This window comes from Prionailurus bengalensis, chromosome E2 (assembly GCF_016509475.1).
Source record: "Prionailurus bengalensis isolate Pbe53 chromosome E2, Fcat_Pben_1.1_paternal_pri, whole genome shotgun sequence".
NCBI classification, from domain to species: Eukaryota; Metazoa; Chordata; class Mammalia; order Carnivora; family Felidae; genus Prionailurus; species Prionailurus bengalensis.
In genome coordinates, this window is record NC_057352.1 from 1,790,652 (window position 1) to 1,862,170 (window position 71,519).

Genomic DNA, 71,519 nt, shown 5'->3' on the forward strand with positions numbered 1-71,519 from the left:
TTAAGGAGCTGAATAAACTGGAATTAAAATTAGCTGCGGTGGGGGATGCCTGGGCAGCTCAGTCAGTTAAGCATCCAACTCTTGATTTCAGCTCAGGTCATAATCTCATGGTTGGTGAGTTCAAGCCCCACATTGGGCTCTGCACTGACAGCAGAATTGGAATGCTCTCTCTCTCCCTCTCTCTCTGACCCTCTCCTGGGCACACATATGCGCGTTCTCTCTCCCTCACACAAAATAAATAAATAAACTAAAAAATAAACTAAAAAAAAAACATTTGTGGGATGAAGCTGTCACAATGCTATAAGGGAACTTTATAGTACTAAGTGCTTAAATCAGAAAAGAAATGAGCAAAAGACAACCAAAGCAAGTAGAAGAAAGGATATAATAAAGATCAGATGTTAGTGAAATTATATAAACAATAGAAACAAATGAAATTAAGTGATGGTTCTTCAAAATGATCAATACCTAAGATGGACAAAGATAGAGAGAGAATGGACCTATTTCCAAAATCAGGTATCAAATGGGACAGAAATATAGATCTTGCTGCCATTAAAATGGTAATAAGGAAATACTACAAGTCTACAAGTTAGAAAATTTAACGTTTATTTATTTTTGGGACAGAGAGAGACAGAGCATGAACGGGGGAGGGGCAGAGAGAGAGGGAGACACAGAATCGGAAACAGGCTCCAGGCTCCGAGCCATCAGCCCAGAGCCTGACGCGGGGCTCGAACTCCCGGACCGCGAGATCGTGACCTGGCTGAAGTCGGACGCTTAACCGACTGCGCCACCCAGGCGCCCCTACAAGTTAGAAAATTTAGATAAAACGGAATAATTCCTTGAAAATGCCAATCTTAAAACTATCCAATGTATCCAATATAAAAATTATTCTGAATTCAAGAAATTAGAGGAAAATTTCCTCAACAAAATAATCAGATAATCACATCAACTGATGGAGGCAAAGCATTTGGCAAAATCCAATGCTTATTCATAATTAAAAAAAAAAAAAAACTCAGTAAATTAGGAATAGATGGAAATTTTCTAAACTTGATAAGAAAACTCCAAAAAGAACTTTTAACATCGTATTTGATGAAAAACTGAAAGTTTCCCGCCTCATTTGAGGAATCAGTCAAGGGCATCCTTTCTTACTACTCCTATCTGATATCACATTGGAAGTACACCTAGAGCAGTAAGAAAATAAAGTCATAGATGAACAGATGGGAAGGAAGAAATAAAACTCTATCTGCAGCTGATGTACCTTTGCAGAAAATCCTAAGGATTCTACCCAGAGAAATGGCTAGAAATAATGTGAGTTCACCAAGGGTGCAGGTTACCAAAATATCATCCCCCAAACCAATGATCATTCTGCATACTACTGAAGATCATATGGAAAATCAAAGTGTAAAAATCAACACCATTTACACTCAAAAAACAAAACACCTAGTTACAAATCTTAACAAAAATATACAGAGCCTGTATTGAAAATTATAAAACGGTAATGAAATACCAAGAATTAAACAAATGAAGTATCATAGGATGTAACGATGTTCATGATGCTGCTTTTCAACAAACAGATCTACAAACCAATTCCTATAAAATGCAAACACGATTTTCTGCACCCTAAGATTTATATGAAAAGTCAAAGGAACTAGGAAAACTAAATCAATTTAAGTAATAGACAGAAATCACTTTTACCTAATTTTGAGGTTTACCGTATAGCTACAGAAACTAAGTAAATAGATGGGATCAAGAAAAAGTCTGGGTGTTTGGGGTTTAAAACCAAATAAAAAAGTTTGTTTTCTAAAACTGTTAAGTCTTAACGTCTTAACTGGTGCAAGACAATGTGCCCATTCTTATGTGTGTATTTACCGCTTTGAATACCTGCCCTCTCATCTGTCTAACTCTCCTGCCACTGAACAGTAATGAATGTATATACAAGACACATAAAGGGTCAAGGCCCGTGGCCTCTGAAACACCCCCCCTGCCCCAAGTAAACAAAGGAATCCATGACAAAGTGCTTGACAAAGCTTGACAGAGAAGTCTCACAAACTTTTCATTTCATTTGCCCTTCTAATCTCCACCTTCTTTTTATAAAAATTCCTGAGATAACGCTGCAGTGTAAACTAAGAAAAAAGTAGCTGAACATTTTACTTCCTGCATAATCAACACCGGTCTCTCCCGGATGAACTCTCAGATGCACAGTAAGGCTCTGGGCCGGGTCAATCTCTAACTGCATCTCTACACGACTCCTGACGGCCTGGGACGGATGATTTTCTCACAGCGAAGATACCTGGGGGGTCTCTCTTTGGTATGTTCGATCAGATGCCATGGTAGATGTTTTCCCTGGCAAAAGGTTTTCCTCGGTGGTTACATTCAAGAAGTCTTTCCCCAGAAGGAGTTCTCGCAGGGTGACCGAGGACTGCCCGCTCGTGAAGGGTCTCCCCACTTCTGCTGCGCTGCCCCTGACGGGGTGTCTCCCAGTATGAATCCTCTGATGCTGAGTGAGGGAGGAGCTACGACTGAAGGCCTTTCCACACTCGCTGCACTTATAGGGCTTCTCCCCGGTGTGGATGATGGCGTGCCTGATGAGGTTTGTGCTCCAGCAGAAGGATTTCCCACACTCCATGCACTCATAGGGCTTCTCTCCACTGTGAATCCGCTGGTGCCTCGTGAGCCCCGAGCGGCGGTTGAAGGCCTTCCCACACTCAGAGCACTCGAAGGGCTTCTCCCCGGTGTGGATGCTGAAGTGTCGGATGAGGTCCTTCCTAGTGCTAAAGGCTTTCCCACATTCTTTGCACTCAAAAGGTTTTTCTCCGGTGTGGGCCCTTTTGTGCAAGATGAAAGTGGAGCAGTGGGTGAAGGCCCTTCCACACTCGGTGCACACGAAAGGCTTCTCCCCGGTGTGGATCCTCTGGTGCCTCTTGAGGTAGGACCTGTGGTTGAAGGCCTTCCCGCACTCCAGGCACTCGAAGGGCTTCTCCCCCGTGTGGATGACGTAGTGGTGAATGAGGGCCGCGCTCTCACAGAAGGCCTTCCCGCACTCGCTGCACTCGTAGGGCTTCTCCCCAGTGTGAGTCTGCTGGTGCCACATGAGGTAGGACCTGTGTTTGAAGACCTTGCCACACTCGAAGCATTCGTAGGGATTCTCGCCAGTGTGGATGATGTGATGTCGAAGGAAACCCGGCCTGTGTCGAAAGACCTGCCCACACTCTTTGCACACAAAGGATTTCTCACCAGTGTGTCTCCTCTTATGCAGGACAAAATTGGAGCGGTGGGTGAAGGCCTTTCCACACTCGTTGCACTTATAAGGCTTCTCCCCGCTGTGAATCCGCTGGTGCTGTGTAAGGTAGGACTTGCGGTTGAAGGCCTTCCCGCACTCCATGCACTCGTAGGGCCTCTCCCCCGTGTGGATCATGTGGTGCTGGAGGAGGTGTGTGCTCTTAATGAAGGTTTTCCCGCACTCAGTGCATTCATAGGGCTTCACTCCAGAGTGAATCTTTTCATGTCCAGCAAGAAGGTGCTTCTTATTAAAAGTTTTCCCGCATTCATTGCACTTAAAGGCATTTTCCTCTTCTTGAATCATGGGATCTTTACCCGATCCACATGAGTCACGGTCACGGATGGCACCACCTAGGGGGGCCAGGTCCTGTGCAATCCGCGAACACACTCCATCAGCTGTCCCTAAACCACCATGTTCAGGGGTCATTTTCTCAGGGAGCTTCTCCCTCTGGGCTTCGAACCCTGGTCTCGAGTGTCCTTCCTGCATTTCTGACGGTCCACGCTGATCCTTGGTTTGGCCCAGCTGACAGTTCCCTGGGTCACCACATCTTAGTTCCTGGAACGAGGCCCCCTTAGGCAGGGCTGGATCACAAGTGGTGGGTTCCATGGTCTTGGGTTTGTCCTTGTCACCTGAAAGAAACCCAATACACAAAAAGCCCTGTGAATAATGACGACATGGGAAAAATAAAACTAGCGTTTCAGCGAAAGAAATGAAGATGAAAACAGGGCCCATCTCTGTTATGTTTTACTACCTCTGAATCTCAGGATTTTTACCCCTGGATCTTGGACTGTTGACTTCTTGAAAGGGAGACCCAGGAGAAGCCAGGCAAGGGGACAGGAGGTCTGAGGGGAAATACTACCACAATCCCATTGTGCATGCGTCTGCAGTCTAATTATGGTGCTGTGTGCTTCAAGATACCTCTATGCGTGGACATCCCGCATGGGCACCTAGGAATGTATCCCTTAGTTTGGGACGGCAGGTAACTCATTACAGGCCTCCAGTTTGTACTAAAGAGATAACTCGAGGCAAGGTCCAGCCACATAAGAAAAACCTACCATGAAATTAGAAAGTTGGGACTTTGAGCCACAAGATACCAGCTGGACCTCTGGAAAAGGAAAAAAGAGCTAGAGACTGAGTCCCACGGAGAGTAACTCAATTGCACGTATGTAATGAAGGCTCAATAAAAATAGAAATAGTGACGCTCTGGCCAATCTCCCAAGTTGGCCATATCTGTGCACGTTATTGTCATACACGGATGCCAGGAGGGAACAAGTCACTGAAGACATGGAAGTTTTGTGTCTGAACACCTCTGGCCCTGCTTGTAAGCTGTATCCTTAATCTGTAACAAACACTGAAGGCAGGGGCGCCTGGGTGGCTCAGGTCATGATCTTGAGGTTTGTGAGTTCAAGCCCCGCGTAGGGCTCTGTGCTGACAGCTCAGAGCCAGGAGCCTGCTTTGGATTCTGTCCCCCTCCCTCTCTGCCCCTCCCCTGCTCAAACTCTCTCTCTCTCTCTCTCTCCCCATCTCTCTCAAAAATAAACTTTAAAAAAAATTAAAAAAAAAAAAAACAGGCAACAACAGATATTGGCGAGGATGCAGAGAGAGAGGATCTCTTTTGCACTGCTGGTGGCAATGCAAACTGGTGCAGCCACTCTGAAAAACAGTATGGTGGTTCCTCAAAAAACTAAAAATAGAACTATCCTATGACCCAGCAATTGCATTACTAGGCATTTATCCACAGGATACAGGTGTGCTGTTTCAAAGGGACACATGTAATCCCATGTTTGTAGCAGCACTATCAACAATAGCCAAAGTATGGAAAGAGCCCAAATGTCCATCGATGGATGAATGGATAAAGATGTGGTGTATGTATATGTAATGTGTGTATGTATATATGTACGTGTGTGTATATATATATATATATATATATGTATATACATGTGTGTATATGTACACACACACACATATCTATAACGGAGTATTACATGGCAATCAAAAAGAATGAAATCTTTTTTTTATTAAAAAAAATTTTTTTTTTCAACGTTTATTTATTTTTGGGACAGAGAGAGACAGAGCATGAACGGGGGAGGGGCAGAGAGAGAGGGAGACACAGAATCGGAAACAGGCTCCAGGCTCTGAGCCATCAGCCCAGAGCCCGACGCGGGGCTCGAACTCACGGACCGCAAGATCGTGACCTGGCTGAAGTCGGACGCTTAACCGACTGCGCCACCCAGGCGCCCCTCAAAAAGAATGAAATCTTGCCATGTGCAACTACGTGGATGGAACTCGAGGGTATTATGCTAAGCAAAATTAGTCAGAGAAAGACAAATATCATATGACTTCACTCATATGAGGACTTTAAGAGACAAAACAGATGAACAAAAGGGAAGGGAAACAAAAATAATATAAAAACAGGGAGGGGGACAAAACAAAGGAGACTCTTAAATGTGGAGTATAAACAGAGGGTTGCTGGAGAGGTTGTGGGAGGGGGGAAGGGCTAAATGGGTAAGACGCATTAAGGAATCTACTCCTGAAATCATTGTTGCACTATATGCTAGCTTAGATGTAAATTAAAACAACAAAAACCTAAACAAACAAAAAAACACTGAGGGCAGAGTAAGAACAGATTTTAGGAAGTTTTTCTAGTTTTTCTAACAATGTGTCAAATCTAAGGATAGTTGTGGGAAATCTCTGAACTCCCACTGGTTTCGGATGACCTGGGAAGACTTGGCATTCTCGGGAGTTCTGTGTTCTTAGCCTTGAGCTTGGCTGTGTTCAGAAAGACATCAAGAGAGTTTTCCAGTAGGAGGTGCCCACGATGGGGGTCCCACTGGCAGCACAGGAGTCGCCCCAGAGAGGAAGTACCGAGGGTACAGTAACCTCAGGGGACAGAATGTACAGGGGACCAAGAGTTTGAGGATGGTGTTGATGAGAACGCAGGGACAGAAAGGAGACAAGGGAACAGGATTCCCAAGGTTCTTGGGGGGGTGGGGAGCGGGCGGGAAGGGGACAGTGAAGACTCCCAGGACACGGCAGGAGGGAAGCAGGACTGGGCTGCACGTACTGAGTCTGGGGAGGAGACCAGCAAAATACACATGGATCTAGAGGAGAAAATGATAATACTTTACTTGAAGACATGAAGGAAGAGCTGGGTCAATGAAGAGTATGATGTGGGGGTCAGAAGAGTCAGAGGAAGGTGTGTTGAAAGGGACAAACTTCCAGTTCCAAGGTTAAGGGCTAGGAACGGGACGTACCACACGAGGGCCCTAGCTACTCCTGCCTGCCGTGACACAGAGCAGAGATGAGAGAGTAAATTGCAACAGTTCTCACCACAAGAAGAAACCTTTTTTCCTTTTTAATTTTCCTCCTTCCTTTACTTACACTGACATCAGGACCTGTTTCCACTAACTGAAAGAAATTCAAAGATTTTCACTCGTACGAAAACCACAAAAAGCAAAAATGGTGTTCAGCGTCTGTCGCATCTAGCCGTCACAGAGGCAGTGGGCCCCCTGGGTGGCAGAGGTGGCCCACCGAGCTCCTTCACCAGAACAGTCCCTGACATTGAGCCACCACAGCTCTGAACTGTGTCTGCGAGCACCTGTGCTTTCTCTCTACTTATTTTGGGCATCTGTCAGCAAGATGCGTCCTAGGGCATCAGAAAACCCTGAGAGAGGGGCGCCTGGGTGGCGCAGTCGGTTAAGCGTCCGACTTCAGCCAGGTCACGATCTCGCGGTCCATGAGTTCGAGCCCGGCGTCGGGCTCTGGGCTGATGGCTTGGAGCCTGGAGCCTGTTTCCAATTCTGTGTCTCCCTCTCTCTCTGCCCCTCTCCCGTTCATGCTCTGTCTCTGTCCCAAAAATAAATAAACGTTGAAAAAAAAAATTAAAAAAAAAATTAAAAAAAAGAAAACCTTGAGAGAGATGATTTTTAAGTATAGAAATAGTAAAAAAAAGAAAAAAAAATTTCCATATAAATAAATGCCGTTTTGGCTAATGAAAAGTTTCACAGGAACACTCTACTTTCACATGGTGGGGAAACCCGTACGGTGATGTGGGTCCATTTACTTGACAAAACCAGGGGAATAAAACTTAATCACATAAAACTGACAATTCTACCCAAATGAGTAAAAAAAAATTTCAATACAATTCCCTATAAAATCCCAACTGGGCCATCAAGGAACTTCACAGTCTGATGGTAGGACTTGTATGAAGGGTCAAACAGGCAACAATAAAGAGAAGGACACCTACCATCTCAGATGACAGTACTGCCACGGAATCACAGACTCACACACTGTGGTACCGGCACACAGAGAAGACAAACGAGCAATGGAAAAAGAAGAGACTTTGGGAAACACACGCAGCGAGCTTTCGTGGACGGCAGAGACAGCAGAGAAGCTGGGGCGTTGAAGAAGGGGAAACACAGTAAATGGAGCCAGAAAGACAGGTGTCGCACTGGAAATGCAAAACTGTACTCGTATCTCACAACAGACTCCAGTTCCACCTTGGATCGAAAGGTTAAATGTCAAATGTCTCTCTCTCAAAATAAGCAACAAACATTAAAAACATTTTTTCAGGGGCGCCTGGGTGGCTCAGTCGGTTAAGCGTCCGACTTCGGCTCAGGTCATGATCTCGTGGTCCGTGAGTTCAAGCCCCGCATCTGGCTCTGTGCTGACTGCTCAGAGCCTGGAGCCTGTTTCCGATTCTGTGTCTCCCTCTCTCTCTGACCCTCCCCCGTTCATGCTCTGTCTCTCTCTGTCTCAAAAATAAATAAACGTTAAAAAAACAAATTTTTTTTTTATAAAAACAAAAAAATATTTTTAAATAAAAAAAAAACACAGTGGCAACTATCCAGTAAAAAACTTTAAAGTTTGCATAGCCTGGAATCCATCTACCTCACTCCAAGAAACATCAAAGACGCTGTAACCACATGCAGGATGACCTTCGGGGCGGCTCCGGGCAGCGCCTGCCTGAGCAGTGAGTACATGAGTGCACGGGGAGCGGATGGGGGCCACGTGAGCCGTGAACTTACTGACCTTCTTTAACCATAAGGAGCTTGATATATATATTTTTTATGTTTATTTATTTTTGAGAAAGAGACAGAATATGAGCGTGAGCAGGGGAGGGGCAGAGAGAGAGAGAGGGAGACACAGAATCTGAAACAGGCTCCAGGCTCTGAGCGGTCAGCACAGAGCCTGATGCGGGGCTTGAGATCATGACCTGTGAGATCATGACCTGAACTGAAGTTGGATACTCAACTGACTGAGCCACCCAGGCGTATTGAGCATATTTTTATGTTGAGTACAAAAAGGATGAAGTTACGCTACACAACAAACAAAACGAAGGAGGAAATAATTTCCCTGAAAAGGTGCTCTGGACTCCGGTTCAGGAAGCGGCCCCAGGGCCAGAGGCAAGACCCCCTCCTCTGGACGGAAGGCGCAGCTGCAGACTCGAGAGCCCGAGTGGGTGTGGAAGGGTCGAGGCTCAAGCGGGGGAGGAGGTGCAATGCACTGTCAATGCCGCGGTCGCAAGGGGACACGTCCGTGGCTGGGGAAGTGCTAGCCGTCTGGAACAGAGTCTGAGCACCTGGGGAAGCGCAGGCAGGACCTGGAGCTGAGCCGACCAGAGGCACCACGCAGACGTGGAGAGCGGTGGGGAGGCCAGCAGCCCCCGCAGGGAAGATGATGGGAGTGAGCAGGGAGCGTGGGGGCGGGGCTGATGGAGGCGGTGGCATAAGGAACCGAGTCGGGAGATGCACCGGGCGGGACACGGCTGCACAGGACCTGGGGACCAGGACCTGGGGACGCCGGCCAGAGAGAGGCACTGAGGGCGGGGGGAGGCTTGAGCGGCTCTCTGAGGCCGTGTCCGGTCCCCAACCTGCCACCGAAACTTGGCAGGTGGACGGAGGGAGAGACATTACGGGTCCCTGGCCGGGCACGCGGACTCTGGGTCAAAGGGTTCCCCGGCTTCCGAACCACCAGAGAGGCCAGAACGAGAAGCTTCCCGGGGAACCAGGGCCCGCGGTGCCCTCCTGGTCTCCAGCCTGCAGGGTCTCCCGCGCGCCCGCATCCTGGCTCCTACCTGGATAGGTGTTCTGGGAGAGGCCTCTCTTCGCTGTCCACGGCTCCTGCCCGCGCTCCAGCTGGCAGATGAGCTCCGGTCTGGGGACGGGACACCCTAGTCACGTAGAAAGAAAGAAGACACTGGGATTTTTGGGAAAACAAATTAAACCTCTCAATCTAGTGTGGGACTTCCGGATGTGGATATGACTTCAGAACGAAGCTGCTCCCATCCACACGAACACTGACTTGTCACCTGGAAACTGGCACAAACACCACTGCTGGGATCCAAAGACTTGAGACAGTAGTGCTGGCTATGTAGACAGCACCTGTTTCCTTTGACTTCCAGCTCACAGAATCCCAGGGAAGAGGATCCCCTCCTTCCAGAGAGTGTTTTCTCGTTATTCCGAGCAAGTGAGTCTCACCCATGTGTGCATCCACACCTCCCGGCACGTCCGCCTCACATCCAACGAACGCAAACTTCTGTAGGCGAGGCCTGGGTATCGGGAGATTTAAAAACCTTCCCAGCGGATTCTGGCATCAAAGGAAGGTCGAAAAACCACTCTCTGCCAACCTGCAAGTGGCTATGCCCCATCACCAATTGTTAGAGGTACATAAGTACACAACCTGGTAGAAGCCAGGACGGCTGAGTGGGTGGCATCCTGGGACTTTTATGAGGGAACCTGCCTCAAAGCCCTAGACCAGAGAGGGGGTAAAGAAACACACAGCTGGGCTGTCACTCGCCAAGCGGGAGCTGGGATCACCTCTGAACTTATGAGACGAGAGAATGAACGTCCCTCAGGGTGAAGACCGAGCTGCTCACAGACGCAGGGAAAAGACACAGGACTGCAGAGAAGTCAATGGCAGAGGCACCAGGACCCACGGAAGGCTGTGCTGACAGATACAGAGCCACAGCCGGAGAGTATCAGTTGTCACTACGCAAACCTCACTTGCATCTGCTGCAGGCTCAGCTCGGGTGTCAAAACGGAAGTAAGACTTCCCTTCAGCTCTCAGGAGCCATGCCTCCTGTGACCCCAGGGCCTTTGCATGTGTTGGCCCTACTACCAGCAGGCTGTTCTCTTCCCACCTTGTGCCTCTAGAGAACTCTAACTCTTCCGGTCTCAGCTCCCATGTTATTTCCCGACAGGACTTCGCTGAAGCATGGCTTCATTAATCTGCCATGTTGTTGTGGAGTTTCTCATCCTAACAATAAACGAAAAACTAGCATTTATAGGGTATAACCATATCCCAGGGACTGCGGGAAGCAATTCAAATATGTTATGGTTTGTTTTTTTTTTAATTTTTTTAAATGTTTATTTATTTTTGAGACAGAGAGAGACAGAGCATGAGCAGGGAAGGGGCAGAGAGAGAGAGGGAGACTCAGAATCTGAAGAAGGCTCCAGGCTCTGAGCTGTCAGCACAGAGCCCAACACGGGGCTGGAACTCATCAACCGCGAGATCATGACCTGAGCCTAAGTCAGACTCTCAACAGACTGAGCCACCCAGGCGCCCCTCAAATACGTTATGTTTAAAGTGGAAATAAATTTATGGGATAATTTAAAGAACTGACATATTTAAAACACTGACTCTCTCCATTCAAAACAAAGTTTGCATCTTTACTGACCTGAGTCTTTTTTTAGATCCTAAGCAAAATCCTTCTGTAGTTTACAGGTGTGATAACCTAGGTCTGCAAGGGCTAATTACCTAGTTGCCCCTGTATCGGCAAAAACCCATCTCATCCATCTGTTTTTCCATGGTCAAGTCTCTGGGTGGGTGCCCCAGGGACAACTAGGGTAAGTGGCTGTCGTGCAAGGCCAAGGTCCCCCCAGACTACCGCACTGGGGTGCAGGTATGCCCAGTGAGCCAGCAACACTCAGTGCTGGGCTGCTCAGCTAGGTTCCCCGAGGGACTGATCGCACAACTCGCCCTTTTCAAGGCGCATCTGGTGGAGTCCCAGCACTGGTCCCCTGTGTGATATGAGGGATCTACTGGCCACGCGGCGTGGGGCGCCCTCCTCAGATGATGTGGCACAAGAGGCTTCAACTGCTTCGAGGGCAAATCCTGCCATTGTTGCCGGCCTTACTGTTGTAGTCCGTCCCCCAACCCAGCAGGGATGGGACACCCCATTCTTGGAGACCCATGGTTCAATGTATAAGGAAGAAAAAAAAGCGTATGGGGTATCTTGTTCCTGCGAGGACACCTCAGGACGTATCTCCCCTTACGCCAGATTGCACAACCAATGTCAGGGCACCGGCCAGTGCATCCGGGCTCCCCCGACCGCAGCTGCCCAGCAGCATGCCAGAGTCTCCTCGTTAAAATCACACTGACCCAATCAGAATGCCGATGCCGCCACCATGCTGCCCTAGACGTAAGCCCCGGCCCTCTACGGCTGTCAGGGCACCCTACAGATGGGACTGCCACTCCACAGGGGCCACCTGGGACTGCCGGGAGCTCATCAGGTAAGTACCCAAAGAAAAGGAAAATGACCAGGGACAGAGAGGTGACAACAATTATGCTGGGGACCAGGGCCATCCCAGGGAGGCTGCTGCCCAGAGACCCCATGCCCTCCCCACCCCTCTCACCAGCAGGAGACAAATTCAATATGGGGCTGCAGGCAGCTAAAAGCCCAAGAAAATGAAGCAGGAGTAGGAAGGGTGCTTTAAAACTTATGTACCAAGCGAATACCAGGTTTAGAAAACAACACTCATCCTAAACTACTGACTGATTTAAAACCAGTAACAAAAAGAAACCCCTAGATACACAGGAAGAAAATAAAAAATAACTAAATGCACAGTATACAACTAAAACACTGCCTACAGTTTGGTGCGATTAGAAATGCAAAATTTATATGCTAAAAGTTAAGATAACAAATTATAATAATAATGTATAGCATAATTATTCTTATAATAATTCTGTATAGCATAACAAAATTTATATTCCAAAAAAATTATATTACCAAAACAAAACCGGGCACTGATTGGTTTTTCTGACTCTACAATATAGGTTCTGAATTAACTTCAGGATTTGCTAAAACGCACCACTGACAAAACTTCTTAAGTTTAACCAATACTGGGGCTCAAATCCTAGTTATACCTGGAGATTCTTCTAAATTTAAACACAGCGCTGCCCAAACTTCAGTAGCTAATACAGGGGAAGAACAGGTATGTCTCACTTTAACTGTAGATTTGCCTACAACTCCCTGCGTCCCAGTGCCCACTGTCCTCAATTATGCCCTATGGGCACGGGTGCCCTGACACATCACAGAATTAAAATACATTTTTGGCGCTCACAAACTGGCTTGGTAAAATGGGGCCCGCAGACCCCCATTAAAATAGTTAATACAGCCCAGTGGAAGCTGAGAAGGAGCCTTTCATCACATAAAAGCTGATCAATAGAGGAATGACCGTCCCACTGCTGCTCCACCTGACAGCCCAGTTGTGTCTGTGCTTGAACCCGGGACAAAGGAAGGGCACCTCATGGGGGTGACTACAATCTTAATACTCTGGTCCACCACTGAGGGTCCCTGCTAGGAATGAGCGTGTCCTCCCCTCAGTGTCATTATGCCCAAATTCCCAATGTGATCGTATCTGGAAGATAGGATCTTTAAGGAGGGAATTAAGGTTAAATGAGGTCAGGGGATGGGCCCCAATCTGGTAGGACTGGTGTCCTTTAAAATTTTTTTTTTTCAACGTTTATTTATTTTGGGGACAGAGAGAGACAGAGCATGAACGGGGGAGGGGCAGAGAGAGAGAGGGAGACACAGAATCGGAAACAGGCTCCAGGCTCTGAGCCATCAGCCCAGAGCCCGACGCGGGGCTCGAACTCACGGACCGCAAGATCGTGACCTGGCTGAAGTCGGACGCTTAACCGACTGCGCCACCCAGGCGCCCCTGGACTGGTGTCCTTTAAAAAAGAGGAAGAGACAGCCTTTCTGAGCCCGAGGAAAGGACACATGTGGACACAGCATGAAGTGGCAGCTGGGAAGAGATTGCCATCAGACACCTCTCTGCCGGCACCTCGGGTCTGGAACGTCCAGCCTCCAGAATGATGTGGAAATAGAGCTGTTGTTTCAGCCACACAGTGTGGCAGCCAGAGCGGACTCACACGATCCACACACCCAACATCCAACAGAAATAAAGGACATCATTCAATCCACACCCCACTGATTCTGGGCTGAGAGCTCTGGCTAACCGTGCTGCCCAGTGCCTGCTCCACCCCTTCTCTGCCAGCCTGCCTTTCCCCTGCAGGGAAACCCTTCTTCTCTCCTGGGCTGCCGGGGAGGGTGGCTCAACAACTCTGACCCGCACCCATCTCTGCAGACGAGATTTTAAGTGCCCCCACTTTCTCCAGGAGCACACATGTGACGGTACATCGAGGACGACCTTGACCACGGAAGGTCATCTGACACACTCGGTTATGGATACATAAACACAACCCAACATCTTTTAGTCCCTTTGTGGGATTAGTTATCTTATATTATAGTTTATTTATGTAACTATAAAGAGAGAGAGCACACACACATGTGCACGCAAGCACAGGTAAGTGGGAGAGGGGTAGAGAGAAAATCCCAAGCAGGTTCTGAGCTGTCAGCTCGAAGCCCAATGTGGTGCTCAAACCCACACAAACTGTGAGATCATGACCTGAGATGAAATCAAGAGTCTGACACTCAAACGACTGAGCCACCCAGGCGCCCCTGGGGGATTAGTTTTAGATAATAACACTACTTAGCATTATCTGGGGTCTGGTTACTACATTCTTCATTTACACATTTTATTTAACCTCACCGGTGTTGACAGTTACAGGTCAGCCCACCTTAAATGAATGAGGCTTCCTCCAACCAAGACTCCAAGATCTGTTCACAATACTGTTAACAGACGCTCTGGTAGGTGCCCTCAGAGACCCCTTCACTACAGAGGCTTTGGACAACCTCTTTCTCCTCAAGCCTCCTGGAGTCTCTGAATGACCAACGATGGCCACAAGGGCTTCTGATGGGACAAACCGTCCCCAGTTCCAGCCTTGAGCAATACACTGTTAAAACCACAGTGACTGACCACACACTAGGCCCTCCTGAAAACAGCCGCTCTCACAGACAGGAGCCTGCAATCTCCACGCCCAGCTGCCCACCGTGCCCTGGGTCACAGAAACAGCATGGCACAAGCTTGGCACCGCCACCGACGACTCCCTGAGACAGGCTGGAGCCCAGCCCGGGCCCCGTGGCATCCTCCCGTTGTGGGGCGGCTTCTCCTGTCTGCAGTTCCCAGCCACATGCTCTGCTGCTGGAGGAGGTCACCTGTCCCCAGCCCCCAGAAAACCCCTGGGAGTAACAGAGGGAATAGTTAGGGGAGTTTGGGGATTGTAAAAGAGAGACTGCTTTCCATCACACCCGAGGGGGCTCAGTGGAGTGTTGCTGCTTTCTAGCCCTTAGCCAGAACGTTCTAAATAAAAACAGGACCTAAGAAACATCGCTTGGCCAAACTTCAGGGGGTCATTTTCACACCAGATGCCCTGATCAACAAACGGTCCCATCTCCACATTCATTATAAACTGCTGGGCCACTGCCCAAAAATGGACTCCTTCAGGGGAAAGAACTTCAAGACCCTCCCATCTCACAGACACCCCCAAAATAAGTCAAAACCACGCATCTCTACACATACAAGGGCCACGATACAAGGCATGGCCAGGCATTCCTCGTTCCCTTCAGAGCTGCAGGTGACTAGTAATGGACACACACCTCACTTCTCCAATTACACAATGCTGGGCTCTGGGAAGAGAGAGACATTCAAGAGCTTTCGCAGCCCAAACATGCCCAAAATTGCTGGCTTAAGCAGAAGACATAACTATCACTTTGAATAACTCCTTTTCAAATCCCAGTGTGACAAATAAACCCGAGTGGGTCTCTAGCTTGCCTTACAAAAGGCCTCTTGGCCTAACACCCCACACTAACACCACTGTTTCAACCAAACACAGCAAACACGGAGGCGCCCATCAACTTGAGCGGGCATTCACTCGCAAAGGATACCCCAGTCCCACACGTGGACAACACCGACCCAGACCAACACTCCAACGATGACAACTCCACGCCAACACTAAAACCTTCACCCCAGCATGCGTCCAGACTGCCTTTCCTAAGACCGAAATTAGATACAGAACCTTTTTGCTTTCTTCTATTAGGAATTCTATTATGTTCTTGAGGTGACTTTTTGGAACACTCCTAAGGAGGGGCCAGGGGAACCAAACACATGCTTATAGCACTGGAATGTTCAGTTCCATCCCCCAACCTCTGGGCAGGCAACAGGGGCTGGAGATGGAGTTCAAACACCAATGGCCAGTGATTTCCTCCATGATGCCGATGTCATGAAGCTTTCATCAGCAGCCCTAACTAGCGTGGTTCAGTGAGTTTCCAGGCTGGTGAACACATCGAGGTGCAGGAAGGGTGGCAAGCCTAGACAGGGGGCATGGGAGCTCAGTGGCCTGTCCTACACACCTCGTCCTCTGCGTCTCTTCCATTTGGCTGTTCCTGAATTTGATCCTTTACAATAACTGGGTAATATTAAGTAAGGTGCTTTCCTAAGTTCTGTGAGCCACCCTAGCAAATTATCAAACCTGAGGAGGGGGTCATACCTGATTTATAGCCAGGTGATCCAGACAGGTGACCACCTGGACTTGTGACTGGCATCTGAAGTGGATGTGGGGGAGGGGGAGGGGCTGTCCTAAGAGACTGAGCCCGTTTTAACCTGCGGGATCTGTGCGAACTCCAGTTAGTGTGTGGCAGAATTGCGTGGGGTCGAAAACAAGATTTTCATGTCAGAAGTGTTACTGAGTAGAGGAAAAAGAGATTCTTTTCGTTGACACACAACTAGCACACACATGGGCGAGTATGTACAGACGTGCACAGGTGTGTACATATGTATGTAAATGCACACATAGAAATATGTGAAATACATGACAGCATTAAGCCCTCTACATCGTCTGTCACTAAGTCACCTCTACGAATGCAAATCTTGCAGGTGCAAATTCATACGGGGTGGGGGGGGGGGGGGAATGCTGTGACAATTTACATGAGTGGAGCATGAATAAGCCTGAACAGTCCCGCACAGTCAGTGCTCAGGGAATCTGTGATTGTTAACTGCTTTTGAACTTTTGAACATGACCCATTTTTAAAAAAATTTTTTTTTAATGTTTTATTTATTTTTGAGACAGAGAGAGACAGAGCATGACCAGGGGAGGGGCAGAGAGAGAGGGAGACACAGAATCCAAAGCAGGCTCTGGGCTCTGAGATATCAGCACAGAGCCCAACGCGGGACTCGAACTCACGGACCGTGAGATCATGACCTGGGCCGAAGTCAGACGCTCAACCGACTGAGCCACCCAGGCGCCCCAAACATGACCCATTTTGAATTTTTCTTATTTTCTTCAAAGAAAGAATCCTGCATCATTCTGGTAAATGAGAAACCTAGAGTCTACCCTTAGTGGAAGATCACCACAAAAACTCAGCAATGCCATCAAAATGCTGTTAAGTCCCAGTAAGCTCATGCTGCCTATTCATGGCTGTGGGCTCAAGGCTCCTTCTGTTTTAAAGGGAAAAGTGCCAACAACTGGAGGGTGGGGGTAGTAAAGAAGATGTATTAAGGTTCAGCACTAGGGGCACCTGGGTGGCTCAGTGGGTCAAGCATCCGACTCTTGGTTTCAGCTCAAGCCATCATCCTGGGGTTCGTGGGGTTGAGCCCAGGATGGGCTCTGTGCTGACAGTGGGAAGCCTGCTTGGGATTCTCTCTCCCTCTTTCTTTGCCCCTCCCCTGCTTGTATTCTTTCTCTCTCCTCCTCTATTTCTACCCCCCTCTCTCAAGATAAATGAGTAAACACTTGAGAAGGAAAAAAAAAAAAGATTCAGCACTAAATCCAGATTTGCCATCAAAAGCAATCAGAGGCAGGAAAAGAGAAGAAATAACGCAATCATCATATCAGGGTGTCTCTCAATGCCAGTTCATGTTCCTGCACTCTCTGAAATAAGGTTTCTCAACCTGACATAATTATGTGGGTTACGGGCATGATTATTTAGGTCAAGACACTTCTTTGCAGGGAAGACAGGCGTTACAAGAATGTTTGGCAGCACTCCAGGTCTCCACCCACCAGGTGCCTGTCTCAGCCCCATCCCAGGGCGACAACCAAAATGTCTACAAACACTGCCCAGTGTCCCTCGCGGACGACATCGTCCCTGCTTGAGACCGCTAACCTAGAAGGCCATAACCGGGACGATGAGAGAAAGCGACAGGGATGGGGGAGGGCCCTGCATAAGATCTGGTGATCAGGACACTGCTGGCGAGGAGGCGGGGACCGCGCACAGAAGGGTCACCGTCTGAGAGGCTGAAATGTCCACGAACACTCACCAGGCAGACACAACAGCAAGTTGAGGCCCGAGCCAGGTGTGTGCGCAGGAAACCACCAGACGCCCCGCACAGCCAGAGCAGGGGGAGCTCAGGGAGAGCACGGAAGGGGAGAGAAGAGCTCAGCAGGGCCAAAATGCACTTTCTATTTGTAAATGTTTTGTTACAAAATATTTAATCTATCAAACTTCTCTAATTTTGTTTTTGCCTCTTCTCACTGAGACCTAACTCCAGTTCTCCAAAAATCGGCACGTCTTCCCCTAAGCTCTGGGGTCTCAGATCGAATGGCCTCGTGGTGACTAACCTCAAGCAGAGAAACATCTAAGCTGGCGTTTCTCAACTGGGCACCCTGGATTCTGCAGGCGGGATAATTCTTGTCGAGGGGCCCGTCGTGTCCATCGAAGGAGGTCTCCAGCATCTCCGGACTCTAACCACCAGATGCCAGTTCCACCCACACCCAAGGCGCGACAACCCAGAGTGCCCGCAGACGTTGCCAAATGGCTCCTGGGGGCAAAACTGCGACCCGCCGAGAAGCACTACTCTAACCGCCTCTCTCGTCCCGGCAGACGATCCCGGCCCTGGAAACAAGTGACAACCACGAGGGCACGTGAGCACAGAGAAGCCCCGTCACTGGGATCACCTCGTTTACAACAATACCTGTTGGTGCTGAAGGCAAAGGCCTCCGGGGGACCCGACTCCCTTCCTTCCCGGAGAACTTCCCATCACTCCCTGCCCTGCTGGCCCTGCTGAGGACACTTGAGCCAACCAGGCTCAGCCCCTCAGCTCCCCCTCTGGAATGCGAAATGAGGACCTCAGATGGAGACCAGTCTGTCCCGGGCACTGGGGCGAGAGGTCCAGAGGAGCTCGGGCTCAGGTGGCCATTTCTGCCTCAAGGACACCCCACACAGCCCCGCAGCAGAGTAAGGAAGAGAAACAACAGAAACAGGCAAAGACGCAGAGGTGCGGAATCTGGGGGCCACGCCTGGAGACAGAAAGTCCTCTGACAACAAGGTGGCAGGTCCCCCCCTAGGGTGGAGTGGGGAGCACTTACCCAGAGACACCAGAAGTCCACAGTTTTCCAGCATCACCTCCTGGTACAGGGTCTTCTGGGCCGGGTCCAGCTGCCCCCACTCCTCCTGGGTAAAAGTCACGGCCACATCGTCGAAGGTCACAGACACCTGGATGTCAAACAGAGGTAGCAGTGTGTTGGTGTCGGGGCGTTGGATGGGATCGGGCCTCATCCCTACATCCCTGATAAAGGTACAGACTGATCAAGGCTCGAATCGCCAAGAACCTCGTGAGCGCCAAGCTCCGTGCCGGGCTCAAGGTGGGGGTGGACACAGCAGTGTAAGGGAGAAGCCTCCTCCACGGGAGCCACCGGAAGGTCACACAAGACAATGGAAGTGACGGGTGGACTGGGAGATGCAGACACCATGGGCCCCAGGACGTCAGAGGAATGAGTGAATAATGACAATAACAGCATTGGTGACAACGGCAGTACCTGAGCCTCACTGGTCCTGCTCGCTGCCTGCCCCATGCTGAGGGGCACATCCTGGTTAAAGCGACTACAAGTCCCCAGTCCGTAAGTCAGTCTCCTGTGGCTGGAATCCAAACTCTTGAAAGCCGACACTTGCCAGCTGTGTTAACCTTGAAGACATCACTTCATTTCTCTGAGCGTCTGTTTCTGGATCAATACAATAATAGTTCCCGCTTCACTGGTCACAGCCGTGAGATTTACATGGAAATGACTCAGCTCAGCTTCTTTGGGTTCTCGTTTCTCCCACAGCCCCCCCCTTCCCGGGCGGGGGCGGGGGAACATCTCATCACCTCCAACCAGTCCCCGAAAGGCTAAGGGAGTTCCCCAAATTCACCCGAAGCCTTGCCTCTCACAAACCAGAGGCAACATGTTAACCGCTGCTTACTCTTGTACAGGGAGGAAGACAGGGCATCGGGAATTCCTCCGTAATCACAGTGATTACAATGTACTGACATTGGGAAGCATGTGCCCCAACTTTTGTCGTTAAATACATTTCCATCAACCCTGAAACTATTTTCGTGAACGTGGGCAGAGGAGCAGAGCCCTCAGCACTGACCTCACAAGAACGGCACCTGGAGGGTTGGCGCCTCCCTGGGGGTAACCGGCAGGGACCGGACCTGCGCCGCCCGCTCCCCACCTCACTCCCGGGGAGAGTCCACCAGGAACCATGAGCCTCCTTCTCCCTGAGCTCTGACAGCACTTGCCCCGAGGCCAGGACACTTCGGGACCAGGGAGCACAAATGGCTACGGAGAACACAGGCTTTGGCCACGGGAAGAAGAGCCTCTGACTGGCCGCCAAGCCGGTGCCGGCGGAGGAGGGGTGGAGCATCCCGCCCCCCGCCCCAGCAGCTGGGACCACCGCAACCTCACTGCCGCTCCCGGGCCCCCTGAACTTGTCTCTGCCCGGAAAGCGGGCCCCCTCCGCCCGACGCCCAAGGTCACCTGTTAGAAGAGGGCAGGTGGGGCAGCGTGGGTCCTCCCAGGTCCCGTTGGGGGCGGGATCTACCCTAAGACTGACGGGAGTCCCAGGCGGAAGCATCATTCGTTCTTTCCACAACTTACTGACTCCACGGAACCGGGGGTCAGTTAAGCCGCAAGCCAGCCCCACCCTCCACACCCCGCGAGTGCGGAGATCGGTCCAGCGGACGTCGGGGCTCCCGGCCCACTGGGGGCCCGTCTCCGCCCTCGCACAGACGCAGCAACTCCGACGCCGACGTCCACTGACCTGGGTCGGGCCGGTCGGCGGCGCCGCCATCGTGGGCCCCGCGGGTCGAGCAAGGCGAAAAGAGGCGAGCGCCCGGGCGGCCTCGGCGTAAAAGACACCACGACTCGGGGCGCCGCCCTCGGCGGCCGAGGGGATGAGGGCGGCCGAGAGGCCGCGCGGCCCGGCGAGCGGCCAGGGGGCACACCCGCTGCAGGGAGTCGCGGCCCCTGCGAAGCGCGAAGGTGAAGCCTGGCCTCCTTCCCTGTTTGGTCCCCACGGAAGGCCTAAGGAGCGGCGCTGGCACAGCCCGCGGCGGGTCAAGGCCGTCCCAGGGCAAACGGCTGAGGCAAATGGCGGCGGCAGTGAAAACCCCGGAAGCCCCGCCCACGTACGTGAGCCGCCGGAAGCGCCCCTGTTCTTGGCAGGCATTGGCCTCAGATGCCTGCTGGGTAATGTGGCTTCCCTCCTCTGAATCCGACCGGGCAGGATGGACTTAACCAGGCGTCTTCCTCCGAGGGGAAGGAGCACAAGCAAGCGAGCAACCGATCTGCCTTTTTTTTTTTTTTTTCAACGTTTGTTTATTTTTGGGACAGAGAGAGACAGAGGATGAACGGGGGAGGGGCAGAGAGAGGGAGACACAGAATCGGAAACAGGCTCCAGGCTCTGAGCCATCAGCCCAGAGCCTGACGCGGGGCTCGAACTCCCGGACCGCGAGATCGTGACCTGGCTGAAGTCGGACGCTTAACCGACTGCGCCACCCAGGCGCCCCCCGATCTGCCTTTTTAAGTGGCCACAACTCGGAGGCCCAAGGGGCAGGGGTGAAGCCTCCATTCTGTGCCTGGGAAGTTGAGGCTCCGGAGATGGACATTTGTCAGGGTGGAGGCATATGAAAAGGCGAAGAACTGGCCTTCTGCCCCAGCTGGCCTGGTGACTTCCTTTTTTCGGTACCACCTTCCTCCATCCTCTTCTAGGGGAAAAGACCAAAAAGTAGCTTAAAAATGCTCCCAAGGAGGGGGCGCCTGATCAGCTCAGTTGGTTAACCATCTGACTCTTGATGTAGGCTCAGGTGATGATTTCACACTCTGCCGACAGTGTAGAGCCTGCTTAGGATTTTCCCTTGCTCTTTGCCCAGTCCCCACTCGTGCTGTCTCAAAAAAAGAAAAAACCACCACCACAAAACCTCCCAAGGAGGACACTGAAAGTCCCCTTTCACAAGTTGCACACTCTCCAGGGACTTATTTAGCCTAGGGCCTTTTTCATAAGATGAATGAACTTCTGAGTCGTGTAGTTGGCCCAGATTACGGAAGAATGGATTTGGCATCCTGTGAGGTGGGGAGGAGCAGACACAGGAGGCTTAGAGGGAAACTTAGGACTCCAGTTTCCAGCATGGTCAATTTGAAATGTCCATGAGACCACGAGGCATGTGTTACATAGGCAGTTCAATGACAACATTGGAAAAGAGTTCAGCTTTGATAAAATAAAGGAAATTTTCAGCTTTTCACGTTTGTGGGCTTTGCTCTTGGGCTTCTGGGGAAATTATACTTTAACATTTACCAAGGTCAAAATGGCTTGGCATGGGCTCTGTTTCTGCCCCAAGCACATGTTGTACATCTGCTTCACTGAAAATAAAAATAACAGGGGCACCTGGGTGGCTCAATTGGTTAAGCACCTGACTCTTGATTTCAGCTCAGGTCAAGATCTCATGGTTCGTGGGTTTGAGTCCCACATCCAGCTCTGCACTAACAGTGCAGAGCCTGTTTGGGAATTCTCTCTCCCTCCCTCTCTCTCTCTGCCTCTTGCCCACTCGTGTTCTCTCTCTCTCTTTCTCTCAAGATAAATAAATAAACTTAGAAAAGAAAAAGAACGAGAATGTAGCATTCCAAACATAAATATAAGAAAAAGAAAAAAACCTCCCTGGTTCCCCTAAGATTAGTCATATGTATTTGCACATACTAAAAACGTAAGACAAAGTCTGAATTTTTGGAATGTCCTGGGTCATAATGTTAATTAATAAAGAGTTACAATTCAGTGTGTGTGTGTGTGTGTGTGTGTGTGTGTGTGTGTGTAGCAGTGTACCAACCGTTCCTTCCCCAGAGCACCCTCTTCTTTGCTTTGTGAAGACTGTGTATCCTAGGTAGCTGTCTTAACATGAGCTCAAATAAAACCCTCTTCCTTTCTCTTTAAAATTTTAAAAAAGGTTTGTTCATTTTTGTGGACACTCCCATGTATTTGAGAGTTGTTAGCTTACACTGCTATTCCAAGTCATGACACTAGGTAAGACCAACAGAGGAATGAGTGTAGATTGAAGAAGAGAATGGACAGAGCATGAACCCTGGGCCAACCTGACTTTGTTAAGTTGTTGATGTCAAGAAACCAACAAACTCACATTAGAGGTTCTAATGTCCACCTAGAGGTACATTAAGCAATCTAAGAAGTCACCATTGGTGACTTTTTTTTTCATAACTGTGGAGCTGAGAGAATCAAATGCATCTTTGATGATTTGAGGATGGGTACAGATTCAGAACTGGAATCAGAGAGTATAGAAATGCCCTTCAGATTTAATATTTCTAAGATGAGACAAAACCATAGCAATAAGCTAATTAGGTCAAGGAATGAAGAACATATGAAGAGTTCTATGGAGAACTAGTAAGATATGTTTTATAAATATTGACATGTATGCATCTTTTATAACTATGTGTGTGGTGTATATGTGTGTATTGCATATACATATGTAGTTGTAATATGTATATATGAGATTTGTTTCAAGAAATTTGCTTATGTGATTGTGGGGCATAGCAAGTTTCAAATCCAGAGGGCAGAGGGTAGGCTAGTGAGTGGCCTGGAAACTCTCCAGCCAGAGCTAATGCTGCAGTCTTGAGGCTAATTTCTTTCCTTTAAAAAATTTTTCATATTTATTTATTTATTTTGAGAGAGAACGAGAGAGCACTTATGCACACACGAGAGCAGGGTAGGGGCCCAGTGAGGGAGAGAGAGAATCTCAAGCAGGCTCCACACCCAGTGCAGAGCCAGCAGCAGGGCTCCATCCCATGACCCTCGGACCACAACCTGAGCTGAAATCAAGAGTTGGATGCTCAACCCACTGAGCCACCTAGGCTCCCGAAGGCTGAACTTCTTCCTCAGGGAACTCTTACTTAAATCCTTAAGGCCTTTTCACTGATTGGGTAAGACCCACCCACATTATGAAAATAAAATCCTTTTCTTAAATAAGCCAATTGGTTGTAGATGTTAAGCACATCTATAAAATACCTTTACAGCAACACCAAATTAGTGTTTGATCCAATAATGACTGGCTAGTATAGCCTAGCTAAGTTTACACATAAAACTAGCCATCACATTCTACTTCTTGTCAACTTGGCACCCAGATGCATCTCCTTAAACCATACATAATTTCCAAATAAAAATGGTGAAAAAAAAAAGATATACTTCTGTCTAACTAGATCAAATGTGGTATTGGTCCATTGGATTTTATATGATGAATGCAATATGATCTAAATTAATCTATTGATCTAATTTGTGTGTTTGTGTATATGAGACGTAGGGGGGAGAGAAAGCATGAGCAGGGGACAGAGGGAGAGAGGTGGTTGTGGGGGAGAGAGGTAGAATCTTAAGCAGGCTCCACACTGAGTGTGGAGCCCAATATGGGGCTCGAACCCACAACCCTGGGACAATGACCTGAATCAAAATCAAAAAGTCAGACGCTCAACCAACTGAGCCACCCAGGTACCCCTGTATTGATCTAATGTTAACTTCTCTGACATTAGAAATTGTCTTCTGATTGTGTAAGATAATATCTTTGTTCTCAGAAAATACAAATATGAGACATGAAGTTCTCAAATGGTTCAGAAAAGTATAAATTGATGGATAGCGGGCAGGGAAAAGGATGAAGGATAAACCAAATGTGACAAAAATGGGAATTGGTAATTTCTGTGTGAAGAGTATACAGAGTTTCTTCATGCTACTCTTGCAACTTTTCTGTAATTTTGAAATTATTTACAAATAAAAGTATATATGTTTCTGTGTGTGTCACTGATTAACTTCTGATACTTTGTTTAACTATTGTTTATTTCCTATTTTTCCGTCTAGCTGTTGCTCCATGAGTGCAAAGGTCTTCGTTTTCTTCACTGCTCACTGCTGTATCCCCTCCCCCAACTTCTAAAAATGTCTAGCACAAAGCAGACACATCATAGACATTTCGGTAAGATATAATGGAACATTGAATCATAATCTTGAAAAGTTATGTTTTTTAAAGCAATGCAGTTGATTTTTTAAACTACAATTTGTTTTTGAATAGGAAATGGATGCATATGGCACAAAACCAAAATGATAGGACAAGATTAGCAGTGAGAAGCTTTATTCCTACCTATTCCTTGATTCACAAGTAAGCAATTGAATGGCTTTGCTTTAAACAAAGACAAATGTACATCAGAGTTTTCCCCATTTATTAGCCAAAGGGTAGCATGACATATTCAGTCTTGGGCTTTATGTATTTTTGCCTAACACTATATCCCAGAGATAGTTCCATACCAGTATATGAAGGGTGTCTACATTGTTCTTAAAAGCTATAAGCCCTTTAAACTTCTGCAGAAGGAGTCTGCAAGATAAGAAGCAGACAATATTCTCTGGTTTCCCGCAGCTGCAAGGGAAGCAGATGTAGTCATAGCTAACTTTGTAGAAGCAAATGTTTAGAAAAGAGTTACATATGAACTGGAAAAATAATGCCTGACCTCTGAAAAGTCTGTTGTTCTGATTGATTTCTCTATTTAATATGCATGGCTATGGTAACAGTATTTAATTGTTTTTCTTTTCTTATAGGTATAAAGCCCTAATACATTGGGGTGCCTGGATGGCTCAGTCGGTTAAGAGACTGGCTTTGGCTCAGGTCACAATCTCACGTTTGTGGGTTTGAGCCCCACATCAGGCTCTGAGCTGAACGCTTGCTCAGAGCCTGGGGCCTGCTTCAGATTCTGTGTCTCCTCTCTCTGCCCCTCCCCCACTGGTGCTCTGTCTCACTCTGTCTCTCAAAAATAAATAAATGTAAAAAAACTTATATAGGGGCGCCTGGGTGGCACAGTCGGTTAAGCGTCCGACTTCAGCCAGGTCACGATCTCGCGGTCCGTGAGTTCAAGCCCCGCATCGGGCTCTGGGCTGATGGCTCAGAGCCTGGAGCCTGTTTCCGATTCTGTGTCTCCCTCTCTCTCTGCCCCTCCCCCGCTCATGCTCTGTCTCTCTCTGTCTCAAAAATAAATAAACATTAAAAAAAATTTAAAAAAAAACTTATATAAAAAACCCAAAGCCTTAATAAATCTGTTAGCCAGAGTGCATCCAGGGAGTTCTACGTGTACACAGCCACTATGAAAAAGGACTCTAAAGACTGCTCAGGTAAACAAAGACCATGACCATTATTGTTCATTTAAGTGAACAGCAAATATCTTTTGGGTTTTACAATTTGCCATGATCTTTCTTTTTGCTAGACCTTCAATTCCTTTTTTAAAACTCCTTGCATCTTCTTCTCCATTTTCAAAAATTATACTTCTTCCTTGTCATTAACCAGCATCAATACCTTGACCATGACCAGTACCTTGACCAGTTAGAAAATTAAATTGGAAAAAGAACCAATTGAGAACAGTATATAGATATAAAACAAAAGGATTAGTTTAAAGTAATGAATTCAGAAAATGTACTTGCAAGACATAGGACAAATGTAGCTTAATGTACAAGTTATTAAGAAAAAATGTTGTACCTAAGATGCAAAGGAGCTCAGAACAGGCCCCTCCGCCCTCCCCCCCCCATATGCCACTTTGGCATAAGGATTGTTTTGAGATAAGGGACAAGAAAGGCCCACTGACATCCCCTTTTACTCCTGGAAAATAGAAGATAAAACTCCCATATGAAAAGGGCACCTGGGGGGCTCAGTCAGTTAACCAACCAACTTCAGCTCAGGTCATGATCTCACAGTTCGTGGGTTCGAGCCCCATGTGGGGCTCTGTGCTGACAGCTCAGAGCCTGGAGCCTGCTTTGGAACCTGTGTCTCCCTCTCTCTCTCTCTCTCTGCCCCTCCCCCACTCACACTCTCTCTCTGAAAATAATAAACTTAAAAAAAAAAAAACAACTCCCATATCAAAGATGCCCTTTCTACACTAGGAGGAAAGAAACATTCTTATCACCAGAGATGAGGAGCCAAAACTAAGAAAAAATTCTGTGCAAGCAAACCTTTTAAAGCAAACTTTTATCTTCCTTTAGTTTCCACATGTATTTTAGTTACTTTTCTAAAATCACCTCTCTTCGTTCAATCTAACATATAAGCACTTAGGTTTTGCTACTTTTTTGGGTCTTCATTTCCTTATGAAGCTTCGTGTATCAGGTAAAACTTACATTAAATAAATTTGTAAACTTCTATCCTGGTAATCTGTTTTATACCAATTTAATTCTCAAGCCCAGCCAGAGCTCCTAAGAGGGTAAAGGTAAAATTTTGCCTCTTCTGCATAAACCAAGAATCTGAAAAGATCATCAAGGAAAAAAAAAGAAAAATATGGCCAATTTATAAAAAATTATTAAAAATAGAGCCAAAACATTTAGTTAAAAGTGTTCAAACACACTAGTTCTCAAACAAGTTACAAATAAAGCAACGAGATACTATTGTTTCCAACTCTAAGATTTACAGTGATTGAAAGACTGATAATGTAGTGTGTGAGCAGGTTTGAGAAACAGAGAGAAAATACGAACAAAATGGAAGTTGCATATTACATTTTTCCTGAAATTAAATGGGAAAAATTTAAATTAAAATCTAAAAACAATGAATATGACAATTTGTTGAAAGAAGAATATACTGATCTGGGGCCAGGTGATAGGGTGGTTCAGTTTGTAAAAATTTATCAAGCTTTATACTCACACTATGTGTACTTTTCAACACTTACATTATACTTCAATAAAAAGTTAAAATACTGGCAAAGAGGCATTCTATGAGAATGCAAGAAAGAAATCCTTCTTATAAGCGGTAATAATATTATGCTTTTAATATAGCCACAGGGACATAGAATTTGATTAATCATAATCATTGATTATGTATCTGATTGATACATGATACACTGAGTACAGAGCCTGCCTGGGATTCTCTCTCTCTGACCCTTGCCTGCTCTCTCTCTCTCTCTCTCAAAATAAATAAACATGTTTTTAAAATAAAAAAATAAAATAAGTGTTTTTAAAAAATATACTGAGCACCTGGGTGGCTCAGTGTGTTAAGCATCCGACTTCGGCTCAGTCATGATCTCAAGGTTTGTGAGTTCGAGCCCCGCTTCGGGCTCTGTGCTGACGGCTCAGGGCCTGGAGCCTGTTTCGGATTCTGTGTGTCCCTCTCTCTGCCTCTCTCTCTCCCTCTCAAAATAATAAATAAACATTAAAAAAAATTTTTTTTTTTTTAAAATTTTTTTTTTAACATTTATTTATTTTTGAGACAGAGAGAGACAGAGTATGAACGGGGGAGGGGCAGAGAGAGAGGGAGACACAGAATCGGAAGCAGGCTCCAGGCTCTGAGCCATCAGCCCAGAGCCTGACGCGGGGCTCGAACTCACAGACCGCGAGATCGTGACCTGGCTGAAGTCGGACACTCAACCGACTGAGCCACCCAGGTGCCCCAAACATTAAAAAAATTTAAATGCATTCAAATTGACCATTTAATCAGTGATGCTTTTCAGAAGGCTATCAAAAGTTCAGTAATTTTTCCAAAGTCATACAGAACTTAAGTAGTAAAGCTAATATTCAGAACCTTGTGTCTGGCTCCAGGATCTATATTCATAACCACTTTACTATATTGTCTCCCTAGCGTTACAAATATTTTCCCATAATTATAAAATATTTTATTTGTATCTTTAAATTCCAAGGATTTAAAAAACTTTATTACTGATATGGATGGGATCTGTTTTTATGTGATATATTGTGAGCTAGTTTTATGAGGAAGCTATTAATATTATAGAAATACATATATATTATTGTAAGAAAGCTATTAATATTGTACATATATTTATTGATAATAAGAGTGTTCAATATATTGATATATGAAAAATAGCTTAGCAAACTATATACCTATCTAGTGAGAACTACAGAACTCCCAGCAAACAAACCCCTGCACCAAGAGACTTGACCAAACTCTTAGCATAGCTTCTGGTAGATAAGACCTGTGTCCTCAGCATGATCTCAGTTCCCCCCTTAAAATGCCTGCCTGGCAAAGGTCAACACTCCTAGGAGAACTTACTAGCCAATACCTGAGACAGGTCCCTAACCTCCCTTTCTTTGAGTATTTACTAAAAAGGGCTTATAATTTTGAATTCTTCCTCTGTCCCTTTGAGATGTGTATGTATCTCCTACAATTCTGGGGTGTCTTTCTTTTTTTTTTTAAATTTTTTAACATTTATTTATTTTTTGAGAGACAGAGAGAGACAGAGCACAAGTGGGGGAGGGGCAGAGAGAGAAGGAGACACAGAATCTGAAGCAGCTCCAGGCTCCAAGCTGGTCAGCACAGAGCCTGATGTGGGGCTCGAACCCACGAACCGTGAGATCATGACCTGAACTGAGGTCGGCTGCTTAACCGACTGAGCCACCCAGGCGCCCCTGGGGTGTCTTTCTTAAGGATCTAAAAGCCATTTCTTGGGGCACCTGGGTGGCTCAGTTGGTTAATTGTCTGACTTCAGCTCAGGTCATGATCTCACAGTTTGTGGGTTCGAGCCCCTCTTTGGACCCTGTGCTGACAGCTCAGAGCCTGGAGTCTGCTTTGGATTCTGTGTCTCCCTCTTTCTCTGCCCCTCCCCTGCTTGTGCTCGCTCTCTCTATCAAAAATAAATTACTAAACATTAAAAAAAAAAAGAAAAAAGTAATGATATTGACATACTAAAACAAATCAAATAAAAGCCATTTCTTTGAAATGTCATCTTCAGGAAGCTAGGGCCTCTGTCTTCCAGTCTCTGTGGAAGGACAGAATTCTAACTTTGATAACTGCCAGCTATCAGACACAGCTGACCTGACAAATTGTTGTGATTTTTCACTTCCTTGCTCTACCTGAGCCCTTCCTGCTCCTCCCGGCTCAGCTTGGCCCCTGCCACCCCAAGATCCAATTACTCTCCTTGCATTTAAGTTTTCCAATTGAGTGGCTACAGTTCCCCCTGTAAGGTGTGGCCGACAGAGAAGAACGATCATGGAGCCCTTCAAGGATACTGGGGCCTCTCTTACAACTGTATTTCCCAAAGTATTGGTGAAAGGTTATCTTACGGCCCCTCTGCCTAGTGTGGGTAAATAGATCTTAAATGAAAAACACTCTCTAACATCCAAATCTCCCTAAGCTTTTGAATCCCTTGCTCTACAGTAAACCATGTGAAGTTGGGCTTTCCCAGTTCTTTCCCGGTAGGCCACCTTTTGGTCCATGGTTCAGCCACCAACCAACCAACCAACCAACCAACCAACCAAATTGTTAGAGGGCTAACTCCTTGAGTTACAGATGCAACTCAGAAGCAATTAGATGTAGAATCTCTGGGCCCATATCTAAAAATTCTACCTGACACAAATTTATGATCCCTCCACCGTTATTCCACACCCTTAGTTTTCATTCCCACACACGTTCCCTTGATTTCCACTTGTGTAATTTAGAAAACTCAAGCAGTTCTCTTGGAATGTAATACACCTCCTCTTGGGTGACATTTTGTCATCTTACCTTTAGGAGCCTGCTGACATTTAAGTCTAATTATGAGTCTAAAAGCAGAGAGGTGGGCCCTGAGGAGAGTCAGCGTTGTCTTGCATGGCAACGGCCTCAGGGAAGGCCATCACAATTTCCTTAGGCAACGCTGTTAATTCCCTCAGAGGTGGATACCACTGGGGGTGGGGATGCCACTGCCCCTGCCACTTCCTCTAGAGGAGAAAAGACCTCTACCACTGGCAAAGACTCATCCGAATTTAGGATCTCAGTGATAGCATTTTCATCAAGGTCTTCCCACACATCCCATCCCAACTTACAGGATCCCATTCTTTCCCTCTCAGTGCCCTCAGTTTGACAGGAGACGCCCTGTGAGGCTGGGAGCTCAATTTGTGTTGTAACTCAGCCAATCACAGGATGAGGTTTTGTATTTGATTTTTTGGCAATTTTAGCCCTGTATCTACAGGAGATAAGGGTCTCCCACAGGGCACACATGGAAGGTCTCGGGTCATTTATGTGATGTGTGAGCTGGGAAATCAAATTCCTGAGCTCCCCCCTTTCTCCCACCACTTTGTCAAGCAACATTAGGAACACCCAACCAACATCACCATGGTCCTTAATTTTCCAAAAATGTTTGGAAGTATCATATGCAGGATCACTTATCTCCTTGCTTCCTCTAGGTGATTGAGTACCAGCAACCAATGTTTTGCATATCTACTAAACACTTCACCCCATAGACTATCTGCTTCCTTTACTACTGGAAATATAGTCCTTAGTGAATTTAAATCTAATCATACCCAGGTACCCCCCCTCCTTAAAAATCTTTTAAGATCACACAAACATATATGGGTAACAAAACAAAACTTTCCTAGGGGCGCCTGAGTGGCTCAGTTGGTTAAGTGTCCGACTTCGGCTCAGGTCATGATCTCACGGTTCGTAGGTTTGAGCCCCACGTAGGCCTCTGTGCTGATAGCTCAGAGTGTGGAGCCTGCTTCGGATTCTGTGTCTCCCTCTCTCTGTTCCTCCCCCGCTTCCTCTCTCTCTTTCTCTCTCTGTCAAAAATAAAGATTAAAAAAAAAACTTAAAAAAAGCAGCAAAACTTTCACTTTTATCCTGTACTACTGTGGATTACAGCTGTGAACAATTAAAAGAATCTGTCGACTTCCATCAAGGCTGATTAATGACCCGGAGAGGAAATTGCCAGGGAGAGACCCCGAGAGTCACTGCACGTGAAACGTCACCTGAAACTGCTCCTGCCAGTGTGGGGGCAGGATCTTGTTTTTAGTTACATTTTTGTATCTTATAAATGTGGACTTTTTGCAGTTAATTTTTATTTGTTTAAACATTGCATTCAAATATTATTTATTTTGATCACAGCAGTTTTTGCACCCCCTTAAATAGCTCCCGTGGTGAGAGCTACATCTTCCTCACCCTAATCCTGGAACTAATTAAAAAGAACTCTTGATTTTTGTTTGTTTTTGTTTGTTTGTTGTTTAAAGTAAGCTCTACGCCCAACGTGGGGCTTGAACTCACAACACCGAAGAGTCGCATGCTCTACCGACTGAGCCAGCCAGGTGCTTCCCAAGAACCCTTTTAGTATAAGTAAAGGTCACCACTTCAAAAGATAAGTGTAGAGCATTAAAAAAAAAAGCAGTTAAAAAAATACATAGGTATAGAATAATCACTGAAAACAAGAAGATGTGTGAATACAGTAGCACTCAGAAGTGCTCTTGTGATGGTTTTGCGGTAGAGATTAGTAGAAATTATTAAATCTATCAATGGAAGAATGGGCGGCTTATCTAGCCCTTCCTAGATTAGGAGGGTCTGTTTGTAAGAAGTGATGCAATTGGTAAAGATAAAATTTCAGAAGCACGAAAGATTAAACAAACAGGTGGGGCCATCCAGGCTGATGATATAAAACCATCCTTCAGGCGGACTGTTTCCCCGATCTAACCCTAAGACCTCAGGACTCCACCAACATGGCTCAAGATAATTCTCCAAACAGTAAGTTCCCCGCACACCTGACTGAGGTTTCTGTTTCGTTGGTTTGGGAGGAAATTGACTACAAACTCATGGGCTTGCCACAACTTGTGGGAGTTCCATTTTTAACCTTTTTTTTTTAACGTTTATTTATTTTTTATAAATTTTTTTTCAACGTTTTTTATTTATTTTTGGGACAGAGAGAGACAGAGCATGAACGGGGGAGGGGCAGAGAGAGAGGGAGACACAGAATCGGAAACAGGCTCCAGGCTCTGAGCCATCAGCCCAGAGCCTGACGCGGGGCTCGAACTCACGGACCGCGAGATCGTGACCTGGCTGAAGTCGGACGCTTAACCGACTGCACCACCCAGGCGCCCCTAACGTTTATTTATTTTGAAGAGGGGGGTGGAGGAGAGAGAATCGCAAGCAGGCTTCAGGCTGCCAGCACAGAACCCAACTTGGGGTTCAATCTTACTAATTGTGAGATCATGACCTGAGCCGAAATCAGGAGTCAGATGCTTAACTGACTGAGCCCCATTTTTAAATTTTAAAATAACTGTATTAGGATTGGGAAAAATTTTCTCTCATATGATATGAAAATATGCTGTTTTCTGTGTATTGTGCATTGGGAATTTCAGAAAGATACAGGCAATCATGAATTAAACAAAATAGAAGATTTTTGCTTTAGGAAGGAGAGGGAGAGAGATACATTTAAAGAAACTGTGGTAAAAAAAAAAAAAGGGGGGCACCTGAGTGGTTCAGTTGGTTAAGCATCCGATTCTCGATTTCAGCTCAGGTCATGATCTCACAGTAAGTGAATTTGAGCCCCACATCGAGCTCCAAGCTGCTGGTACAGAGCCTGCTTGGGATTCACTCTCCTTCTCTGCCCTTCCTCTGCGTGCTTTCTCTCTCTTGTTTTTTTTTTTTTAATTTTTTTTAACGTTTATTTATTTTTGAGACAGAGAGAGACAGAGCATGGTTGGGGGAGGGTCAGAGAGAGGGAGACACAGAATCTGAAACAGGCTCCGGGCTCTGAGCCGTCAGCACGGATCCCGACGCGAGGCTTGAACTCACGGACCACGAGATCATGACCTGAGCTGAAGTCGGCCGCTTAACCGACTGAGCCACCCAGGCGCCCCGCTTTCTCTCTCAAAATAAATAAATAAACTTAAAACAACAACAACAACAACAACAAATTGGGGCACCTGGGCGGTTTAGTCGGTTAAGTGTCTGACTTCGGCTCAGGTCATGATCTCATGGTTCGTGGGTTCGAGCTCCATGTCGGGCTCTGTGCTGACGGCTCAGAGCCTGGAGCCTGCTTCTGATTCTGTGTCTCCCTCTTTCTCTGCCTCTCCCCTGCTCAAAAATGAATAAACATTTAAAAAAATTGTTTAAAAAAAAAAAACAATGGGAGGCATGAGAAATTTCATAGACCAGAATATCTTTGGAATCAAAGAAGCTTCCAGACTTCTTTCTCAAGACTGAACTTTACTCTTGAACTTTGGATTCATCGGTCTCACTTGCTTGTCTAACAAGTGTCCCAAACTCAGCGTGTCCCAAACTGGACTCCATGTTTACACCCAAACTCTCCCCCACAGAGTTTATCCTCACTGAGGACATGTCAGCTGTTCATGCTAAAAACTCTAGGGAACATCCTTGACCTACTTTTCTCTCATGACCTATATCTAATCAGCCTGGCAGTTCTGTTGATTTTAACTTTAAAATATTTTAGGAATCTGACCATTTCTTGGTCCATCCCCACACGGCCCTGCAAGGCCCTATACAATCTGTCTTCTACCCCCGCCACCAAGGTCTAGGACCTCACCTGTTTCTGCTTTGTTCCAGACTGTGTAGCCCTCTGCTCTCTCTTAAAGAGGCCAGGCAGGCTCCTACTGCCATCCCCAGTCCCTGCAAGGTGGTTCTCCACATGTCAGCATGGGTCCCTCTCTCATTTGCTTCAAGTCTTTGCTTAAGTCATTTGTTTTCTTCCTTTCAACATTTTCAATGTTTTGTTTATTTTTGAGACCGTGCAAGTGGGGGTCGGTGGGTCAGAGACAGGGGGACAGTGGATCCAAAGCCGGCTCTGTGCTGACAGGCTGACAGAGAGAGCCCAATGCAGGGCTGGAACTCACGAACTGCGAGAACATGACCTGAACCGAAAACCAAGAGTCAGGAGCGCCACCGACTGAGCCACCCAGGAGCCCCGAATCAAATCATTTTCTAAGTGAGGTCTTCCCTAATTACTTCGCTTAAAATTGTGACTTCATCCCATGCATTCTTTCTTTTCCCTCCTCCTTTATTTAAAAAAAAAAAATTTATGTTTAGGGGCGCCTAGGTGGCTCAGTCGGTTAAGCATCGACTTCGGCTCAGGTCATGATCTCAGTTCATGAGTTCGAGCCCCGCGTCGGGCTCTGTGCTGTCAGCTCGGAGCCTGGAGCCTGCTTCGGATTCTGTGTCTCCCTCTCTCTCTGCCTTTCCCTCCCTCACACTCTGTCTCTCTCTGTCTCAAATATAAATAAAAAACATTAATTAAAAAAATTTAAAAGAAATTTGTATGTTTATTTTTGAGAGAGAGAGCCCACGCACACGTAAGTGGGGGAGGGGCAGAGAGGGAGGCAGACACAGAATCCGAAGCAGGCTCCAGGCTCTGAGCTGAGCTGTTAGCACAGAGCCCCTTCGGATTCTCTGTCTCCCTCTCTTCTCTGCCTCTCCCCCACTGCTGCCCTCTCTCTCAAAAAGAAATGAACATTTTTTAAAAAGTTTAAAAAATCCAATTGACACGTGTATCTTAGTATAATACAGCATACAACACAGTTCACTGAAATGGTTTCAGACTCCTCGTGGCAGCTAATATCTAAGAAAGTTTATGCCACTTGTTATAGCGGGTTTTTAATTTGGTGGAGTTTTAATTATCTGAAGGGCTATTAAAGTACAACTCTGTGCCCAACTATATACACCTGTCTGAGGCTGTATATGTCATGATTGAGCTAAAAAGAACATATCACAAGAGATCAGATGCAGATATAAGAATCTAGCTCTCTTCTATATGGCTAAGTATAGACATCAAAGTAATTTCCATAAATGTAAAGCAATGCCACTTACCTCAGTGATCATTTTTATTCCAAGGTGATAATTTTTTAATAAAAATGTTATTTTTGTTAAAATGTAATGGGTTTGTTGACATTTGAAAATGGATTAATCTGGGGCGCCTGGGTGGCTCAGTCGGTTAAGCGTCCAACTTCGGCTCAGGTCATGATCTCACGGTCTGTGAGTTCAAGCCCCGCGTTGGGCTCTGTGCTGACAACTCAGAGCCTGGAGCCCATTTCAGATTCTGTGTCTCCCTCTCTCTCTGCCCCTCCCCTGTTCATGCTCTGTCTCAAAAATAAATAAACATTTAAAAAAATTAAAAAAAAAAGAAAATGGATTAATCAAGGGGTGCCTGGGTGGCTCAGTCGGTTAAGCATCTGACTTCAGCTCAGGTCATGATCTTGGGGTTTGTGGGTTTGAGCCCCATGTCAGGCTCTGTGCTGACAGCTCAGCTCAGAGCCTGGAGCCTGCTTCAGAATCTGTGTCTCCCTCTCTCTCTGCCCCTCCCCTGCTCACACTCTATCTCTCGCTCTCAAAAATAAATAAAAAAAATTTAAATAAAATGGATTAACCAATGTTCTCACTTTTAATTTTTAAAAAAATTTTTTTAATGTTTTATTATTTATTTTTGAGACAGAGAGAGACAGAGCATGAATGGGGGAGGGGCAGAGAGAGAGGGAGACACAGAATCTGAAACGGGCTCCAGGCTCCGAGCTGTCAGCACAGAGCCCGATGTGGGGCTCGAACTCACGGACTGTGAGATCATGACCTGAGCCGAAGTCGGACGCTCAACCGACTGAGCCACCCAGGTGCCCCACACTTTTAATTTTTAATAAGGTAAAACAAACGGTCTTTGGATATTCAGTTTTAAAAGTGCAAATGGGTCCTGAAGCCGAAAACATTGGGATTTAGTGATCTAGGAATACTTTCTAGAGAAAAAAAATTGTGCAATAATTTTCAAGTTTTTTTTTTCTTTTTCTTGTCTTCTTAGTAATGCACAATTGATAGGTTACTGCTCCTCGGCAACACACACTTGCTTCCCCTCCCCGTGCACAGCCGTCCATCTGTTCCATCCAGTGCATTTCATGCCATTTAGAGATAGGTGTCTTGTGATATGTGTGTATCCTTCACAAATACACAACATTGTTTTGGTGGAATGTAACTTATTTAGATTAGTTGATCTTTCCTGGAATCACTTGTTTCTCTCCAGCTTTTTATTGAAGTACAACTGCACATGGTAAGATGCAAACCATAAGTGTACAATTTGATTTAATTTATGTGTACACCTATGTAGGTATATACATAATTGCTACACAGAAATATTATTGCTCTGTATAAACTCCATTTTGTGCCTCCCTTTCTTGACTTAATTCTGTGCCTTTGAGACCTATCGATCTTGTTTCCCTTGTCATTTTTTTTTTCTCATTATTTTGGTCTTAAGGCATAAAATTCCATCACGGGGATATTAGCACATTTTACTTACCCATTCATGTAGCCATGGGCATTTAGGTTGCTCCAACTGTTAATATGAACAGCATTCTGAAAAATATGTCATGGAGATTTGAGTGGGAAATAAATGACGGCATTACAATTACTGCACATAATTTAAACAAGCATAGCCCAATTGCCCCACCCACTATCTAGAATAAAGTACATTCCAACCAGCTCTCCAGAAGGGTTTCCATCTCCCCACCCCACCCCCATCATTGCAAGCATCTGACTTTATCTGATTTTCTAACTTTTGAACTGCGGTTTTCAGTTATGTCTTTGGTTCCAGAAATTCTTCCCATTGTGTTTTGGGAAGATTAAATAGCTTATTTAACTCTTTTCTATCTCAATGTGACACGGATTCTTTCGTACATGATTTTCCATTTACTTTTACATTTCACAGGTCTTTAATTTGGCATTTTGAAATATACTGTGTATCATGACTCAACTTCATTTTTCTTCATACAGCAAGCCATTTTCTTTACCCAACACTACCCTTTCCCACTGATTTTGGAGGCTCTGGCTGTCCCACGTTCTATATAGAACAGGCTTTCTGTTCCTCGGCTTTCTGTTGGGTTCCATTTGTCTACTGGTCTGTTTCTGCATGAGTACTGTAAGAAAAAGCTTTTACTACTCTATTTTATCTGGATAATTAAATGCATCATCTTTATCCTTTTTAAACAAAATGTATAATCTACTTTGTGGGCTTTTATTTTCCCCGTATGTTTTAGGTGGCCCTCAAAATCCTGTTTGGTCTCTTCTCAGAAAACAGCCATATTCTCATCATGAGAAAAACATCAGATAAACTCCAATGAAGTTCTACAAAACACTTGTTCAGTACTCCTTAGAACTGTCTATATCATGAAAAACTAAAGTCTAAGAAACTGTCAGGGCCAAAGGGAGCCTAAGGAAATCTGAGGACCCATTGTAATATGGTACCTTAGATAGCATCTGAGAACAGAAAAAGGATACTAGATAAAAACTTTTAGATAAAAACTTGGAAAATATGAATAAAGTATGGACTTTACTTACCAACAATGCAACAGTATCAATTCCTTCATTGTGAGAAATGTACTGTGGTAATATGTTAATAATAGGGGAGGGGTACCTAGTTGGCTCAGTTGGGAGAGCATGTGACTTTTTTTTTTTTTTCTGAGAACTGGGGAGAGGGGCTGAGGGATAGAGAGAAAGTGAGAGATTGAGCAATCTTAAGCAGGCTCTGTGCTCCATGCCCCACTTCCCCTTGGCAGGGGCATGGATCCCTCTGTAGGGCTCAATCCCATGACCCTATGATCATGACCTGAACTGAAATCAAGAGTACAACGCTCAACCAACTGAGCCACCCAGGTGCCCCTGAGTATGTGGCTCTTTTTTTTTTAAGCTTATTTATTTTGAGAGAGAGAGAGCGAGCGAGCACAAGTGGGGAGGGGCAGAGAGTGGGAAAAAGACAGAATCCTAAGCAGGCTCTACACTGTCTGTGCAGAGCCTGATGTGGGGCTCGAATTCAGCAACTGTGAGATCATGACCTGAACTGAAAGGTGGATGCTTAACTGACTGAGCCACCCAGGTGCCCCAAACATGTGATTCCTGATCTCTGGGTCATGAGCTCGAGCCCCACAATGGGTGTAGAGATTACCTAGAAAAAAGTACAATGAATAATAGGGGAAACTGGGAATGGAAGATATGGGAACTCCTCATACCAGCTTTGTAACTTCTCTGTAAATCTGAACATCCTAAAATAAGGTTTACTTCAAATATCCTGTTGGTATTTTTGTTTGGAAATGCAATTCCCTGTTAATAGAATGTTCACTACTACCAACACAATGGCAGTGAATACCCATGTGTGTTACCCAGACGTACACATGTCCGTTCCTCTAGGATAGACTCAGGAAGGGAATTACCAAGCTGTAACGGTCTGGAGCTTTGTGCCCCCCAGAGTCAGAGATGAACCATCTTGATACTGATCTCTAGGAACCGTTAGCTTATTGGGCTATAACATGCTCCTAGGTTGATAAAAGAGATCTTCCTCAGATTTTTCTCTTTGCTTTCCTCCTTTCTTATCCTTCATCTTACTTTAGCTCTTCATCTCCTGTTCCTCCCTGCCCACCCTCTACCTGTCAGTGTAGGAATTAGGCAGGAGGCCCTAATTTGCTTATCCCCACCCCCCATTCCCTAGGGAGTTGATCTGGGTTAGTTAGAAGTTCTTCTATATCTACTTCAGGGCTTAAGCTTTCCTTTGAGCTTTTTACTGTAAAGGATTTTTCCTTTTAAGAATGTATACAGTCAAGGATCTGTGCACAGAGAAGAACCTACTTGAAGGTATAAGATGGGTATGGTCCTGTGAGGGCTTTTTAACCTAAGGCCAACCTCAGAGAAGATTACTTTGCCATCAGAAAAATTCAATCATGACTATTTGGAGCACAGAGTGTGGGCCTTAGACTGGAGGGTCAGGGAAGGACTCTGAGAAGGAGGTGCTCAAGCTGGAACCTGTCATAAAGGAGCAAGCTAGTCCCTCATCACATGAAGGGCATCGCAGGAAGAGAAGAACAAGTACCAAGTTCTGGAGTAGAAGGAAGTTGGCCTGGTTGTGGGACAGAAAGTTGGTGGTAGTGGCTGGAGGGACACATTTATTCCAAGGTATAAGGCCAAGGAAGTCATTATATGTGACTAGGTCAAAAATATTGGTGAGGGCCTGATCAACATGGTAAGATTCAAGAGGACTTGAGAATGATAGTAAAGTTAACCTTCTTTCAGGGTGCCTGGCTCTCCCAGTTGGTAGATTATGTGACTCTTGACCTCAGGGTTGTAAGCTGGCCTCCAAGTTGGGTGTAGAGATTACTTAAAAAAATTTAGAACTCTAGGGATACCTGGGTGGCTCAGTCAGTCAAGCTTCTGGCTTTGGCTCAGGTCATAATCTCACAGTTCGTGAGTTTGAGCCTCGCATCGGGTTTGCTGCTGTCAGCACAGAGCCCGCTTTAGATCTTCTGTCTGTCTCTTTGTCCCTGTCCTGCTCAGGCACACGCACACACTCTCTCTTTCTCTCTCTGAAAAATAAACATTAAAAAACACAAAAATTTAGAAAATAAATAAATAAATAAATAAATAAATAAATAAATAAAATTTTAGCCTTCTTTCAATGAAGTACAACAGACCAGGAGGTAGTAGACTGGTATGCAAATGAAGATTTAAACTTGTAGGAGGGACAAACATTCAAGGATCAAAGAAAAAAAAGCATCCCTGTGGTCTGGGAATCTCAATGAATTCTTTATTTTGCCGGAGTTAAGAGTTTTGACTGGATTTTTTTTTTTTTTTTGCATAAATGTGGAGTTTGACTTTTTTGAGTCTTGTTTCCTTAGTTGTTAATTTTAGTCACTCTGACCTGTGTGAGGCGGTATCTCAATGTGGTTTTGATTTGTATTTCCCTGATGATGAGTGATGCTGAGCATCTTTTCATGTGTCTGTTGGCCATCTGGATGTCTTCTTTGGAAAAGTATCTATTCATGTCTTTTGCCCATTTCTTCACTGGATTATTTGTCTTTTGGGTATTGAGTTTGATAAGTTCTTTATATATTTTGGATACTAACCCTTTATCTGATATGTTACTTGCAAATATCTTCTCCCATTCTGTCGGTTGCCTTTAGTTTTGTTGATTGTTTCCTTCATTGTGCAGACACTTCTTTATTTTGATGAGGTCCCAATAGTTCATTCTTGCTTTTGTTTCTCTTGCCTCTGGAGACATGTCTAGTAAGAAGTTGCTGCAGCCACGGTCAAAGAGGTTATTGCCTGTTTTCTCCTCTAGGATTTTGATGGTTTCCTGTCTTATGTTTAGGTCTTTCATCCACTTTGAGTATTTTTGCGTATGGTGTAAGAAAGTGGTCCAGGTTCATTCTTCTGCATGTTGCTATAAGAACCAAATGATCCTCCCCATAGTGTTTTTAAAAACATTTTGGAAAGTGATCCTGTTTATCTGCTATTGAGGGAATGGATTTTACCCGGAAATTAAACCAGAAAAACTGAAAGGGACTTAATGGTACTTCATTTGCTCTTCATTTCTATGGTTTCGAGTATTCATGATTGTAATGACCTATTATTACATGCCTTTTCTTGACTCATTCTTCTTAATCCATATGAACAGAACACATAAATTTTTCATGGTTTTTGAAAAATAGAAGACCTTGACTCCCAGTCATGGCATTCAGATAAAATAGAGAAGTTCAAGAATCACCTTTGTGTGGGGCGCCTGGGTGGCTCAGTCGGTTAAGCGTCCAACTTCGGCTCAGGCCATGATCTCGTGGTCCATGAGTTCGAGCCCCATGTCAGGCTCTGTGCTGATAGCTCAGAACCTGGAGCCTGTTTCAGATTCTGTGTCTCCCTCTCTCTCTGACTCTCCCCCATTCATGCTCTGTCTCTCTCTGTCTCAAAAATAAATAAACGTTTAAAAAAAAAAAAGAATCACCCTTGTGTATTTAAGGGATTTATAATTGTGTCAGAGTTCTTTCCTACTGGGTTCTGGTGGATTACAAAGGAAAAGAGGAAATCAAACACTAGCTTGAGCCTGAAGTTTGAAATTTATAAGCTGGCCTATTAAATGCTTCGTCTTTCCTAATCTTTCCACAGAGACCACACCAGTGAATCACAGACGCAGCCGCACCAAATTCACACAAGATCAATTGAAAATCCTCATCAAAGCATTTGATAAAAACCCTTACCCAGGTTATGCTACCAAACAAAAACTTGCTTTAGAAGTCAATACTGAAGAGTCTAGAATCCAGGTAAGTTACAAATTCTGTATCTCCAAGACTAAAAGTAGACAAGGAGGCAAGGAAACTGTTAATCGAGCACATTATGTGCCAGTGTGCTAAGGGCTTTGCGTGAAGTAACTTGACACCCAGAATGAAGTCACAAGGATGCTGCTCTTTGTCTCACTTCACAAATGTGAGTACTGAGGGTGAAAGAGTGTCTAGGAGTGGCAACGGCATGTGCAGGTGCTTCTTCAGAGAAGAGGAAATACTTGAGCTGGTTGATAAATGCATAATAATTGCAGCATCTATTTATTAACTTAAAAAGATTACTATAGTCATGTTGGGACCAGATTGTGAAGATGCTAAATGCCAAACCTTGACCTAAGACTTAGTTGGATGTGACAGGTATCTGTAATAGTACTGAGCTTAGAGGTAAAAGAATCATACCCTTTGAAGACAGGCAGTAATAGGGTGAGATGACCTAGACATACTTAATTCTCTCATTTTCTTTTCCTCACTCAAGATTTGGTTTCAGAATCGAAGAGCTAGGCACCAGAATAAATCAGAACCCGATGAGGACTTAGAATCAAGCCAAGACCAAGATCACCTTGAAGAGGAGATTCAAAGTAAATAGTCTGTTCCAGTCCTTTCACAACAGAGCTTCTTGGGTACACAAGGTCCTCTCTACCTGGAGCTAACTACTACTCTGAGTGGGAGAGGAATGTTCTTTCTCTCAGGGCCTCCTGTTCAAGGTCTTCTGGTAGCAACGGGTCCAATATGGCCCCTGGAAATTCTTTCCTGCATGGTTCATGGACCTTTTGAGACTTTGCTCTGCTTACCTTCTTTCCACTGGAAAGAACCAGCAACCTAGCCATATACTGTGTCTCTTCTAGAACCTTCTGCCTGGAATAAGCCAGGGAAAGGCCCTCTTAAGGAGATGCAATGTATTAGATGGAGACAGTGTAGGACAGGTTTGGGTTCCTTGTTTGGGAATATGTCAACTGACCTCTGAAATGTTTCATGACCCTCAGTCTTACACCTATCCTAGGTAGAGAAGACAGACGGAGTCGTACCAACTATACGTCCTTGCAATTACATGCCCTCATTGAGGCATTTTCGAACAATCCTTATCCTGGCTTTGATTCCAGAGAGCAACTTGCTAAAGAAATTGGTGTTCCTGAGTCAAGAGTCCAAGTAAGTGATAAAGAATTTGCCCCATCTCCTAGGATGGAGATTTAGGAGATGGGGAGCCCTGTGGACGGACATGTGAGGCACATTACCACCCTAGGGCCTCTCATGAGCTATTCTCTCCATCTAGTAGGTCCTTGAGGCTTGTTTATTTAGAGAGAGAGTGAACACGAGTAGAGGAGAGGCAGAGAGAGAGGGAGAGAGAATCCCAAGCAGGCCCCCTGCAGACAGCACAGAGCCTGATGTGGGCCTTGATCCCACAAACCACGAGATCATGACCTGAGCTGAAACCGAGAGTCAGACGCGTAACCACCTGAGCCACCCAGGCGGCCCTCCATCTGGTTGCCCTAGGGCCAGCTATCTCACCCCCTTCAGTTCTTTCTTGCTGTAACCAGTGTTTTATTTTTTGTTTTCTTTCTTTATTTTCACTGCATTTATTACTAATATTAAAAATATTTTAAAAAATTCTTTCTCAGTTCTGCAATGGCCCTCTTCCCTCCTTCTTGCCCACACTCCTGATGCATTTCCTCAGGACAGGTTGAAAACCGAACCTGTCTGCTGTTATTTTCACAGAAAGCAACCAGTGCCAGGGATGTCAGGGAAGAAGGTTGGAAGAAGGCAACAGTACTGTCCAGGTTCCATCCTAAGGTTGGCTGGGTGGAGATTCACAGAATTCAGTCAAAAAGTCTGGTGGCCTTGCAGTGACTTAGTCTAAGTAAAGTGGGCTGGAGAGGAGAATAGGGTAGCCCACCAGAGGCTTTAGAGAACACCTCAAAATCTTGTGTCAAACCCAGAAGAACTGACACCAGGAGAAGAATGGGGAGGACCAGGGAGGCAGTCTTGTGGAAAGTTCTACAATTCTCCCATGTTGGGAGGTTACAGGAAGTCTAGAGGTCACCAAGAGCCTCACTCATTTTGGCAGAAAAGCTCAACTCTAGCATTAGGACATCAAAAAGAGACCAACCACATTGAAAAAGGCTACAAAGGGATGCACAGTTTCATAAGCACAGGGATCACAGACCAGAGTGGTGGGGATCATGCTGCTGACACACAGAAACTACAAAATCCAAAAGCAAGGAGAATGGCCTTTCAGGGGTAACTTCACTTATCATTCAGACTTGACCCCAGGTCACACAACCTGGTGAATTTCACAGAGCTGCTGGCAACACTAGGGGCAGAGGGTGTCACGTAAAAAGGACTTAAAACAAGCAGCTGGAAGGAGGGAATGATAGGAAACTGCTCCAGGGAATCGAGGGCAGTACTGGGGGCTGGGTGGACAGGTGCCCAAGCAACAGCACCAAAGAGGTTTCCTGTATAGCAGCCAGCTGGCACAGGGGACGAGGACCCAGGAGGCAGATGAAGGGAACAAAGATGGGGTCCTGAACATGAGTCTCTGGAGGCTGGATCAGAAGAAAGACCACATACTGGGCACCAGTGATGACACACAACTCTGGACCAAAAGGGGGGGGTGAGTGTCACTGACTGAGGGTGGTGGGTGGAACAGCTTCAAAGTAGCCATCACAGAGCCACAGGGGACTATGTGGCCTTCAGGTCACAGGAGGCTCCTCCCCGCCTGGATGGGAAGATACAGTCTCACAGGGTGGTCTGTTGATACCTGGGTGATAGAAGACACAGAGGTCCTCATATTGACACTGGCCCTTTTTGGCAAAGTGTCTGCATACAGGGCAGTTGGATTTGTCTTCCATAACCTGGAGTCCATTCTTGGGCAGGGAGGTATTCTTGATAAGAGACCAGCTTCTGAGCTTCAAGAGTTTCTCTGCTCTTTGTTAGAAGCCTCCCCTGGAGGGACTCCCATGGCCTGGTCTGGGAGAACAAGGTTCAGCATTGCCCATGCCCTCCCCCAACCAACCACAACTATTTGGGCCTCATCTGGGGCCTGGGCCTCCCCGAATTGGGCCTCTGCCCAGGGGAGGAGGTGGGACACTCATCATTGTGGAGTCATTGGTCTTCTTGATTCTGGAGGACCTCCATGAAGAGCTGATTGGGGTCATCAAGCTTTCCATTGGCCAGAAGGCCAGGTGGTCTAATGGGACTCCCATCCTTCTCATTTCTGGTCTCTTTCCTCCTGCTCTGGCAGGGGGAGCTGTTGCTTGGGATTCTGCATCTTGCGCTTTGGCATTATGGTGGCAATGGCTGCGGTGGGATTTAGAGAGCAGTGACTGAGGAAGGGATTGTTTTCTACTCTTTGTCTTCTGAATACCTCCTGACACAAGGAGTAATAATTTGTTGAATGAAGGAAGGAATGTTTCTTTACATGCAATATGAGCCAGGCATTTATTTGCCTAAAGTCTTTATATCTATCACAGTTTTCAGCCTTTCTAATTATCCCATGAGGTTGGAATTATTATGTCTAATTTAGAGATTTAACATTTAACTCAGAGAAATGTAGGGTCCAGATGGAATAGAATTCTGTCAGAGTGGTGTGCTCTGTGTGTGTATTTAGACCAGTGCTCCTTGGGTGCCTGGGTGGCTTAGTCAGTTAAGCATCTGAGTCTTGATTTTGCCTTGGGTCATGAGATCAAGCCCAGGTTGACTCTGTGCTGACAGCAAGGAACCTGCTTGGGATTCTCTCTCTCCCTCTGCCCCTCCCCCACTCATTCTCTTTCTCTCTCAAAATAAATAAATACTAAAAACAAAAAACAAAAAAAAACAGTGTTCTTTCCAGTAATCTGATAATTCCAATAGTATGATTAAATGTCACACAACTTTACCTCCTAGAAAAATAGGAGCAAACAATGTGTTTGGTGTTTGGTCAGAAACAGTTTCACAGAGGAAAACTTGATCGGGGGCTTGCAAAGCAGAGACAGATCCCATGGGGGAAGACCAGAAGAGAGGGGGTTAATAAGGGCAGCAGTTGTGGTAGACTGGATTCCTAGCAGCAGTCCTGTGGCTTCCAGAACATTGTGAATTGTCTATGGGCTGGTGAACTAGGGTGACATAAATATACTTAAGGAGGCCTCAAGTCTAGACCAATTGTGACCAGTTGATTAAGCTGTTGTGTTCAGGTTTTGTGGACACCATCTTCCATTAGCCTGTGAGCTGTGATAGGGGGCCCATCTCTGATTAACCCCTGTATGCTGAGCAGAGCTCAAAAGTCTTGAAGTGGATAAGACACTTGGAAATACTTGCTATAAGAGTTTATATTTTATCCTTTGTGTGGTAGAGACATGCTCAAAGAATTAAGACAGAGGAGAAAGCATGCTCTAGTTACAGTTTGAAATAGCTCCTCTTCCTCCAGTGAAGAATGGACTCCACTATGGAAACAGGAAGTAAGTTTGACTATCAGTGAAAAGTCAAGGATGCTGAGACGTGGAAATGAGTTCTGTGTGAGAAACAGCACGGACACAGACTGATAGCAATGCATAGATGGGGTGTGGAGGACAGGGGTGGCGTGGAGAGGGAAAGAGATGAGATCACGAGGAAGACGTGGTGGGTCTAGCTTGGATGGATGGCTAATCTTGGTGTTATCCAGCAGGAGGATTGGGTTCTAGAGGAGGATGTGCCTCGGTGAGGGTTGGGAGATTCTATGGAGAAGATGGATATAAATGGAAGACTGATTTTTTTGAGTAAATGGTTTGGTGTGATTCTGAAGGAGTGTGTGAGTTGGGAGAGAAGAAAACAGAAGCTGGTGATGAAGTACGAAGCTAATCTTGTCCTAATGTAGCCATTCCAATATTCTTTGGGCTAGTTTTCTCCTCAGAATTCAAAGCTGAATATATTTTTCCTTAAATTCAAGATATTGTGGGGCACCTGGGTGCCTCGGTCGGCTAAGTGTCCGACTCTTGATTTTGGCTCAGGTCATGATCTCGTGGTTTGTGAGATCAAGCCCCGTGTAGGGCTCTGCACTGACAGAGGGGCGCCTGCTTAGGATTTTCTCTCTCCTTCTCTTTCTGCCCCTCCCCTGCTCTCTCTCTCTCAAAATAAACATTTATAAAAAATAGATCTTGGTAGGTGCAGAAATAATGAGAAATCTCTGAATGACTTTATCAACAGGGCACTGGTTCTCATAGGTACCACAAGCAAGGCAGATGGAGAAAAGCATTTATGATTCAGGTGTAGAAACCGAATACAGGGTTGCATATGTGCAGTTCCTCCAAAACAATCATTCACCTGAAGAGTGGTCTATACCTTCAGGAAGGACATGAAAGTTTTCATGGTATTACGTGACTTTTCCAAAGACTGGTTTTTGGACTCCAGATCTGTGCCTATTCTATTTGCAACCTCTGTGAAAACCAAAAGTAGTAGTTGTGGAATGTGAGTGTGTGTGTGTGTGTGTGTGTGTGTGTGTACACGTAGTATATAAATACATATACGTTTTTCTGAAGTTATGTTATTATAAATAATATATACATATACTTGGGATATGTGTATATATAATGTGCATGTATGTGTGTAACTTATGGGCAGAGGCAAGGGGTAACAATTATGTCTTGTGGGTTGAAAAATATCTCCCTAGATGGACAATATACTATCCTGGGTCATGGAAGAAACATAAGCATTTTCAAGAAGAAGGAAAAAAAAAAGATGGGAAAAGAATTCCAGGCAGAGGGAAGAGTGTCAGTATAGGCATGGCATTTTAGGGAAAACCAGCACTGGTAATGAGGTGACCGTGGGGACTTAAGGATATGAAACCCATCATGAAGGCACTAGGTGTGAGGTTCCGAATTTTGGGCTTTATCTTCAGACTTGATAGACCGTCCTAGCTGTCATATGGAAGGCTGGTGATTTTGGAATTAGGCCTAGAACCAACCCCCTCTCTCTTCCTTTTGCCTTGTGAAAGCAATGGTGAAGCTTGCATGACATCATTGGATTGAATTAATTCTTGATGTTTTACCCACTTAGATTTGGTTTCAAAATCGGAGATCCAGATTCCATGCCCAGAGAAAAAGAGAACCTGATGATGGAGACTTAGAACAGAGACAAGACCAGGAACAGGATCTCTGAGATGAGAGAGTTCAAGGTAATCACTCTGTTGTTCTCATGTTGGCTCACAGAGCAGAGCCTACTGAGCGCCCAGTCCTTCCACATGATGGAGTCGACTCCAACCATCTCTTGGGATACCTCCTACTCAAGTGCCTTATCAGACTCCATGGAGTAAGGGGATTAGTTATAGTTCCTGAAGAGTCTTCCCAAGTCAGTGGTCCCCCAAAAGAATTCCACTGGCCACTTTCTAGCTGGAGCCCATAAACCCCATTAGAATGTGAATTTGGGGGGGTGTCTGAGTTGCTCAGTTGAGCCTCCAACTCTTGAACTCAGCTCAGGTCTTGATCTCAGGGTCATGAGTTCAAGCCCCACATTGGGTTCTGTGCTGGGCATGAAGACTACTTGAACAAAATTCACATTCTCTCTCTCTCTCTTTTTAATCGATGTCTTCCCAGTACCTGGTACATAGTAAACAATCTGTTGACTTTGTGGAAGGTATGGTTGAAACAATGGAGGAGTCAGTCCTTAGGTTTGTTCTGCCAAAGGCTGGCTAGCACATGGCTTTCCCAGGAGGTAGTAAGTTCTACACCAGACTAGAAAGGCAGGAACGAGTTTACTTCCATGTTTGAACGTACAAACTGGCTTCTTCCATTTTTCTTTCCTCCTTAGGCATAGAAGCTACACAAAATGGCCCCAGTCTTTCTATCAGCTGTATTATTTCTCCAGAGCCAGAGCAAGATAGACAGAGACATTCAGTGTATTTGATATCTTCAGCCTGGGCTCTACATTTCTCTCACTTGTCCTGGAAACATGTTTTCCTAAATATACCTTCAGCTTTTCCAGAGCTGAGCCTGCCGGAGACACTCAACAGGACTTTAGGAGGCAGAGACAGACACATGGTGCCACACCCTACCGACCGATCCTGGATCCAGAGTTCAGCGGATCTTGAGGACAACGAGAATAAACTTATTAATATCATTTTTCAAGCATCATAGTCATTGTGATTTTTAAGAAAGATTTTGTTTTTAAGTAATCTCTACACTCAACATGGGGCTTGAACTCACAACTCCGAGATCAAGAGTCGCACGCTCCACTAACGGAACCAGCTGGGTGTCCCAGTTGTGCTTTTTAATGAGAGACATTTACTTTGTCTTCATCCCCATTCCCAGCACAGAGCTTCTGAAACTTTTGGAGTTTCCTGTGATGACAGAAATTAGAGGATTGGCATTTTCAATCCTCCTGAACCTCTAAGAAGGAGAGAGGGGATGAAAGTTGAGTCAATTGCCAATGGCCAATGATTTATTTATTTTTTAATTCCATTATAGTTAACATACAGTGTTATTAGTTTCAGGGGTACAATTCAGCGATTCATCAATTCTTTACATTATTCAGTGCTCATAAGAAGTATGCTCTTAATCCCCTTCTCCTATTTCATCCCCCCGCCCCTGCTGCCTCCCCTCTGGTAATAAACAGTTTGTTCCCTATATTTAAGAGTCTGTTGTTTCTTGGCTTGCCTTTTTCCCTTTGTTCATTTGTTTTGTTTCTTAAATTCTACGTATGAGTGAAATCATGGGATTTGTCTTTCTCTGCTTTATTTTTTACTTATTTTTAATTTTTTTTATGTTTATTTTTGGGAGCAAGAGAGACACAGCAAGAGTGGGGGAGGGACAGAGAGAGAGAGGGAGACACAGAATCTGAAGCAGGCTCCAGGCTCTGAGCTGTCAGCACAGAGCCTGACATGGGGCTCGAACCCACGAACCATGAGATCATGACCTGAACTGAAGTCAGACACTCAACTGACTGAGTCACCCAACTGACTGAGTCACATTTTAACATGTGATTTTAAAAAAAATTAATGTTTATTTTTGAGAGAGAAAGAGAGAGAGAGCACAAGCAGGGGAGGGGCAGAGAGAGGGAGACACAGAATCTAAAGCAGGCTCCAGGCTCTGAACTGTCAGCACAGAGCCCCACGCGGGGCTTGAACCCAGAACTGTGAGATCATGACCTGAGCCAAAGTTGGGTGCTTAACTGACTAAGCCCCCCAGGCACCCCTGAATGTGATTTTTAAAAAATTTATTTTAGGAGTCTCTACCCCCAACATGGGTTTGGAACTCACAACCCCAAGATCAAGAGATGCACCAACATGGGGCGTCTGGGTGGTTCAGTTGTTTAAGTGGCTGCCTTCAGCTCAGGTTCGTGAGTTCAAGCCCCACGTTGGGGTCTCTGTTGTCTGCACAGAGCCTGCTTCAGATCTTCTGTCCCCATTTCTCTCTGCCCCTCTCCTGCTCTCTCATAAATGAATGAATGAATCAATAAGTAAGTAAGAGTTGCATACCCTAATGATTGAGACAGCCAGGCACCCTTTGATTTATTATACTTAGCATTATACTCTCCAGATTCATCATGTTGTTGCAAATGGTAAGATTTCATTCTTTTTTTAAATGTTTTTTAATGTTTTTATTCATTTTTGAAGGAGAGAGAGAGAGACAGACAGACAGAGCATGAGTGGGGGAGGAACAGTGAGAGAGGGAGACACAGAATTTGAAGCAGTTTCCAGGCTCTAAGCTGTCAGCACAGAGCCACATGTGAGGCTCAAACTCACAAACTGAGAGATCATGACTTGAGCCGAAGTTGGACACTTAACCAACTGAGCCAGTCAGGTGCCCCAGATTTCATTCTTTTTAATGGCTGAATAGTATTCTATTATACGTATATACTACATTTGGTTTAAACATTGATTCAAGGATAGACACTTAGGTTACTTCTATCTTTGGGCTATTGGGAACAATGATGCTATAAACATAGGTTTACAAATATCTGTTTAAATCTCCATTTTGGGGGCACCTGTGTGGCTCAGTCATTTAAGCATTGGACTTCAGCTCAGGTCATGATCTCGCAGTTTGTGGGTTCAAGCCCTGCATTGGGCTCTGTGCTGACAGCTCAGAGACTGGAGCCTGATTTGGATTCTGTGTCTCCCTCTCTCTCTGCCCCTTCCTTGCTCATGGTCTGTCCCTCTCTCTCTCAAAAATAAACAAACATTAAAAAGAATTAAAAAAAACCCTCTGTTTTCAATTCTTTGGAGGTATATATCCAGAAGTGAATTGCTGGATCAAATTTAAAGAATTTTTAAATAGATATTATGAAGCAAGTATTTTTAAAAGTAAACACTATGACCAAGTATGGATTTCTACAAGGAGTGTGGTAATTTTAAATATTCTAAAATTTCATGCCCAGTTAATAGTTGCATTCCATAAAAATTAAAAGTAAAGAACTTATATACTAGATGGAAAACCTTTAATTGATGTATACACATACACATGAAGATGTTGGCTGTACTTTTTTTTTAAATTTTTTTTAACGTTTTTATTTTATTTTTGAGACAGAGAGAGACAGAGCATGAATGGAGGAGGGACAGAGAGAGAGGGAGACACAGAATCAGAAGCAGGCTCCAGGCTCTGAGCCATCAGCCCAGAGCCCGATGTGGGGCTCGAACTCACAGACTAAGAGATCGTGACCTGAGCTGAAGTCAGACGCTTAACTGACTGAGCCACCCAGGCGCCCCTGGCTGTACTTTATTTGTAAATAAGTTCACGTTCTAGGTCAGTACAATCCAATAGAAACTTCTGCACTGATGGAAATATTCTGCATTGGCGTTGTCCAATATAACAGCCGCAGGCCACAGTTGACTGCTGAGTAGTAGAAATATGGTATGGCCAGTACGACAGAGGAACTGCATTAAAAAAATTTTTTTTAATGTTTACTTATTTTTGAGACAGAGACAGAGCACGAGTGGGGGAGGGGGAGGGAGAGACACACACACAGAATCCGAAGGAGTCTCCAGGCTCTGAGCTGTCAGCACAGAGCCTGATGTGGGGCTCGAACCCATGGACTGTGAGATCATGACCTGAGCTGAAGTCAGACGCCCAACTGACTGAGCCACCCAGGTGCCCCAGAGGAACTGCCTTTTAAATTTAATTTATTTTAATTCAAATGTATATAGTCACATGTGGCTAACAGTTACCCTATTGAATGGTGCAGATCTAGAAAGTGTTTTGTTACCTATTTCACTCAACATGATGTTGGTAGCATCTTTTCAACCTTAAAGATGTGCTCCTCCAAAAGTAGCACCTATTTATTTGACGGTATTGTAGGTTAGAAAGTATAATAATGTAAAACTGTCTTCATCACAGCAAAACTGAAACCATGCCCCATGGGTTAATGAGGCTAAAACTAGAAGAAAGTGTTAATCTTGGTTTTTAGGGAACTTCCCCCCCCCCCCCCCCGCCCCAGTCAGGTATTGAGCCTTTTCAGACCCCGCTCACAAATCACTAGTTGTTTCTACAGAAGCCTGGGCTCAGGGTCAACTGATATGGATCTAGCCTGGGAACAAGCAAGGCCCTGTGTTCCTCACTCAAGAAAATGAGCCCAAAGTCCCATCCAGTTTATGCCAGCTCCTGGAGCATGTCCACAGCTGCCTCCCCTTATCCTAAGATACACCTGACATCATGTGCTGGGTTTTGCTTCGTTCCGGTGTTAAGTCTTTACTAAGAAATGAACATGGGATGTATGTGCTGTATATGTTTGCTCGGTACACACACTCCATGTTTCCTCATGAAAAGTCATGTTTCCCCACCCTTTCCATCAATATGTATGTAACCTCACCCCGTGATTATAAAAAAACTTGTTCTCCCTTGGGGCACCTGGGTGGCTCGGTCGGTTAATCATCCGACTTCGGCTCAGGTCATGATCTCACAGTCCGTGAGTTCGAGCCCCGCATCGGGCTCTGTGCTGATGGCTCAGAGCCTGGAGCCTGTTTCCGATTCTGTGTCTCCCTCTCTCTCTGCCCCTCCCCTGTTCATGCTCTGTCTCTCTCTGTCCCAAAAAAATAAATAAACGTTGAAAAAAAATTAAAAAAAATAAATAAACGTTAAAAAATTAAAAACCAAAACCAAAACGTGTTCTCCCCCTTGTGGGAGGCGGATTTGAGGCTTGCCCTCTTGCCTCCTTGTCTCATCTCACTGTGTCTGGAATAAATCCTTTCCTTGCTGCAAGCCTGGTGTCTCAGTAACTTGCTGCACGCCAGGCAGACAGACTTGGGTTCAGTTACAGAACCCAAACTATAAGGATACATTTTAAGAAAATGTAATCTACGACCCAGCAATTGCACTACTAGGTATTTAGCCAAGGGATACAGGTATGCTGCTTTGAAGGGGCACATGCACCCCAATGTTTACAGCAGCGCTATCAACAATAGCCAAAGTATGGAAAGAGCCCAATAGTCCATCAATGGATGAATGGATAAAGAAGATGTGGTTTAGGGGTGCCTGGGTGGCTCAATCGGTTAAGTGTCCAACTTCAGCTCAGGTCATGATCTCACAGTCCGTGAGTTCGAGCCCCATGTCGGGCTCTGTGCTGACAGCTCAGAGCCTGGAGCCTGCTTCAGATTCTGTGTCTCCCTCTCTCTCTGCCCCTCCCCGGATCACACTCTGTCTCTCTCTCTCTCAAAAATAAATAAACATTAAAAAAAAAAAAGATGTGGTATATATATACAATGGAGTATTACTCAGCAATCAAAAAGAATGAAACCTTGCCATTTGCAGCTACGTGGATGGAACTAAAGGGTACTATGCTAAGTGAAATTAGTCAGTCAGAGAAAGACAAATATCATATGACTTCATTCATACGGGGACTTTAGACACAAAACAGATGAACACAAGGGAAGGGAAGCAAAAATAATATAAAAACAGGAGGGGGGCAAAAACATAAGAGACTCTTAAGTGTGGAGAACAACAGAGGGTTACTGGAGAGGTTGTGGGATGGGGGATGGGCTAAGGGGCATTATGGAATCTACTCGTGAAATCATCGTTGCACTATATGCCAACTAACTTGGATGTAAATTAAAAAAAACTAAATTAAATAAAAATTTTTAAAAACCTATGGGATTACAAGGTGAAAAAAAAATAAAATGTACATGACCCAAATGAAAAAAACCTAAAATATTGCACTAAGGCACCGAAAAAGAGGACATGAATATTAGGAACGGTGGGGCTGGCATAGAACCCAGAAGTCAGAAAACGAACTAACTAAATAAAGCAAAAGCATAAACACTTAATAAAGATCGAACAACCTGGGTGGTCTGGGGGCAGGGCCTCCTTAAAACAATTGAGTCAGAAAACACTCCTGGTGAGGTGATATTTTGAGCCAACATTTATGGGAGGAGAATGCAGGGATTCTGTGAGGGTCTAGAGGAGAAGATTTCAAGACGAGGAAGAAGTTCAAGAGTTCTGAAGTGAGAAAGAAGCAAAGTGTCCAAGGGCCGGGAGAGAGGCTGTCTGATAAGACGCTGCTGAGGAAGGCGGTGCTCAGCGAGGGGGGGGAAAGAAAGGGGAAACAGTGAGCCATCCAAGGGTTTCCAGTCGGCCTTGGGTTTAAAAGGGCATTGATCTGGGGCGCCTGGGTGGCGCAGTCGGTTGAGCGTCCGACTTCAGCCAGGTCACGATCTCGCGGTCCGTGAGTTCGAGCCCCGCGTCGGGCTCTGGGCTGATGGCTCAGAGCCTGGAGCCTGTTTCCCATTCTGTGTCTCCCTCTCTCTCTGCCCCTCCCCCGTTCATGCTCTGTCTCTCTCTGTCCCAAAAATAAATAAACATTGAAAAAAAAAAAAAAAGGGCATTGATCTGGAGAACAGATAGCGCCAATAAGTGTTGAGAGGCTCATGAAAGAGAAGTGGGGCCGTGTGTTAGGGGATAACACAGTCCTGGACGCTCCAGGGTTATGACGAATGTGGAATTTCCCCTCCCTTGTTCGCTGCGCAACCCCTGAGCTGAGGGACAGCAACTTCCGGGACAAAGATAATATGCAGTTACTTTGTGCTGGGCGCCCTGCTGCGTTCTTTCCGTGTCTTAGACCATCTAGTCCTCACTACGTTGTGACTCCCTTCACTGCGACCACGGTAGGTGATATGAGGCAGCTGAGGCCTGGGGTGATCATGTCATTCGTTGGTGGTCTCACGGCTGGTACAAGGTGGAGCAGAAGCGTGGCACCAGAGTTCGCTTGCTTGACCACTTAACCCAGCTCCTCCCAGCCTGGTGGAGATTTTCTGAGTAGGTAGCCTTTAGTTCAGAGAAACGCTCGGTGCTGGAGGGGCAGCAGCCCGAGGACCGTGAGCTTACACATGGCATGGGAAGGACACGTAGGGGCACGTTCCTCAGTCACGGCTCTAAAGTGTTAGGATATAATTACTTTTCCCATTGTTTTTATTTATTTATTTATTTATTTATTTATTTATTTATTTATTTTCAACATTTATTTATTTTTGGGACAGAGAGAGACAGAGCATGAACGGGGGAGGGTCAGAGAGAGGGAGACACAGAATCCGAAACAGGCTCCGGGCTCTGAGCTGTCAGCACAGAGCCTGACGCAGGGCTTGAACTCACAGACCGCGAGATCATGACCTGAGCCGAAGTTGGCCGCTTAACCGACTGAGCCACCCAGGCGCCCCCTTTATTTTTTTTTTAAGTTTATTTATGTATTTTGAGAGACAAAACGTAAGTGTGGGAGGGGCAGGGAGAATCCCAAGCAGGCTCTGCACTGTCAGCATGGAGCCCACTGTGGGGCTGGATTTTCCCAACCATGAGATCATGAGCTGAGCCCAAATCAAGAGTCAGACGCTCAACTGACTGAGCCACCCGGGTGCCCCACAAACACTTTAACTCTGAGGTGCAGTGAAACCTAATCTGATTGGTGATAGGGTCGCATTCCATCAGTGTCTGTTCACCTAGAACTCTTCTCCTGTCAATTTCATACGCTTCTTCTTTAATTCCTTTGACACTTGTTTCTTGTTGATTTTCTTTTTTCTTTTTTCTTTTTTTTTTTAATTTTCTTTTCTAAAATGTATTTTTGTAGTTTTTGGTCACTTGTACCCATACATGTAAGCTTCCAGCCCACAATTTCTTCAGAAATAGTTTTACTCTCATAGCCCCTGGCCCTGGGATTTCTTTTATATTTGGATAGCTTGAGGAAACAAGAAATGGAGACCCAAAAGAACATGCCAGTTCATAAATATAGAATTAGCTACATTATTTAGGGGGAAAAAAAACCCAGAATACACACACTGTAGGTAACCTCCAAATGACTATACATCTACAGTGGATATTAAGCCTTGTTGATCTGAGATTAAACCTACAGTTGTTACACAGCATCGTATTTTTAGGAAGTATTTTATCTTAAGCTCACTCTGGCATCCGTTTTCGATCATTCTTGATCAATACCACATGAAATGGCTTCTATTCCTTCAGTATCACTCAATAAGGTTAGGTTACGTTCAGTTACCCATAGAATGATCACTGCAGTGGATTATTTCTGATATTTCATTTCAATTATGTGAGTGGGATAATTCATGCAGGACATTTCTTCATGTTCTGCTTTAGAAAAACACTGGGACATTGGAGAGAGGATTTGGAGATTCCAGCATGTGGAGCAGAGTCTCAAGAGGGGCGGTGCATCAACCAACAAGGAAATCTTGACGAAGCAAAAAAGCGGTGAATTTAAAAAAAGTGTTGAATTTAAAGAAATATTTCTTAAAAAAAATTTTTTTTTCAACGTTTATTTATTTTTGGGACAGAGAGAGACAGAGCATGAACGGGGGAGGGGCAGAGAGAGAGGGAGACACAGAATCGGAAACAGGCTCCAGGCTCTGAGCCATCAGCCCAGAGCCTGACGCGGGGCTCGAACTCCCGGACCGCGAGATCGTGACCTGGCTGAAGTCGGACGCTTAACCGACTGCGCCACCCAGGCGCTCCAAGAAATATTTCTACTGAGTACAGACAATGTTCCTTTAAGACTCAGACTCCTTGGGTCACCTGGGTGCCTCAGTCAGTTAAGCGTCCAATTTCAGCTCAGGTCATGATTTCATGATCCATGAATTCAAGCCCTGCATCAGGCTTAGTGCTGACAGCTCAGAGCCCGGAGCCTGCCTCAGACTCTGCGTCTCCCTCTGTCTCTGCTCCTCCCCTGCTCACATTCTGTCTGTCTGTCTGTCTCTCTCTCTCAAAAATAAACAAACATTAAATTTTTTTTTAAAAGACTCAGACTCCTTGAATGGGACCCATTTGGAAAAGATTTGAACATAGTTTATGAAAAGCTAAAAAAAAAAATCATTCTTATATACAGAAAATTAGTTGGCTATAATGCACCCAAATTTATGGAAAAATGATTTGAAGGTAATGCCTCTTGAAAGTTTTTCAGTCCTTGGGGCGCCTGGGTGGCGCAGTCGGTTAAGCGTCCGACTTCAGCCAGGTCATGATCTCGCGGTCCGTGAGTTCAAGCCCCGCGTCGGGCTCTGGGCTGATGGCTCAGAGCCTGGAGCCTGTTTCCGAATCTGTGTCTCCCTCTCTCTCTGCCCCTTGCCCATTCATGCTCTGTCTCTCTCTGTCCCCAAAATAAATAAACGTTGAAAAAAAAAAATTAAAAAAAAAAAAAAAGAAAGTTTTTCAGTCCAAAGTCATGCTTTCAGTGTTACTTAAGAATGTACACTGGTGGTATACACTAACAATGAAGCAACAGAAAGACAAATAAATAAACTGATCCCATTCACAATTGCACCAAGAAGCATAAAATACCTAGGAATAGATCTAACCAAAGATGTAAAAGATCTGTATGCTGAAAACTATAGAAAGCTTATGAAGGTAATTGAAGAAGATTTAAAGAAATGGAAAGACATTCCCTGCTCATGGATTGGAAGAATAAATATTGTCAAAATGTCAATACTACCCAAAGCTATCTACACATTCAATGCAATCCCGATCAAAATTGCACCAGCATTCTTCTCGAAACTAGAACAAGCAATCCTAAAATTCATATGGAACCACAAAAGGCCCCGAATAGCCAAAGTAATTTTGAAGAAGAAGACCAAAGCAGGAGGCATCACAATCGCAGACTTTAGCCTCTACTACAAAGCTGTCATCATCAAGACAGCATGGTATTGGCACAAAAACAGATACATAGACCAGTGGAATAGAATAGAAACCCCAGAACTAGACCCACAAACGTATGGCCAACTCATCTTTGACAAAGCAGGAAAGAACATCCAATGGAAAAAAGACAGTCTCTTTAACAAATGGTGCTGGGAGAACTGGACAGCAACATGCAGAAGATTGAAACTAGACCACTTTCTCACACCATTCACAAAAATAAACTCAAAATGGATAAAGGACCTGAATGTGAGACAGGAAACCATCAAAACCTTAGAGGAGAAAGCAGGAAAAGACCTCTCTGACCTCAGCCGTAGCAATCTCTTACTCGACACATCCCCAAAGGCAAAGGAATTAAAAGCATAAGTGAATTACTGGTACCTTATGAAGATAAAAAGCTTCTGCACAGCAAAGGAAACAACCAACAAAACTAAAAGGCAACCAATGGAATGGGAAAAGATATTTGCAAATGACATATCGGACAAAGCGCTAGTATCCAAAATCTATAAAGAGCTCACCAAACTCCACACCCGAAAAACAAATAACCCAGTGAAGAAATGGGCAGAAAACATGAATAGACACTCTAAAGAAGACATCCGGATGGCCAACAGGCACATGAAAAGATGTTCAGCGTCGCTCCTTATCAGGGAAATACAAATCAAAACCACACTCAGGTATCACCTCACGCCAGTCAGAGTGGCCAAAATGAACAAATCAGGAGACTATAGATGCTGGAGAGGATGTGGAGAAACGGGAACCCTCTTGCACTGTTGGTGGGAATGCAAATTGGTGCAGCCGCTCTGGAAAGCAGTGTGGAGGTTCCTCAGAAAATTAAAAATAGACCTACCCTATGACCCAGCAATAGCACTGCTAGGAATTTATCCAAGGGATACAGGAGTACTGATGCATAGGGGCACTTTTACCCCAATGTTCATAGCAGCACTCTCAACAATAGCCAAATTATGGAAAGAGCCTAAATGTCCATCAACTGATGAATGGATAAAGAAATTGTGGTTTATATACACAATGGAGTACTACATGGCAATGAGAAAAAATGAAATATGGCCTTTTGTAGCAACGTGGATGGAACTGGAGAGTGTGATGCTAAGTGAAATAAGCCATACAGAGAAAGACAGATACCATATGGTTTCACTCTTATGTGGATCCTGAGAAACTTAACAGGAACCCATGGGGGAGGGGAAGGAAAAAAAAAAAAAAAAAGAGGTTAGAGGGGGAGAGAGCCAAAGCATAAGAGACTGTTAAAAACTGAGAACAAACTGAGGGTTGATGGGGGGTGGGAGGGAGGAGAGGGTGGGTGATGGGTAGTGAGGAGGGCACCTTTTGGGATGAGCACTGGGTGTTGTATGGAAACCAATTTGACAATAAATTTCATATATATATATAAAAAAGAATGTACACTGGTGGGAAATCCTTCGAACATGATACATGTGGAAGAGAATCCAAGGGTGAGTTGAGGATCAATAAATGTCAGAAAACTGATAAAGAAAATCCTATAAATGTGATAAATGTAGAAAAGTCTACAAGCAGAAGCCAAATCCCATTCAACTTCAGAAAACTCATACTGAAGAGGAATCCCAGGAACGTAAAACATATGAAAAAGCCTTTTCCAGGAAATCATCCCATATTAATCATGAGAAAATCCATGATGTAGAGAAAGCCTATGAATGTACTGAATGTGGGCGATCGTTCAAACAGAACTCAGTCCTCATTCAATGTAAAAAAACTTCACTCCAGACAAAACCCCTCTAGCCTGCTTCGGATTCTGTCTCCCTCTCTCTCTGCCCTTCCCCTGCTCGTGCTCTATTTTTTTCTCTCTCAAAAATAAACATTAAAAAAAATTTAAAAATATGGGGATACCTTCACTTATAGGTTAGCCTGCAATGGTCACCCAGGAATTCATACAAAAGGGCCTATAATTTGAAACCTGTAGCTGAGGGCAGTGAGGTCTTAATATATGGAGTTTCCTTTGAAGATTGATTTGGCTTCTTCAGAAAATATTTATTAAATGCCATTTATATACCAGGAACATTTTTTTTTTCTTTTTAAGGTTTTACTTTTTTTTTTTTAATTTTTTTTTCAACGTTTTTATTTATTTTTGGGACAGAGAGAGACAGAGCATGAACGGGGGAGGGGCAGAGAGAGAGGGAGACACAGAATCGGAAACAGGCTCCAGGCTCTGAGCCATCAGCCCAGAGCCTGACGCGGGGCTCGAACTCCCGGACCGCGAGATCGTGACCTGGCTGAAGTCGGACGCTTAACCGACTGCGCCACCCAGGCGCCCCTAAGGTTTTACTTTTAAGTAATCTCTACACCCAATGTGGGGCTCAAACTTACAACCCTGAGATCAAGAGTCATATGCTCTACTGACTGAGCCAACCAGGCACCCCACGAATGTTTTTAAACATTGGAGATGTAGCCAGAAACCAAACATGCCAAAAGGAACAGAAGGTATTTGTTGGGAATAAGAATGTTTAAGGGGCACCTGGGTGGCTCAGTCGGTTAAGTGTCGGACTCTTGATTTCATCTTGGGTCATGATCTCACAGTTGTGGGATCAAGCCCCTAGTCAGGCTCCGTGCTGGGCTCTGCCCCTTCCCGACTTGCACACATATTCTCTCTCTCTCTCTCAAATATAAAAAGGAAAATAAAAAAAGAATGTGTCAGCTTACGTGTATGGTGTGTGGACCCAGGTGACAGGAGACTGGGTTGCCAGGCCACTGTCTCTGGCCTTTATCTCTCATATTTGCCGCGTTGGCGTGAACTAGAGGAATTGTGGGTTTGAGCTGGAGGGAGAAATTATCGCTTTGAACGTGGTCAACAGCAAGAGAAAATAGAAGTATGAGAAACTTTGAAGTCTAGAACTGAGATTCTGGTCTTTAATGTTCTCCCAGTTAAAGGAAGCCGGATGTGGGAACCAGTAAGTGAAAAATATTGTTAGGAGTGGGGCAAGCTGTATGGGGCAAAAGAAGAGTATAGACCCACCAAAGACAGTATGTCAGAAAGTTTCATTTCACAGCATACTGGTTGGTGGGAAGATTCACAAGTGCTGAATTCTGATTTCCATTTTGGGACGTGACGGGGTGATGCAAACAAAATAGAGCTCACCAAGAAAATAAGGAGAGGCATTTGAATCAAGCGAACTTCATCGATGATAAAACACCTACTAAGCAGAAAGGCTATGGATATGAAGCTTTTGCAAACATATTTAATCTCCACTCAAACGTTATTCTATCAAGTCAAAAACTATGAACACATTTTAAGTGGAAAGAGTTTGAAAAATAACTCAGATTTATTTAATTGTAGAGGAAATCTATGAACTTAATGGAGATGAAAAAATCATCCAGTTATGATTAATTTCCAGTGAAGCATGAGAAAACTCATACAGGTAAGAATACCCAGGAATATGATGTATGTAGCTGTGTGCTGTCTAAAGTCACACCTGACTGGACATCAGAGAGTACATTCTAGAGAGAAACCCTATGGATGAAATGGGTATGGGAAAGCCTTTACTGATCCGTTGCTCATCCCTTATTAAACATCTGAGATCTCACACAGGTGAAAGACCCACTGATGCTTATAAATTCTGCCAGAAAGCCTTTAGGAGAATTCACAACTGTGAGAAACCCTCTAAATATAACGAACGTGGGAAGCTATCCAGAGGGTGGCATTTCATTACGTAACGCCAACAGGCTAAGACATCATCATTTCAGATAATCTTCAAATCATCAAAACACTTGGGCAAGAGGGATTCTGAGACTTTTCCTCTTTTCTAGATTTGCATCAGTTAGGACTCCTCATGTTGGACGTGACAGAATATTAAAAACCAGCTTCAGCAATAAAACAGAGTTCATTGGTGCATATCACTAAATAGTCCAGGATACCTCCTGGAAGGGAAGAGAAAGAGACAAGGTTTGGTGATTGAATCACTATTTAGAAAACCAAAGACAAACAAACAAACAAACAAAAAAATGAACTCAGTAAGATGATCGAATGCACAAGAAAGATCTTTTTTAAAACCAGTGACATTGGGGCGCCTGGGTGGCTCAGTCGGTTGAGCGTCCGACTTCAGCTCAGGTCATGATCTCATAGTCTCTGAGTTCGAGCCCCACATTGGGCTCCGTGCTGACAGCTCAGAGCCTGGAGCCTGTTTTGGATTCTGTGACTCCCTCTCTCTCTGACCCTCCCCCGTTCATACTCTGTCTCTCTCTGTCTCAAAAATAAATAAACGTCAATAAAAAAATAAATAAATAAAATAAATAAAACCAGTGACATTGCAAATGGCCTCCAGGAGTTGATTAAAATAAAAATGGGCAAGTATTCTATTCAGAATAATGTTTATATGAAATACTTAGAAGTAGGGGCGCCTGGGTGGCGCAGTCGGTTAAGCGTCCGACTTCAGCCAGGTCACGATCTCGCGGTCTGTGAGTTCGAGCCCCGCGTCAGGCTCTGGGCTGATGGCTCGGAGCCTGGAGCCTGTTTCCGATTCTGTGTCTCCCTCTCTCTCTGCCCCTCCCCCGTTCCTGCTCTGTCTCTCTCTGTCCCAAAAATAAATAAACGTTGAAAAAAAAAATAAAATACTTAGAAGTGAGTGCAACCAAAAATAAACAGTGTCTTTATTACTGGACAGAGCAAAACTGACAGTAAATACTTCAGTGTCCTGGGTTCAAATAATGTTAGAAATAAGTGAATAAGAACCTGAAGAAAAAGAGGCTCACAAAAACGCTATAGAGATGATGGGGGGAACCCCCATCATTTTAACACTAACAGGTTTCTATCAAATACCACTGAAATTAAAGTCTGGTTCTTTACTGTTTGCACTGCTGATTAATGACCTGGTTTACACACACGTTGATGAAAACCAAGCAGCATTACTGTTATCACCAAGGAAAGCTGAGAACAGGGTTTCCCCAGGTACGGGAATTGGTGGGAGACAGACATCCAGATCTCGTCTGAATGTGGACATTGGAGGGTCTCGCAGCCACCCGGAAGTGATCGAGCAACCCCAGGTGGGTCCTGGGAGACACAGGAGTCAGAAGGAGGAACAGAGAAGATCTGGACTTAGAATGGGCGCGTTAATCAATGCACGTGGTTACTGAAACTCCTGGGTACTGTCCCCCCTCCCCAACTCCCCATGAGGTGGTCGGTCCGTGTAAACAGTAAGGATGAATACTTACATCGTTCTCAGCTTATTCTAAGTACTTTTCACAGACTGAATTAGTTCATTGAATCACTGCAAGACCCCACGAAAGAGATTTCATGCCTAAACCCTTTTACAGATAAGGAGGTTAAGTAATTTACCCCAGGTCACACCCGAGCTGAGAGACAACGCCCAGATTTGAACCCTGGCAATCTGGTCTGGTGTCCTAGCTCATCTATTTTGGCTGGTCATGAGGTTCGGGGTCTGGGGAGTTCACTCATCGGGGCTGCAGGAACCCCGACAGCCATCAGCTCTCTTACTGTAGTAGCATTACTAGGGGTATCAGTTTTCTGTTGCTGCATTGCAAATCACCACAGACTTAGCATCTGAAAACAACCCTCACCCAGGAGCCCCCGGCTGACTCAGTCAGAGGGGCGTATGACTCTTGATCTCAGGATTATGAGTTTGAGCCCCACGCTGGGTGTAGAGATTCCTTGAATAAATAAAACTTAAGGAATGGGGCGCCTGGGTGGCTCAGTCGGTTAAGCATCCGACTTCGGCTCAGGTCACGATCTCACAGTCCGTGAGTTCGAGCCCCGCGTCGGGCTCTGGGCTGATGGCTCAGAGCCTGGAGCCTGCTTCCGATTCTGTGTCTCCTTCTCTCTCTGCCCCTCCTCCATTCATGCTCTCTCTGTGTCTCAAAAATAAATAAAAACGTTAAAAAAATTAAAAAAAAAACTTAAGGAAGCTTTTTTAAATGAAAAAACAGCATTCATCTATTAGCCCACAGTTCAGTAGGTCACAAGCCCCCGGGACAGTGTGGTTGACTTTTCCAATGCTGGTTCTCACAAGGCTGAAATCAGGAATGTTGGCAGGAGCTGCATTCCCTCTGGAGCGCAGGGACCTCTTCCAGATTCATTGTGGTCATTGGCCGAATTCTGTTCCTTGGTGGATGGTGGCTGGGGATCACGCCCAACTTCCAGAGACCACTCTTAAGACCTTCCTACATGGCCCCCTCAGTTTTCAAAACCAGCAATAGAAAACTGTGTCAAATGCCCCTAATGCTTTGAAGCGCTTGGATTTCAGGATAGGCTCCATGACTCTTTAAAGTTTATTTATTTATTTTGAGAAAGAGGGAGGGAGAGAGAGAATGAGTCAAGGAGGGGCAGAGAATCCAAAGTGGGCTCTGTGCTGACAGCAGAGAGCCAGATGCAGGGGTCAAACTCACTAATCGCAAGATCGTGACCTGAGCCGAAGTCCTGCGCTTAACCAGCTGAGCCACTCAGGCGCCTTGGGCTCCATCACTCTTAAAGGCTTTCATGATTAGACCAAGAACAATCCCTCCCTTTGAAAAACATAAAATTATATGTGCCACGTAATGTAACCTGATCAACGGAGTAAAATGCCACATTCACAGTCCTGGGGGTTTTACGGAACATATTCACCAGGGAGTAGGGATCTCGGCATCCATCTCTGGTTTCTGCCCAGCATGCTACGGAACACTTATTGAATATTTACTCTGTGCCAGGACCTGTTCGGAGCACTTGACATGTGTCAGCTCACTGAATCCTCACAGTAGTTCTATGAGGTAAAGATGAAAAATTATCCCCATATCACAGATGGGAAAACTGAAGCACCAGGAGGTCGTAAATGTGCCCAAGGACACAGCTAGCACACTGCAAAGCTGGGATTCAAACCGGGCAATAGGACTCCAGAGCCTACGCTGTTAACAATGAAGAAATGAGTCCTCTCTGGTATGGCCGCCATGTACAGTTGTGCAGTCTGTGTACTGCACAAAAGCTCCTGCCCAGGACAGAAGTAGTAAATCCAGCCCTCTGTCTGCTCACCATGTCATGGTCACTACTTTCCTGCTCACTGTGCCTGGAGGAAGGGATGTCCTTTTCTTCCCACAAAAGTGTCATCCATAAGCCCAGCCATGAATTTTTGGGTCTGTCTGACCAGAAGGTACTTTTCCCCTAATTTGCACACATTTATTCTAAATCCCAGGAGCAGCTTGGTTTACGGGCTCTGGACACACTGGTTTCCCAGTAAGTAGGGCTCCTCCTTATCTTCACCCAAATCCCACCTTGGCTCCCGGATTGAGGATTTCTTTTCATCTTGGAGCTTTCAAGCTTCCTAGGCCTCAATATTTTCCTAGCAGCCCGTGGTAGGACATGACCCAGAAAGAACGCACCTTTCAGTGGTTCGGCCACCTGTGCCCATCACTGTCGGGCTGTCCGTTCACTGCTCAGTGCAGAGAGAGGGGCAAAAGAACAAAGTTGGGTTCTTGTGGGGAAGACAAGATTTGCACATAATAAAATATTTACCAATATTATTTTACCTAAAATAGCTTTTGCAGGGGCACCTGGGTGGCTCGGTCGGTTAAGCGTCTCATGGTTTGTGAGTTCAAGCCCAGTGGCTGGGTTCTGCACTGATAGTGTGGGGCCTGCTTGGGATTCTTTCCCTCTCTCCCTCTCCCACTTGTGCTTTCTCTCTTAAAATAAAATATAAGAGGGGCGCCTGGGTGGCGCAGTCGGTTAAGCGTCCGACTTCAGCCAGGTCACGATCTCGCGGTCCGTGGGTTCGAGCCCCGCGTCAGGCTCTGGGCTGATGGCTCAGAGCCTGGAGCCTGTTTCCGATTCTGTGTCTCCCTCTCTCTCTGCCCCTCCCCCGTTCATGCTCTGTCTCTCTCTGTCTCAAAAATAAATAAAAACGTTTAAAAAAAAATAAGAAAACAGCTTTTGGCAATTTTTACGCCCCCCCATACACATACACACATGCCCATTTTATATAACGCATATTATATATATAATTTTATATATAATATATACATAAATAAGTTCTTTTACTGTTTATTTATTTTTGGGAGAGAGAGTGTGCAAGTGGAGGAGGGGCAGAAAGAGGGAGACAGGATCTGAAGCAGGTTCTTCACGGACAGCACACAACCTGACGTGGGGCTCAAGCTCACAGACCGCGAGATCACGACCTGAGCCAAAGTCGGACACTCAACAGACTGAGCCACTCAGGTGCTCCTATGTATATAAAATTCTATATATATATATATCTGTGATTAAAATGTCACATTTTATATATAATATATAGGGGCGCCTGGGTGGCGCAGTCGGTTAAGCGTCCGACTTCAGCCAGGTCACGATCTCGCGGTCCGTGGGTTCGAGCCCCGCGTCAGGCTCTGGGCTGATGGCTCAGAGCCTGGAGCCTGTTTCCGATTCTGTGTCTCCCTCTCTCTCTGCCCCTCGCCCGTTCATGCTCTGTCTCTCTCTGTCCCAAAAATAAATAAAAATGTTGAAAAAAAAATTTATACATAATATATATATGTAATATATATTATATATAATATAATTTATATTTATATATAATATATATAATATATACACATTTATATATAATATATAATATATAATATATAATATATAATATATAATATATATATAATATATCTCATAGATAGATAGAGATTTGAAGCCAAGATACCCCCAATAGCCAGAGAGATGTGCTGTTTGAGTGCATCATACACACATACACATCTTTGCGTTCAAATACCACATCTCTCCGGCTATTTGAGCGGCACCTAAATTTCAAGAATCCAGTATTTACCGCAGGACTCTCCTGTCTCCTCCTCCCTTCAGTGGGCTGTAAAACCAGATAGTTGGGAGCACTCTCATGGATGCCCCTTCTCTCGCATCACCCGTGAACAGCTGCTGGCCTGGCCTGCAACTCTATCACCTCAGGACACACTGCTCATCCAGAGCACCACCCCCTTTGTTCAGTGTCTCCTAAGTGAGCTCAGACTGGCTTAAACAATAATAGGAATTCATGGGTGCACGTAATAGAGATGTCAGAGGGAGGGCTGATAGGTGGGAATCAGGCGAGGCTCTATCCAGCCGCTTAAATAATGTTGACAGTAACCCAGTTTCTCTATCTGTCCATGCTACTTGTAGTATGTTGATTTGATCCTCAGTCTCTACCTGGTGGTCTCCCATGTGCCCCAGGCTCTATCTTCCGAGCAGCAACATACCATATTATCTAGGGGACAAGAGAGCAAGCATCTATTTTCCAGAAACCCTAGTAAATGTCTCCTGTGTTCTCACTGGCTCTGCGTGGGATATGTACCAACTTTGGTGGTTGCAATGGCGGGGGGGGGGGGGGAATGCACTGACTAGTTAGACACAAGAACATCCTTAGAGTTAATCAGGGAGGGAGGCAAACCATAAGAGACTCTTAAATGCAGAGAAAAAACTGGGGGTTGCTGGAGGGCAGGTGGAGGGGGGATGGGCTAAACGGATGATGGGCGTTAAGGGGGGCACTTGTTGGGATGAGCACTGGGTGTTACACGTAACAGATGAATCACTGGGTTCTACTCCCGAAACCAACACTACACTTTATGTTAACTAACTTGAATTTAAATAAATTTTTAAAAATCAAAAAGAGAAAAGAACATTCTTAGGTGTAGGGTCAATTCTATCCAATTCTATCCTATCCAAAGAGAAAGGAGTTCTAATGGAAATTTTGCGCAATCTTATATGCTCCTTGAACTGGTCAGCAATCCAGTGGCTCCGTTTTCAAAATATCCAGAATCTGATCACTTTTCCACACTGCTCTCCTGATCTGAACCACCATTTTCTCTCCCTTGGATTTTACACAAGTCTCACTACATCCACCTTTTCCCCCTTACAGACTCAGAACAGTTACAAGAAACTGGAAACAAACCCAATGGCAATCAACTGGCGAATGGACAAATAAATTGTGGCACAGCCGTCAAGGAAATACTCCTTCAGCAAAAAAAGGAATGAACCACTGTTACTTACAGCAACATGGATGAATCTCAAAATCATAGGCCAGACACAAAAATGTAAATATTGTACGATCGCACTTATATAATACTTTAGAAAATGCAAATGAATCTGTAGCAACAGGGCACATGGCGGGGGACTTTTAAAAAGGGGCAGAAGGAAACTTTTGGAAGTGATGGATAGGTTCACTGTCTTGATGGTGGGGACGGTTTCACAGGTATACATCTATCACAAAGCATCAAATTGTTTGCTTTAAGTATGACTCATCTATTGTAGGTCAACTTTTTAATGTTGTAAACATTTTTTTAAATCTAGGAAGAAAATATAAGGCAAACATCACCAATAAGTATAAAAGCAGCAATCAGGTAAGCAGAAGATAGAAAAGAAGAGGCATGGATATGCAAATATCAGAGACTGAACCTCAAAAGTAGTCCAAGAGTCGGCAAGCCTCACGAGGGAAAAAAGACAGAACACACACAGGATCAGAGTCTTGAATGACCAAGAAGCAGCCACATATACCCATTAAGTTCCCAGGGTAAAAAGGCAGTGTATGCTAATTTATGGTAATATATTTGAAAATCTCAGATGAGTGCTTTTCTAGCAAAGGCTGAGCAGAGTTCTTTGGGTAAAATTTTCAAATACTTGAGAAACATGTAGTTAATAGAAATGTTCCAGAACATTAAAAAAGCAGACTCGTTCTGATACCACAGAACACCCCTAGTGCACACCCTAAAACCTGCAGGGTCCCCGTTCTGTCCATCGTACCCGAGGCCGGGGATGGGACCCTGCGCCTTAACCTTGACTTCTCCCACACGCTACTTCCTCACTGCCAGAAAGTGCTGGTTATTCTCCCTCAAAGCTCCTCTCTCGTTAGTCACCCCCTCTCGCTTTCCATTACCAAGTTCCGATCATCTCTTGTATGGACCTTTTAAGTTTATTTATTTGAGAGAGAAAGAGAGAGCGTGAGCACAAGCAGGGGAGGAGGAGGAGGAGAGGGAGAGAGGGAGAGGGAGAGGGAGAGGGAGAGGGAGAGAGAGAGAGAGAGAGAGAGAGAGAGAGAGAGAGAATCCCAAGCAGGCTCCACACTGTCGGTGCAGAGCCTGACATAAGGCTCAAACCCAGGAACCATGGGATCATGACCCGAGCTGAAATGAAGAGTCAGACGCTCAACCAACTGAGCCACTCAGGCGCCCCAGCATGAAAGCCAGCTTAAGGCCATAGACGGACAAACCATATAGTATTATTAAATCATATTAACTGCATCAAAAAGAAGGCTCAAGTTGGTGTCAGTATGTTGTTAAAATGTCTAATAATTACCCACTTAGTATTATTTTCCATTTACTTGTTATTATTCCCTTTCAAGGACAGTGCTGAAGGAAAACGGCCCCTTTCTGGGAATCTTCTAATAGCATGCTCCCCTCCCCCTCCCTCTCCCCCTCCCTTCCTCACCCCCTCTTTCTGGCTTTAATCTTGTATTTCTCAGAGGCGCTGTCAGCTCCCCACTGAAAGTGATGTACAGCTTGCATTAAAATGTCTATATTTGAAAATGCACTGAAATCTACTTAAAGAGGGGCGCCTGGCTGGCTCAGTCGTGATCTTTGATCTCGGGGTTGTGAGTTCAAGCCGCGCATTGAGTGTAGAGATTACTTAAAAAATAAAGTCTTTAAAAAATCTATTTAAAGAAAAGCTGTCAGGCAGAGCTGGATAATGTGGAAAACCTTGCGGCGGTGGAACTGGAGTGTCTCAGTACTGGGTGTTCTTGATTTAAACGGAGAATGTCTCCTTAAAAAGCCCCCCCCCGCCGTCCGAGCCAGAATCTAGTTTCTGCGGAGATTGGGCGGGAGCGACCATTTTATTACTGGGATTCCAGCGCCATCTAGTGGCGACGTGTAGCAACTGCCACAGGAATTTACAGGCACACGCTCGCAGGTGCACAGCAAAGTCCCGAAACAAACCCAAGGACGCCTTTGTGTCCCTAGGAATGCAGAGTCATTGCTCCCTCATGGGCTGCACGTACCTTAAGGCTTAACACAATGCAAACGTCCCGCTGGGCTCGCCACTCACTCCCATGTGTGTTGATGGCGTTAATATTTCCCTGCAACGTGAAATAAATCTTTACGTCAAAAAAAAAAAGAGGAGGGGGAGGAGGGGGGAGGGGGAGGAGAGGGAGGAGGAGAGGGAGGAGGGGAAGGGGAAGAAAAGCCAAAGAAGAGTCAGAGAAATCTTGCTTATTTAGAGCAGGGGCTTCTCCAGGTATGGCTCCCAGACCTCCTAAACCAGAAACTCGAGAGGTGGGGCCCAGACGCGCCCCGCCCCCCCTTCCCCCACCACCTCCCTGGGATTCTGTCGCAGGCTCAAGGCTGAGTCCTTCCGTTTAGAGCAGGGGTTCTCAACCAGAGGTGACTCTGCCTCCTAGTGGACGTTTGCAAATGTCCTGAGACATTTTGGTTGTCACGACTGGTGCGGGTGCGTGGTAGGAGGTGGTGCTATTGGCATCTAGTGGGTAGAAGCCAGGACACAAAACATCCGGCTACCACAAGGAATTACCAACCTTCAAATGCCAGTTGTGCCCAAGCTGAGAAACCCCACGTTACAGTCTGGCATTTCCCCCACTGCCCCCCCCCCCCCCGACCACCCCTTCCCTCCTCCAGCTTGACTCGTCCCTGTGCTCCTGCTCCCTGTGCCCAACTCTGACAGGCACGGTAGATATTCCGAGTATTTAACTGATAGGGCGCCGGCCAATCCCAAGGAGACCCTGACCAATGACCTGGGCTCCAGCTGGGAGCGGTTGGTACAGCTGCTCTATCAGCTCTTGCTGCCCAGACCCCCAACCCCCGGGGCCTTTGCAGCTCTCACTCAATTGTGAGCCGGTCTCAGGCTGATAATTTTATCATGGTCGTTGTTTCAAGTGTATCCATTTATTTTTTTGTGACGTCTATACCCAACGTGGGGCTTGAACTTACAACCCCAGGACCGAGAGTCACATGCTCTTCTGACTGAGCCAGTCAGATGCTCTGATTTATAGTAATTTTCCCTCTAGATTTATAGTTTTGTTTTATTTTAATGTTTTCATTTATTTTGAGACACCGAGAGAGTGCGAGTGAGGGAGGGGCAGAGACACACACACACACATACACACACACACACAGAGTCCGAAGCAGGCCTCAGGCTGTCAGCAGAGAGCCCAGTGCAGTGCTGAAACTTACACACCATGAGATCATTACCCGAGCGGAAGCCAGACGCTTCATTGACTGACTGCCCAGGTGCCCGGCATATTGATTATTCTAAGTTAAAAGTTCTTAAGCAACAGCAGGTGTAAAAAACAAAAAAAGCCCAAACACTCTGACCTCCTTCTATCTCCAGAAAACAGGAAATAAATCTCTCATATGAAAGGTACCCTCCGTCTGCCAGGGGATAAAGAGACATCCTTAGCACCAGAGTTAGAAAACGTAGAGCCAAGAAGTCTGTATATAAACTGCCCTTATTACTTTTTACTAATTTACTACCTCAGCTCAAATCCTGTTTAGAATCCCTTACTAATTGAAACTCCCAAACATAAGTTTTCTCGGTCCTGCCAACTCCCCACAGATTTACTGTCACTTTGCCTAAAAAGCATAAAAACCGCTTGTTTTGGTCATTTTGGGGGGAGGTCTCAGTTTCATGACTGGGCCTCCTCTGTGTGCACATAATTAAACTTCGTGTTTTTTCCTCCTTTGACTCATGTCAATTCCATTCTTAAACCAGCTGGAAGAATCTTGAAGGGTAGAAAAAAAATTTTCTTCCCCAATATCACCATGCTGTACATTAGATCCCCAGAACTTATTCACCTTATGACTGAAGGCTCTTACCCTTTGACCAACATCTGCCCGTTTCCCCCACCTCCAGCCCCTGGTAGCCACCATTCTGTGAGTTTGACTCTTTCTTCTCCTTCTCCTTCCTCCTCCTCCCCCTCCTCTCCCTCCTGCCTCTCCCCTCCTTCCTCCCCCCTTCCTTCCCCTCCTC

The 71,519-nt window shown here is 45.4% G+C and overlaps 2 protein-coding genes and 1 pseudogene across 3 annotated transcripts; 1 reads left to right on the forward strand and 2 right to left on the reverse strand.

Annotated features, from left to right (window-relative positions):
* Positions 1 to 1,450: 1,450 nt before the first annotated feature.
* Positions 1,451 to 20,832, reverse strand: LOC122494692 (zinc finger protein 264-like). 2 transcript variants are annotated; one of them, XM_043600059.1, is made up of 5 exons: positions 20,478 to 20,815; positions 19,217 to 19,399; positions 18,767 to 18,893; positions 9,354 to 9,449; positions 1,451 to 3,906 (listed from the first exon to the last, which is right to left on the reverse strand). In XM_043600059.1, the coding sequence occupies exons 2-5, from the start codon at positions 19,250 to 19,252 to the stop codon at positions 2,273 to 2,275; spliced, it is 1,893 nt and encodes a 630-aa protein (XP_043455994.1). In that variant the 5' UTR covers positions 19,253 to 19,399; positions 20,478 to 20,815; the 3' UTR covers positions 1,451 to 2,272. The 2 variants fall into 2 exon arrangements, with proteins under 2 accessions (XP_043455994.1, XP_043455995.1); XM_043600060.1 differs by lacking the exon at positions 19,217 to 19,399 and having other exon boundaries at positions 20,478 to 20,832.
* DUXA (double homeobox A) lies at positions 20,611 to 47,603 on the forward strand. The gene is made up of 5 exons (XM_043600960.1): positions 20,611 to 20,905; positions 41,326 to 41,480; positions 41,974 to 42,076; positions 42,499 to 42,644; positions 47,502 to 47,603. Exons 1-5 carry the CDS (start codon positions 20,611 to 20,613, stop codon positions 47,601 to 47,603), a joined length of 801 nt encoding a protein of 266 aa, XP_043456895.1.
* On the reverse strand, positions 44,186 to 44,778 carry LOC122495186 (annotated as a pseudogene).
* Positions 47,604 to 71,519: the final 23,916 nt, after the last annotated feature.

Coding starts and splice junctions, on each gene's coding strand:
- DUXA (XM_043600960.1), top strand. CDS start 20,611: ATGAGGGCGGCCGAGAGGCCGCGCGGCCCGGCGAGCGGCCAGGGGGCA. Junction 41,481..41,973: donor CTGAAGAGTCTAGAATCCAG/GTAAGTTACAAA, acceptor TCCTCACTCAAG/ATTTGGTTTCAGAATCGAAG. Junction 42,645..47,501: donor TTCCTGAGTCAAGAGTCCAA/GTAAGTGATAAA, acceptor TTACCCACTTAG/ATTTGGTTTCAAAATCGGAG.
- LOC122494692 (XM_043600059.1), bottom strand. CDS start 19,252: ATGGGGCAGGCAGCGAGCAGGACCAGTGAGGCTCAG. Junction 9,450..18,766: donor TGGACTTCTGGTGTCTCTGG/GTAAGTGCTCCC, acceptor CTACGTGACTAG/GGTGTCCCGTCCCCAGACCG. Junction 3,907..9,353: donor CTCCCAGAACACCTATCCAG/GTAGGAGCCAGG, acceptor GGTTTCTTTCAG/GTGACAAGGACAAACCCAAG.